At 35.7% G+C, this 60,044-nt stretch overlaps 8 protein-coding genes across 10 annotated transcripts; 5 read left to right on the top strand and 3 right to left on the bottom strand.

Annotated features, from left to right (window-relative positions):
* The first annotated feature begins 4,928 nt into the window (after nt 1–4,928).
* LOC119076317 lies at nt 4,929–5,673 on the top strand. Its single transcript, XM_037182986.1, has 3 exons — nt 4,929–5,032; nt 5,232–5,444; nt 5,500–5,673. The coding sequence occupies exons 2-3, from the start codon at nt 5,232–5,234 to the stop codon at nt 5,584–5,586; spliced, it is 300 nt and encodes a 99-aa protein (XP_037038881.1). The 5' UTR covers nt 4,929–5,032; the 3' UTR covers nt 5,587–5,673.
* On the bottom strand, nt 5,672–8,091 carry LOC119076312 (putative tRNA pseudouridine synthase Pus10). Its single transcript, XM_037182979.1, has 9 exons — nt 7,849–8,091; nt 7,506–7,785; nt 7,266–7,444; nt 7,181–7,206; nt 6,779–7,118; nt 6,568–6,716; nt 6,267–6,487; nt 5,922–5,990; nt 5,672–5,851 (listed from the first exon to the last, which is right to left on the bottom strand). The coding sequence occupies exons 1-9, from the start codon at nt 7,966–7,968 to the stop codon at nt 5,727–5,729; spliced, it is 1,509 nt and encodes a 502-aa protein (XP_037038874.1). The 5' UTR covers nt 7,969–8,091; the 3' UTR covers nt 5,672–5,726.
* A 3,961-nt stretch (nt 8,092–12,052) lies between these two features.
* On the top strand, nt 12,053–13,432 carry LOC119076315 (lysosomal thioesterase PPT2 homolog). The gene is made up of 5 exons (XM_037182983.1): nt 12,053–12,308; nt 12,395–12,536; nt 12,599–12,706; nt 12,767–13,040; nt 13,101–13,432. The coding sequence occupies exons 1-5, from the start codon at nt 12,177–12,179 to the stop codon at nt 13,297–13,299; spliced, it is 855 nt and encodes a 284-aa protein (XP_037038878.1). The 5' UTR covers nt 12,053–12,176; the 3' UTR covers nt 13,300–13,432.
* Nucleotides 13,433–16,755: 3,323 nt separating this feature from the next.
* Nucleotides 16,756–19,108, bottom strand: LOC119076313 (minor histocompatibility antigen H13). The gene is made up of 3 exons (XM_037182980.1): nt 18,743–19,108; nt 17,275–18,125; nt 16,756–17,208 (listed from the first exon to the last, which is right to left on the bottom strand). Exons 1-3 carry the CDS (start codon nt 18,929–18,931, stop codon nt 17,112–17,114), a joined length of 1,137 nt encoding a protein of 378 aa, XP_037038875.1. The 5' UTR covers nt 18,932–19,108; the 3' UTR covers nt 16,756–17,111.
* Nucleotides 19,109–19,211: 103 nt separating this feature from the next.
* Nucleotides 19,212–23,120, top strand: LOC119076314. Of its 2 annotated transcripts, none has more exons than XM_037182981.1 (4): nt 19,212–19,344; nt 21,360–21,590; nt 21,838–22,609; nt 22,741–23,120. In XM_037182981.1, exons 2-4 carry the CDS (start codon nt 21,503–21,505, stop codon nt 22,958–22,960), a joined length of 1,080 nt encoding a protein of 359 aa, XP_037038876.1. In that variant the 5' UTR covers nt 19,212–19,344; nt 21,360–21,502; the 3' UTR covers nt 22,961–23,120. The 2 variants fall into 2 exon arrangements, with proteins under 2 accessions (XP_037038876.1, XP_037038877.1); XM_037182982.1 differs by having other exon boundaries at nt 19,217–19,344; nt 21,270–21,590.
* A 1,345-nt stretch (nt 23,121–24,465) lies between these two features.
* On the top strand, nt 24,466–26,227 carry LOC119076316. 2 transcript variants are annotated; one of them, XR_005087603.1, is made up of 3 exons: nt 24,466–24,603; nt 24,673–26,006; nt 26,216–26,227. XR_005087603.1 is itself a non-coding variant. In XM_037182985.1 (2 exons), exon 2 carries the CDS (start codon nt 25,215–25,217, stop codon nt 25,929–25,931), a length of 717 nt encoding a protein of 238 aa, XP_037038880.1. In that variant the 5' UTR covers nt 24,466–24,603; nt 24,673–25,214; the 3' UTR covers nt 25,932–26,008. The 2 variants fall into 2 exon arrangements, 1 of the variants encoding a protein (XP_037038880.1); XM_037182985.1 differs by lacking the exon at nt 26,216–26,227 and having other exon boundaries at nt 24,673–26,008.
* A 167-nt stretch (nt 26,228–26,394) lies between these two features.
* Nucleotides 26,395–27,458, top strand: LOC119076311. Its single transcript, XM_037182978.1, has 2 exons — nt 26,395–26,682; nt 26,739–27,458. Exons 1-2 carry the CDS (start codon nt 26,412–26,414, stop codon nt 27,401–27,403), a joined length of 936 nt encoding a protein of 311 aa, XP_037038873.1. The 5' UTR covers nt 26,395–26,411; the 3' UTR covers nt 27,404–27,458.
* An 11,335-nt stretch (nt 27,459–38,793) lies between these two features.
* Nucleotides 38,794–46,298, bottom strand: LOC119076310. Its single transcript, XM_037182977.1, has 5 exons — nt 46,149–46,298; nt 45,895–46,087; nt 45,617–45,814; nt 43,355–44,167; nt 38,794–39,488 (listed from the first exon to the last, which is right to left on the bottom strand). Exons 1-5 carry the CDS (start codon nt 46,188–46,190, stop codon nt 38,875–38,877), a joined length of 1,860 nt encoding a protein of 619 aa, XP_037038872.1. The 5' UTR covers nt 46,191–46,298; the 3' UTR covers nt 38,794–38,874.
* Nucleotides 46,299–60,044: the final 13,746 nt, after the last annotated feature.

Below are 60,044 nucleotides of genomic sequence, written 5' to 3'. Positions count from 1 at the left end.
ATTTTCTCTCACTTTTCCTTCCCACTCACGTCACTTGTTACGCCACGGTGCGGTTGAATGAATTTTAACTGATTATTTCGATGCACTTTTGATATTTTTGGATATTATTAGTCAGCTCGGAGCCCTGAACAAGGTTCCACAAAAATTTTTGATTTTGTTATTAAAATGGGTAATTCTGAAATGCTGGAAGTCTCAGAGCAAAATATCGATGTGGAAGGACATTTCGTCGTGGAAGGACAAATTTCACTTATTCACGCAACATGTCGGCACTGTTGACATGAGTCATTTTAAGTGTGGTGTTGATGGACAGCTGAGACTTCCAGCATTTCAGAATTACCCATTTTAATAACAAAACATTTGAAAGAGTGGGTTTCAGGTGCCTCTGCAACTCGCAAATTTTACCAAATATGAGGGAAAAACTTTGAGCTACTGTCGGCCTCTGCGTAGACTGTCTCCAAAAATAATTTTTTTGCTCATTGGTAGAGGAGATGTCGCTTTACTGAGAGAACTATTTATTAGCTTCATCCCTCAAGTATCCACGCCTGTATGACTATTTGAAAATCACGTTTTTTTTTTAATTTAGCGTGTCTCTGCCGGCTTCCCTTGCATTTATGGTAAAAAAAATTTGTAGAATTGTTATTAGAATTTCAGGCACTACCGATTGCAACCATAATCAGTTTTCCACCACTCTCTCTGTAGACATGATGGGCTATGCACCACTGTCACCGACGGTACGGATGAAATCAAAAAAAATTGTGGAACCTTGTTCAGGGCTCCGAGCTGACTAATAATATCCAAAAATATCAAAAGTGCATCGAAATAATCAGTTAAAATTCATTCAACCGCACCGTGTATACGTACTGCTAAGGATTTCATGCAATTGTTATGAATAAAATGAAATTTTATATTAAAATAGAGCTTCGCTCTGCTTCATCCTCGGAAATTTTCACCACCTGGGGAAAAACAAAACTTTTTGTATCTGGTAACATAACATACTATTACATAAACATTTTTGCTTAGGATGACGATCATCCCTTTTATTATAGTTGCAATGCAAGACTAATCTTTTGGAATCTTTCCAATTGAATAAAGTTTGGAAGAGGAAGTAAGATTAACACAAGCATACATAACAATCGAAATACGATTTTCTTACCAGCTAAGAGTGTCCCTTTCTAATCTGGGTTTTTGGCCGTAATTGTAACTAATTGTTAAAAAAAAACTGGTTAAAGCAATTAAAATCATTTCACATTCGAAAGCATCATTCCGTTAAAAACAAATTGTGCCCTTAAATTTAATTCACTAATCCAACCATTAACGCCCGATGCTAGAAAAAAAAACCATTCACATTAATTCTCCAAATGCAATTGTATGCCATGCCACACATTCCACTTTACAATATAATTTTTGAGTGATTTTCACTATAACAGCTCTGCGCTATGTATATAATGACATACAGTTTCCCCACTCAGAAGCTTGCACCAAAAATGCATTTTATATAAAATGCTTTTTAAGGCATTACAAAAGGAAAATGAAAGCTTTTATTAAAATATATGTTACAAACAGATTGCGTTTCTCTCATACACTTTACATCATATTCTCGTATGTCGAGATCCCACCAAACAACTCACTTCCACAATAAAATAGTGAGAAGAATGTATACATATTTTATTATGTTGTTGAAATTGAAGGGATATTTACAGCTTAAAATTTCTTAAATCATAAAATGAAACATCTTCATGCAACCGACGATGAGTGTGTGTACTATCTTCTTCGAAGATTTCTACTTGCTGTACTTGAAAACGTTCCATTACAACAAAAAAACCTGCCCATTTCATCATAATGGATACATTTTTGAATAATGAAGCTATCAACAAAGTATTGTACAGTAAAATTAGAACATACAAAAAAAGCCATAATTTTGTTTTTTAGTTCTTGCTGTAGTATACAAATTGGACAAGAGATTTCGCGAGTTTTGTGCTGAACGAAATTTCAAAATTGCAAAAAATATAGGTACGATGATTGAGGAAGTAAAATGACTGATTATACTACTTACACAATGGAAAGATACGTCAAAGGTAAGTATATGTGTATAGCGCGATGAGTGTGTTTTACAAAATTAAACAGATTTAGCAGGAATTTTACTTAATAAATTTCATTAAGACATTTTCCTTGTTTAAATTCTTCTGTATTACATCTACGCCACAGTTTGTATGGTACACGAGAGTTTATTAATTTTATATTGGCAGGCGATGTTACCGAATAAATATTTACGTAAACCACGATGAATATATTATCGCGTTTTCAACACGCGCCGTTACATTGATTTTCTTACAGACGTATAGACATCGACCCAGACAATAAAGTAAACAATAAGTGAAATGTGACTGAAGTTTTCAACGGATCATGAAAACCGCTAAGTTTTTTTTTCATAAATTTGCAAGCTTTTTCCTAATTGGACAATTTCTGGTGATTGACATTCTCAATTATCACTATACACCTGTAGAATCATAAGAACCCACCAATGAAATCTAATTCATGCTATTCATACGATGTGTAGGATTAACGTTCAATACACTTAACAATAGGATAGATGGAGTCATAGATCCGTGACTCCATCTATGACTCCGCGGCTCCATGGAGTACATTCTTATTTTAATTGGAATTGTTGCATCTTATGATTCCTTCGGTGTAAGTAAATAATGAAATGCCCAAAGAAAACGCAATCGATGTTTTTTCTTCAGAAAAATGATAACAGAGAGCGTTGATTTACATAGACAGCGCATTTGAAAATGGGTGCTATTGGTACCCAAAAAAGCCTTTTCTGCTCGTTGTTAAGAACACGATAAATTGAGAAATGCTCAAACGATTTTTTTTTAATTTGATGAAGGGATGGATTGAAATCCTCAGGTCAAGTTCGAAAATGGGTGGTACCGGTTTTACTTCTCTTTGTTAATACGACAAAAAATAAAAAAAAAATCCTGAGGTTAAGTTACAATAGAGATTATATTGGTCTAACGATCTAGTTGCTGTTGCTAAGCGAATTCTTGTATCTGTTCAACGCACTTCAAGCAAAAGTGATCATAGTCGTCAATGTCAAATAGAGTCCTATTTTGTATTAAATGGTTTTTTACAGTGTTTTACACTGACAAATTTCAGTACCCTACTTGGAGTACCATTCATTCTTGAAGCGCGATGATCTATTTTCATTGTTATTTGATTTTGACTGCTTGTAGTAAATAAAAAAAAAAATAACGTGTATGAAGTTTGTGGCCAGAGCGAAGCGAGTGCCGTAGTTTACACGAGTTTAATTTTTGTTAAAGACATTTTATAGACAATAGTACTCTAAACCAGACCGGTACCAGAAACTATTGTTTTTGTGGTCATCAAAATTTTATTTGATCAAACTTAATCAATAAATCATTACCATCACAAAAACTATTGGGAAAGACAGGCAATTGATATGCCCACCCTACAGATGGGACCTAGTTTTTATGGACTTTTTGTGATACGAAAACTGTGATAATTTCACTGAAGTGCATAATTTGGCACTGGTGCTTATATAATAGGGGTGTGCGATGGTTCGGGGATCGGGTTGGAAGGGGTCCACAAAAAATTCTTACCATCCCTAGATGTCAAAAAGTGATTTTAATTTTTTTTTTTAAATCATTAACAACTTGTAAATTCTCATATTTCGACCTCTACCACAAATTGACTGCAATATAGTTTTTATCCAAATTAGTGTTTTTCTACTAATTAGAGTCCAAATTAAACAGAAAAGGTTCAAATTGGAAAATTTTTGCCGATTAATGTATCGTGTTTGGTGTGTCGTCAAAGTTCGCCGACTATGAGAAATTGAGTAAATTTTAAACTTGAAAATTCTATAATCGACATGGAAAATTATTCGATTATTGCTCAAATGGGCTTAAATTCTTGGGAATGTTGTAGGTTATCCAAAAAAGAAAAGTTTTTGAAAATCGTCTGTGAAATGTGTGGGCGTGGGGTGTGACTGTTTGTTTGGCCCAATATTGAGGCAAAATTCATCAACAGAGAAAATCGATTTTTTTGAAAACGTGTAAAAAATCACGGATTTTAAATTTTTCGAACGTAAAGTGACCACAAACTTTAAATTAAATTATTTGAGCCAAAAACAATGTTTTTTACACGTTTTCAAAAAAAATCGATTTTCTCTGCTGAGGAATTTTGCCTCAATATTGGGCCAAACACACAGACATACCACACTCATTTCACAGACGATTTTCACAAATTTTTCTTTTTTGGATAACCTACAACATTCCCAAGAATTTAAGCCCATTTGAGCAATAATCGAATAATTTTCCACGTCGATTATAGAATTTTTAAGTTTAAAATTTACTCAATTTCTCATAGTCGAACTTTGACGACACACCAAACATAATGTATCGGCAAAGATTTTCCTATTTGAACCTTTTCTGTTTAATTGGACTCTAATTAGTAGAAAAACACCAATTAGGACGAAAAATATCTCGCAGGCTGTTTGTGGTAGAGGTCGAAATATGAGAATCTACAAGTACGCGCAAATTTAGCTTCAATGAATTTGCGCCAGTTGTTAATGATTTAAAAAAAATTAAAATCACTTTTTGACATCTAGGGATGGTAAAAATTTTTTGTGGACCCCTTCCATCCCGATCCCCGAATCATCGCACACCCCTATTATATAATACTGCTGTTCATATCAATGTGTATTTGTGTGTGTATGGTGGGATGAAAAAATCGGCTAATATAAACAACAACATGATCACCAGTTGCAATTTGCAATAACGCACCTGGTGAAATTTACCCACTGTTGTTTGAAAGTTGTGTTGTATAAACGGACGTTTCAAAATTGGCGCTAAATTTAATATTCGGATAAAATTCTATTCCATTTTGGTCGACATCGTCGACATTGCGTTGTTCGGGTTGTGTCACTTGACAGTTGTTTTTCATAATAAGTATTTTCGCTCTGCTCCGACTGCGAGGTTACTCAAAAAACTAACTTTCTCGGCGAAACTTTAAGGTAATTCTGTTTTTAATTAGACAACAATCTGTAACTATCCATTATTGAAGTAAATACAATCTCATTTGCGCGCTAATTTACCGTTTACATGATGAAAACAATAAACCAAAACTATGTTACGTCACCTCCATCTCCAATATTTACAATCTCATGGATCTAATGACAATTTGTTAAATCGTTTTCTTCTCAACATTTGTAGATGGCTTTATCACCGGCGTTTCGTACCCCGCTGACGGATTTAACCGGTTGTCTGCACAATTTCCAAGGCCATAAGAAATGTGGCCCAATCGAAATGAATATGATCGACTGCCTCGAAGCCTATGGCATGCATATGGGTTCGAAAAAGTGCAAGGATTTGATTGAAGATTTCCAGGAATGCTCTGGCCAACAGAAACAACTGAAACGTGTTGAGGTAGGTCGAATTGTGACAACACGATAGCATCGAATCAATTAATCGGATTTTCTAGGCAATGCGAAATGAGAGACACAGGCAATACTATTTCGGGGACAGAAAGGAACATTACGCCCCTGGTCCGAAAGAAGATGCTTACTAATTCTGCACTCATGAGTAGTCAGTTGAATCAGAGCATGTCTCAGTCAAATAAGTGAAAGCAAAAATAAAGAACATAGAAACCAAGGTACGTCTGTTGGTGTCATTTAATTTTAATCGTCGTAAATAAATCACCCAGCGAAACTACGAAGTTATGTTATCCACTTCGGGCGGCCAGTCAAGATCGATCCGCATAACGTCTAAGGCCACAATGTCTATCCATTGGTTAATTATTGAACGAATTGACGGGTTAGTTCGGCCGAACTCGCCTTCAAACGAAAGATTATTTTTTTTATTTGCCCATTACGACTATACTGACTGACTACGGTGCATACTCACCATGTACCAACTCTTTTATGTAGGTTCCGGCCTGTGTTGTCACATCTAATATAATAATCCTCGGATCGTCTTTATCATTAAGAGAGATTGAAATTTTATATTAAAGAATAGTACAGTGCATGGGCGGGCACTACGAGAAGTAATATAATAAAAGCAAGAAATAAGTGAGTAATTGCGAAGAAAGCCCAGCCGATAAAGTGAACAAGATATCGCTGACTAAATCGACGAAGCTTTTCAGAGCGATTTACTACAAAGTTTAGTTCGGATGAGGTAGACTCCAATGGTTCCGACATGATCATTGTTCCCGTTATGCGTTCGTATACCGTTTGTACTAGAAATTCTTACCTTTATTTATCGATGCTTTGACTTCATAAACTGTCCGCTGTCGGTTGCGCCACGGTCTCCGATGAAGAACTCTGATCGGTGTCATTTGTTCAATGTTAAATTCGTCGCTAATGTTCAGCTTTCTGAGCAAATCCACAGTCACAGGCTCATTTGTTACGCATAGAGCTCGGTACATTTTTTTCTTATTTTCTTCGCCCTGTTTGATGTGTATCAGCTCTTCCCTGGTAACAGGAAAGTTGATTTTGAAAATTTTTAGTCAAACTGTCGCGACTACAATGTAGCTCTGCCAGTTAGGTCTTACCTCTTTACAAGTTGAATGTCCCGAATCGACACTTTCTGCGATTTTTCCACCAATTTTTCGATATTTCCGGCAATGCTCTTTGGTAATGTCGTCTTGTGCGAATCTGGTATTTCCAAAACGAATGGTCTGCCTTTCCCCAAACATCTCACCTAATCGAAGCGAATGATCGGAGAATGATTGCAAGAAATTACTCATCTGACAAACAACTCACGTCAACATCTTCTCTGCCACTAGACGAAAAGATCACTTTATCGACAGGAATACCAAAGAATTCAGCAAAATGTTCGACAATAATTTCCGACACACTTTCTTCCATCATTCGCTTTCCATGTAGAATCCACGGCGTTTGACTTAAGGATCGTGTTAACTTTCTGTACCGTCCGGCTACGAAAATCGTTGGACCATTGACGGTTATCTTATCCAATTTTAATACATTTTTTGGAAGATTTGGCGGCACTGGTACGTGCTTTTTGTAAATGTCAGCATCTACTTTACTCGGATTGAAATGTTTCTCGAAAGCATTGCGTGTCATAAATTCTCTGTTGAATTTCCTATAAAAAATAGATTTTGTCTTCAAATTACTCGTCGGATTAGCGGGGTTATAGTCACTCACCTTGGTGTGGCATAGCGCTCATTAAACTTGTTAGTGAGAAATTCAATTAGTAACGAAATGAGGAGAAAGACAAATTTGTACCTACAACTTCGGGCTTAACATCCCACAGTGGTTTTAGTTCGTCAGCCTCATCCACATGTTCGAAAAAAACATTGACCATGATTCCGCTCTGGTTGATTTCTAAAGTTTTGTTTAGCTTATCGCAAATCTTAGGATTTACAATCAATTTAATGACATCTTTTATAGACGTATCCGGTGGTTCCGCTGTAAATACCATAAACTATCGTTACATTTTACATCCACACAATCGAACCGAATGTAATACTTAAGCTGAAATGTTTCGGAAATTTTTCGATCAATGCCAGCCAAATCGATAGTCGCCTCAAGCTGAGCATTATCGGCAGCGATATTGATGTTAGAATCGTATCACATTGATACGGCAGAAGGTCTGGACATTGAAGTATCTGCTCCAAAACTGCATCCAAATTACTCGTACTGAACAATCCCAGACATGCTACGCATCCATCTTCATTTTCTTTGAAGCGTTTCGGATCGGGTTCCCCACTTTCACTTTGACTGAGCTTTTTTGAGATGTCGATTCCATGCTACTTGGAAGAAAACGTAGACCTTAGAACAGGAACATTATGTTTTGATCGTGGTCCACTTACCATAAGAAGCGATTTCTCAATGTTTAAATAATTACTGAATCGCCCATTTACATATCTCAAATTGCAAGTGTTGCAGCATCCGATTTCATTCAAATAATCGAATACGTCTATTTTAGACATGGTGCAGTGTAAATAGTTGTACAACTTATGTACAAATTGCTGCAGTATAATTATTTGAGGTTAGGTAGAAGACCACAAACATACGACAGACACGACACCGCAAGGATTGACAGATTCATGAACAGAGATGGAGATAGAAAGAAAGAGTGAGAGAGAGAGCAGGGATCCGGCATGTTGTCGTTTAGTATAAATTCAAAGTAAAGCTAAATATTTAATTGCACTGAGAATTAAAACTTACAATGGAGCTCATCATTAATACATTTTTCATGCTTTTGCGTTCCCTGATGTCGAAATCGGCCTATTACATCACTAAGAAAAACAAGAATTGGTTTAGGAGCTCCAATGACATAATAAAGTAATAATAGGGTATGTTATGTCATTGAGCAGCTCACAGCATTTAATAGTATTTTATCACATATGCGCGGTGTTCGGATGTCAAAATTACTTCACTAGAAGTTTTATTCAAACATTCCACTTCAGATCTATGTTGTTGTCTCGTTTTCGCTTATGTGATAATATATATTACACACTTGTCACTATCAGTCTCGGCAAGCCTCGACTTCTTCGTGACAAGTGTGTAATATATATCACATAACTAGGGATAAAAAGATGAAAAGTAGAGTTTTCGTGTGAATTTTGTTGATCAGAGGCGAAGCCGAGGTCAATAAACACACGAAAACGAGAATTTTTTGTTTTTATACCGAGTAGGGAATGCATTTACCGTCGATTTTGAAAAACCGGGAAACGGGAAAAACGGGAAATGAGAAAAAATTTCCCGGGAAATGAATAGTACATTCTGTACTCGTTTAGACATTTTTTTGGATGAGTTGGGAGTTTGTAACTTGCACCGATGACAAATGCTTTTATCCTACCCCTACTAAGTGGCTTATTGTGCTCGCGAAGCCCTTCAGAAATGAGTTTACCGTTCCTTTATTTGCATTTTTCAGGATGATAAAGAATTTCATATCTACTCTACATATTTCAACAGAAATATCGGAAATCGATCGTGTGAACTAGTTTCAAAATTTCTGTTGGACAGTGTAAAGATTGAATTTTTTACTATGCTGAGCGAGATGCTGAGAAAGGAAATAAATGAAAGGTAAGCTCCTTATTGAACTGTTTTCATGAATTTTTGACGGACGTTGCTTCAATTGGTTTCTTAAAGATGTAGTAACACGATCTTCTAAACTTCGAATTCTGTAGACTTTCTAAAGAACATCAATTTCAGAGTTGCAAACTTAAGGCTAAGTACAAATGACACATTTTGCGTTGCTCAGATCGACAAAAAAATGTAAAAATCATTCAATTTTTGAAGGTCGGTTAACCGGTAAATGAAAAAAAAAATTCCCGGGAAATGGTAAACCGGTTAACCGGTTTTTCCCGGTTTTTAATTTCCCGGTTACATTCCCTAATACCGAGTTACGTAATGGATTTTGTGCCACCGAGAATTGAAATACGACTCTTTTCAGCACTCATTTTAGTGTTGTAAAGTGACTTATTTCAGCACCCGTTTGATGTGATATTAAAACACTCAAAGCAGTGTTGAAATGGAATTTGTATGAGTTGTTACAGCATTCTTTTGAGAAAATGCAAAGCAATGTGATCGATCAAATTTGAAGAGTGATTGTTTACAATGAAAATTTTGATTTTTTGTGCTCTTGTCTATTTCAATTCTCGGTTGGCACAAAGCATGATGTGTTACACGTATTGTAATGAGATTTTGTGCCACCGAGAATTGAAATACGACGGATTTCAATATCGATAACTAGATTGAAATGTCCAAAATTACAACACCCGTTTTCATGGCTTATTACAACACTCAAACCAGTGTTGAAATGAAATTCGTATGAGTTATTACAGCATTCGTTTTAAAAAAATGCAAAGCAACGTGATCGATCAAATTCGAAGAGTGATTGTTTACAATGAAAATTCTGAATTTTTGTACATTTGTCTATTTCAATTCTCGGTTGGCACAAAGCATGATGTGTTACACGTATTGTAATGAGATTTTTTCAGCACACGACCCAATTTTCCTTACTCGCTCCGCTCGTAAGGAAAACTTGGGTCTAGTGCTGAAAAAATCAACATTACAATACTTGTAACACAACATACTATTTTCAGCACACGACCCAATTTTCACAACATACTATTATATGCTGAGAGCGTCGAAAGAAGTGCTTGAAACATGAAAAGTTTTCGACGCATGTAGCATGTAATAGTATGTTGTGTTACAAGTATTATAATGTTGATTTTTTCAGCATTTTTTTTCAAAATTGGGTCGTGTGCTGAAAAAATCGCATTACAATACGTGTACCACATCATGCTTTGTGCCAACCGAGAATTGAAATAGACAAATGCCCAAAAAATCATAATTTTCATCAATGAAAGTAGATAAGTAGATCTATTTACTTTCATTGATTTTCATGGCAAACAATCACTCTTCAAATTTGATCGATCACATTGCTTTGCATTTTCTAAAACGAATGCTGTAATAACTCATACAAATTCCATTTCAACACTGCTTTGAGTGTTTTAATATCCCATCAAACGGGTGCTGAAATAAGTCACTTTACAACACTAAAATGAGTGCTGAAAAGAGTCGTATTTCAATTCTCGGTGGCACAAAATCCATTACAATACTCGTGTTACGAAATGAATGGTCACTCGGATAAACTTCATACAAAAGCTAGACTACTAGACTTTTCAACTTTTTATCACTCGTCATGTAATAGTCATTGTACTTACGAGGTTCCAAGTTGTTATTTGACAAGTGGGGAATACAGCCCTCCCCTTCGGGTCACACCCCACTTATCAAATACACAACTTGGAACCTCGGAAGTAATATACTATTGCATGAAAAAGGATAATTAGTTGAAAGGTAGAGTTTCGTAGTGAGTTTTCTTGATCCGAGGTTTGGAATGTTTTGTTAGTGAAATAGAGAGGTTTCCAGCTCGAGCCGGAGGCGAGTGCTGAAATCGAATTCGCTAAAAAAGCCTTTCAGCATAAATTAGAAACAACGTTTTTCCTAAACGACGTGGGAAATAAGCGACGAATCCGCGATATTTCAACACTAGTTAGGAAATAGTATGTTGTGTTACAAGTATTGTAATGTTGATTTTTTCAGCACTAGACCCAAGTTTTCCTTACGAGCGGAGCGAGTAAGGAAAATTGGGTCGTGTGCTGAAAAAATCTCATTACAATACGTGTAACACATCATGCTTTGTGCCAACCGAGAATTGAAATAGACAAATGTACAAAAATTCAGAATTTTCATTGTAAACAATCACTCTTCGAATTTGATCGATCACGTTGCTTTGCATTTTTTTAAAACGAATGCTGTAATAACTCATACGAATTTCATTTCAACACTGGTTTGAGTGTTGTAATAAGCCATGAAAACGGGTGTTGTAATTTTGGACATTTCAATCTAGTTATCGATATTGAAATCCGTCGTATTTCAATTCTCGGTGGCACAAAGAACAATTTTCGAACCGCAAGCATGTAAATAATTGCTTCATCAGACACTAAAAGAGATACTTCAAACAAAAGAAGTAACCCATTTAATCGTAATGTGAATGATTGCCGTTCATGAAAGTTTATAATTAGCTAGAGACAAATATAGTTGGAACGGTAGGTTTTCATATGGAGTTTGTCGAAACAGAAGTCGAATGGATTTGTTATTTTTGGGTTGTGTTAAGTAGGTTGTTTTTAATGCGTCATGGGCAATATTAGATACTTCCTCTTAGAAAGCAGGAAAATTATTATCATGAAAAGTTAAAGATACAACTATGGGATAATAGTAGACTACATCCTGGTTTAGACAGTAAGTAGAGTAGGTAGTATTGAAAATCATATGAATCCATGCACAGTAATTCGCAGAATAATTCTGATAATGAAAACAATCCCATTTCGTAAAAAAAGAAACCTTTAACATATGATCTGCGTAGCTCCAGTATGTATAAAATTCTAAGGAGCTACTTTATTTCATTTCGTATAATGTAATTTGAGTTTACTACGAAAAATGTGTTGCCTCACAAATTTATTTAAGCCGGCTCCCATACTGCTTTGCGTCCTGAATTGAGCAACTTCATCTTGTTTTGATGGAAAATATACCTATGACAACAAAAATTACAAAAACAACCTTCAGTACTGCGAAAAAAAGACACTCTCATTTGTCACGGAGTGCATAATTAAATTGTAAGAGAAAAATGTCTAGTTATTGGCCCATTTTGTTGGTTGTATTTTTAAAAATATGCTCGGCCTACAAGCCAGTGGTTTTGATTCATGGAATATTGACGGGGCCAGCGAGTATGCTAATAATTGAAGGTGAAGTGAAAAAGGTGAAAGATCGATTTTAAAGATTCTGATTCATTTTCTTCATATGTGGCAAAAACAGAACGCTAACACTTCACATTTATCTTATCAGATGCATCCTGACACGATTGTCTACAATTTTGGACAGTATGCGGGTTGGTCGAGTTTGGAAAATGCATGGCATCAGGTTGACGAATTGGGAACGGAGTTAATGTCCCTGTGTAAGGTGCATCCGGATGGGATTCATTTACTGGGTAATTTTCAATAGTAAATCGCCGTTGTATCATCCGCTAAAATATGTAAACAAATTGATTAGGCTATTCGCAGGGTGGTCTTCTTTCAAGGGCTATCATAGAATCATTTCCAGACCATTGCGTTAAGAATTTTATTTCATTGAGTTCCCCGCAGGCAGGACAGTACGGAAGTAATTCAAACATACGACCAAATCATTTTTCGATTTCTATAGATTTCTGTTAAATTTTAGCGGCCTTCCTTCATCTGATATTCCCGAACTTAGTGGCTCAGACAGCCTATCAACTGTTTTACAGCTACGTTGGTCAACATACATCAGTTGGTAATTATTGGAACGATCCGCATCAGCACGATCTGTACTTGCAGTACAGTTCTTTTCTACCATACATTAACAATGAACTGAACTCCGTCAATTCAACGAAATTCCGCGACGGGATGCTTAAGTTGAATTTAGCTGTTTTCATTGGTGGACCATCCGATGGTGTTATAACGCCATGGGAGTCAAGGTTAGTTGCAAAACCATTGTCTGATTGTATAAAAGTGTTAAATCAAAATCCATTTTTTAGCCACTTCGGATTTTACGATGAAGATGACAATGTGGTGCCAATGCATAAACGGTCCATTTATAGAAAAGATTCGATTGGTTTGAAAACACTGGAAGATCAAGGAAAATTGAAAATGTTGACATTTCAAGATGTACGGCATAAGGAATGGCATCTGAATGTTGACATTATTAACGATGCCATTATACCGTATTTGGATTGAGTGGACTGACAATAATATTAAACCAACGAATGGTTGAACTGACCGCAAAGTTTTTATACTGAACAAAGGAATTATGTTTGAATCCAAAGAGTTATTTACTTTTGTGAATAAATTATTTTTATACTTGAACTGATGTAAACTTCGGTTTCAATTTGCGTCGTAACACAGCACTTTTCCTACTTTGCACAGGCAGTGCTATGGTCGTCAACATAAATTATATTCTATAAAGGTCATTGCAATAAACAGATGACATGGGTCATTTAAGACCGCACTATTATTACACGACCTACAGTGATTGAATGAGATTCCTGTGCATGAGCTACTTTGCGCCAGGTGGTCAATTTACCATTGTTTGTATGAATTCATATTAAATCGGATACACGCACGTGTGTAAGTGAGTAACCGGCTTATTCACTACTTATGACAATAAACGCATATATGCCAGCTGGTTAGAAACCAGCTGTTGCAAAATTATAAACAGAAGAAGGATAATATGGCTCATCTGAGGTCAAATTAAGCTCATTAAAGAAACTACACTGCTGTCAAAGTAACTGCCAAGGAAGCTTGAAATTAAAGAAATATATTTTGAAAGGCCTGCGGGCAGTCGTGTCTCACAAGCTAAAAATTTGATTTGTCAGGCAAGAGAAATCTTTTGCTCAATTTTTACTATTAAATTTCGTACACGTATACTTCATGTATGCTAAAACCTTGATTTTGGGACCACTTCAGAGTCCAGGAAGGGATCGCTATGCACGTGGGCGTATTCACTTAGGGTTGTTGTTTTGCTCATAGGATCACAATATGGAGAAGATCCTGGACGGATAAATTATATCTCAGTTTGTAGTCGCTAATATAAATAGAACATTTGTGGCGCTCACTCTAACTTTTTCGGAAAAAGTTGGTGAGATTTTTCGAAATGAATTCGATAACAATCAATATAAGATCCAAAAAAAAGATTTATTTTGTAGAATGTTTCAAATGTTCTTTCAATAATTCGGTAATGTGATCACGTGGTACTCCATATCGTTTCAAATATTCACTCATCACTGCCCATGAAGTCTTTATACCGCAGCCGGTTGCTCCGGTGTACAACTGTAAATAAGCTCCTTCGCCTGATTCAACACCAGGCAGTTTACAGTTACTAAAGGCAATGTTAAGTTCAGCAGATTCATCGGCGTTAAATTTCAAGCGATTGTCATAAACGGTCAGGAAGACTCCTGTCGCATCGTCGTAACCGTAAGCAACGTTAATTGGCGATCCATCAATCATGTATTTTACCATCATGAACACAATGTCGGCTTTGTTCTCGACCAATCGCTTTTAAAATTTAGAAATTTGATGTACATTTTAGATGTAAACAAATGGAATTGATTTTTACCTTTCGTCTACTCAAGGGTCTAATTTTTGTTCACACTAGATACACAAAATATTGGGTTTCGTTGGTTTGGTTATACTAACTGACTAACTGACTGAATGTGAAGCGCACGTTTTGCTGTATTTCGATCGACCTGATCTTTTCTCGAAAACAATAGTTCGGATTTTTGACATTCCATACGCTGCATTTTTTTAACTGCTACGGCGAGGTAATGCTTGATTTCCACTTACCGAAAAAGTACTCAGTGTGAGAGACAAAATCGACGTTTTTCAATTTTCTCACGGCTCACGGTGTGCCTGAACCAAATTTAAACAAAATTTTTTGCACCTCTGATTTTTCTTCATATTTCTCTTTTTTGGGTCATAACAAACAACCTTTGTTCGAGGGGTAGGTTGGCGCAGCGGGCGCTTTTCGAAAAAAATTGCGAAAACGTCATCTGAAGTCCATTATTTGGCCGTTTCCAGCACTTTTAATAACTGTTGTGGGCTAAATGACTTATTATATAAATTTTGGTGAGTCATCTGATCATTGAAAGTGATCAAGAATACTGTCAACTAGTTACAAGAACTTAATGTGCCACTAAATGTGATAATTAGGATGGGATTCATCGATATAAGTGCACAACGCTCCAAAATTTCGGAGTAGCCGTACGTAACAGCATTGTAGGACCAATCAGAGTTCAATATGACTACAGTTCCCTAATGTTAGTTTCTTTTCGATGTCTTCGAGGTATATAAAAGCGATTCTCTATTTAAATTTTATATTTTTCGTTACAAAAGTGTCGGCTTTGGTGCTTTCGGTTTCACAAAGGTCCTTTAACCTGGCTACATTCTTTCTATAGTGTTGCAATATTGGACACAAAGACGACTAAAAAAACACCAAAATGTTTTAATATATTCGGAATGGCTAGAAAAATGTATGGCAAAAAATGACACTCAAATCTTCAAAAAATATAGACTTGCTGGAAACGGCCAAATAATGGACTTCAGATGACGTTTTCGCTATTTTTTCGAAAAGCGCCCGCTGCGCCAACCTACCCCTCGAACTAAAGTTGTTTGTTATGACCCAAAAAAGAGAAATATGAAGAAAAATCAGAGGTGCAAAAATTTTTGTTTAAATTTGGTTCAAGCACACCGTGGGCTCGCTCGGCTCTCACACGGAGTACTTTTGTTGAGTGGAAACCATACTTAATTGGACCTAATTATTTTTTGTTTTGCGGTGGGAGATCTGTACAAAGTTGGTCGAAGATAGTAAAACAGATGTTTGGGCAGACGGTGTTCATCATATATTCAGACTTAACGTACCCAACAGTTGGTCGGAGACACTTCGTTTATCTTCAAAATACGAATAGTTTTATTTACCTCAATTTTTGCTACTCAAAGTACGACACTAGAACAAATTAAGAAAAAACTTAAAGTGGAATTGAGTTATTTTGAAGAGATTATATGCATTTTTTCGAATATTTTGGGTAGGCTGAGTCTGAATATCTGACGAACCCCGAACATCTACTTTAGTGTCTTCGGCCGACTTTCTACAATGTGCCGAATATTACGAAAAAAGCTCAATACGACATATTTGCAATACAAAAGTTCACTTATTCCGTCACTACCGATTGATGTGTATCATCGGAAATTTTAGATACATGACGTACAAGTAGCAACTCATGACATTTAGTTGATTTGTTGGAACAGCAGACGCTCCTCTGAGGATTATCAAGGATTTTTCTATCGTTTTTTAAGGATTTTTAGATGATTTTTTACTGATTCTGGATGGATTTTCAAAGGATCTTTTTCAATTTTCAAGGATTTTCTTCTTTTATTTAGTTTTTTTGATCCTTTTAAAGGATTTTCTAAGATTTTGCAGATTTTCTATTAATTTAAGGATTTTCTTTCGCAAAAGTTTGAAGGATTTCCTCTGGATTTTCCTTTGTCTGACAATGAATATTTGCCCCTCGACCCCTCCTTTAAAATGGTTTGGCATTTTAAAAATTTGAAAATTTTAAAAATCAAAGCTCAAGTTTTACTATAATATTTGAAGTAATTTTTATATTTTCTCATTTTTAAATTTGATTAAAGTCCACGTTTGTTTGACAAGTTTATTTTCGTAAAAAAATAATAGTTCCTTGTGAACACAATGTAATCACAAATTAATCATCAAATAATTGCAACCAATTCTTAACGAAAAAATAATAATAGAAAACAAAAACAATTTCAATGAAACTTTCAATTTGAGAAAAAAAAAAAATTCCATTGACGAAAAAAGCGAATAAATTTCAGTTAAAACGGAAACGTACTGTTGGATTTTGTTGCGCTTAAATTGTAGGTACCAAAAGTTAAGTTTTTACAAACTGTTATGTAAAATGCAAAATTGTTTCTTCTTAAGGATTTTCTTTATCGGATGGAAGTAGTTAAGCGAAGAATGCCCGACAGTCGTCCTATTACTTGGCTTTTTTCGTTTCTTTCTTTTTGTTATTCTTTGACGACTTTGCCTCGGACGATTGTTTCTTTCCTTCCTTCGATGGATCATCTTCATAGCTGCAAAAGACAATTACCACATTACCATCAATCGTTTAACTGAACGATGAAATTCAAATCACTTACCTAAACAGCACATTAATGTCTCCTTTGATTAAAGCCAACAGCAATGGTGTGCCTAAGCACATTGGCACTAAGTACAATAAAGCCGGCTGGGCATGTTTAAACAAATGCATAACTAGTATGGTAGTCAAGAGTCCCAAGAAATAAGCGGTGAATGTTGCATAAAAATAGGTTTTACTCTTCCGTTTCAAGCTGTTGTCGAAGCGGAGCAGTAACGCAATGAATATTCCCGGAATAACGATATCACCAAGTCCCAACATGGCGAAATTCGATGCACTCAATCCGTTTGTGATGATGTCTTGTGGAAAAACCAGTTTGATGGGCGCTTCGAAGCTCTTTGCCACCGTTACCATAACATTCGTTCCGAACACCCAGAATATATCGTACACAAACAGGCCACACAGCAGAATCAATCCGGTCATAATGTTGTTCAATTGGAGCAATTCAACGCCATTCACGGCGAATGCAATGCCCAACAAATTGTTGGCGATCCAATGCTTTTGAATCAAATACCAAACGCCGATAACGGTCGAAATGATCAGGCACACGATGTCGTGCGATGAAAATTTGTAGTCGATCAGGTCTTTCTTCGTGGCACCTTGACCCTGCGTAAAGTGAATGTGGAACGGGATGTTCGGTATGGACGATGGAATCAGCTTGCCGATTATCGGACTCAACAGGTGAGAAAGTGCCAGCACTCCCAAGAAGAAAAAGTAGCAGGTGAGCATCGGATTGATGTAATCTTTTGAGAATATTTTGAACACCAAGTACAGTCCGAATAGTGCACCGGACGCAATGATTGGAAACATCATCGCATCGGATTGTGTCATTGTTTCGGCTTTTTGGCCGGTTGCCTAAAAAAAATGAAAAAATTAAAATTAGTGGATGCCACAGGAGATTACAAGAAAATAAACAGACAAAAGGAACTGAGCTACATACACACTCCCTTGTTACGAATACATGATAAAGGTCTAACTTAGCAGTTGCTTGCGTCTCTTGGTTTAAGTATCATTATTGGAACGAGAGTAAATATCAAGCCATTGAGCGAATAAGTACTTAGAGATAAGATAGACAACCGCAATGCCTAATACAATATTGAACTTGAGAAAGAGTGAAGTAATTTCATTGATGTAATGTTCAACAAGCATCAATTGAATGTAAACTTCGATAGCTTTGTAGTGAAGGCACTGGGCTCTTCTGCATTGAAAGGCTAAACTGCATTTCTACAATTTCATAGTGACTTAAAGGCGAAAATATATTGCCACGACAATAAGAAATAAGATGCTGTTCATTCCTTAGTATGATTCACGTGCTGTAATTCATAGTATACAAGTAACATGGAAACCTGTATGTATCACACGTCACTGATAATAATCAACAGTGTAAACGTACACAAATGTGATTGGACCAACAACAACAATCTAACAGATCGTGTTCCATTCCGATATGATTGGGAACAGTTAGGGGTTACCTTTTGGTGTTTCTGGTGAGTTACCGACCGCATCGAACCGAAAAATATCGGTAGCATTGCCATCACGACCAACGAGCTGTAGGCGACGAGCATTCCTTCTGGTGTAGATGGAACCTTTTTCCCCGTTATCGTTTCGGTCGCATTTTCAACCGCTTCGGTTAGATTTTGCACTATATCCGCGTCAGCCATTCTGTCTTTTATTTATTATATTAATGCTAATGCTTAACTAAATTCTTTACTAATTTTCACTTAAAAACCGCTTATTGTGCGATCAAATACCTTTTTGACACGCACTCAAACTTAAACTAAAAAATTTTTTGAGGATGTTGTGTTGGCAATGCGTGTGTTACAAACCGCGATGACAGTTCAATATCGATTTTGTTCGGTTTCTTTTGTCGATTGGAGCGACTCGATGGCTGCTCATGACACGAGAGACGCCGCTATTTATATCTCTCTGCACCGTGTTGTCATCGCTGTCATTGAATTGCCAGTTCACTGTTTTTATAAACACTCTTTCGTCTTGCTACGATTATAAATACGGGAAATATTCTATTTATTGTCGCATTATTGGTGTCTATTATAACTAAGGTGAAAATCATAGAGTAAGTGACTCGAATCTTCTGCTGAAAATACAAAATCGAAAACAGAAATTTGTGTGTAATGTTGATCCAACAATTTTGTTTTTGCCTGTTATCTTGTTTATCAGTGATAGCTTATCATCATGAATCGATATTTCTGTCGCAATCGAAATGATTATACAAAATTCTATCTGATGCGGACTAAAAATTAAATAACGTACCTCAACAGAGTCTATTGAATCTGTTCTGAAGCTAATATAAAAACCTTCCCTGTATCTCGAATAAGTTTCCAAAAAGAGGAGGCATTCTCTGGATATGACTGCTTCATAATCAACTCTTTTTAATTCCTAAGCTTTCACAGACGGCAAGCATATATCAGCGGTATAATACAAGTATGTAATTTGCTTCTTTTAATCTAAAGTTATTGCAACGAATTGATGCAAAATCTTTTACTTCATTTTATCCGTGAGACCACATCATTGCTCATTTTCTTCTCTCGTAATACCGTATCAGTCTGTGTACAACTTTATCACTGTTCTAAAGTGTTTGTGAATCATAAATTGTCATAAGAGGATCATCCACAACACAAAATTGTTTTATTAGATAGCCTCAGTATGTTCATATGTTCATTCAAATCGATTAGTTGTCCGTTCTTTTAATTAACGTTCAATTAACGAAAGTGATTCCAATTTCAGATTGTCTTAAAAAAACCTTCAACGACAGATAAACTAATTTGTATTTAATTCGAATTTGAGATAATATTACCCTTCCTGTCCATACCGCCCAGACTTCCATTGTTCATTGAACTCTCATATTCAAAGCGCATAATTTTAGACAAAGGCACAATGACAAGACACTTACACTATTGCATCATTGTCAACTCATATCCAAACATAACGAATCTTTTCTTATAAATTTCGGTTCACACAAAAAATAGACAGCGCATACCATACCTAAACTCTCTTTGAAGGAATAAAATTTGTGTGAAAAATTTCCACAACATTCTGTTGTAAACAAAATAAAAAAATTTGAACTCTCATACTTGACAGTGGTCCAATTTAATCATACCCCAAGGTCATTTTTTCTTAATGCACTGCCAATTAGTCAGCATACATCATTACACATACACACACACAGTTTCATTCAACATAATTGTGTTGACGATATAACGATATATTAACAGGAACACGTTGCTTTTAAGTAGATCTTCCTTATTTTGCCATGAATGGCGGATATTAAACTTTTACGACCAGACAAAAAGAGCTTTATTTCAAATAGTTTTCTCGAAAAAGAAAAACCCTCGAAATGATTTACAAACCTTCAATTTGACCAAATCAGGATCTACTCTGTGTGAAAATGTTGGATAGAGAATCGAATTGCTTTGCGAAGAGGGCAAATTAGATTTAAAAAAAATCTATATTTACAGCACTCATAAAATAAACAGCAAAACGTTATCTCACACTTTCGCTGCACAAACAAAACTTTCTTCCTCCTACCTTTCTTCTGTTTGCGTCATGTAATACCTTCTTGTTTTTCCCAAAACACAATTTTCTCTTCTTACAATAAACATTCAATTTAGCATTATCACGACGCGATCACGCCGTGAACTTTGCTCACTCAGTCTAAAGTCCAAATATAATTAAATTTTCATTATTGACGAAAGCAATCCCAAAGTAGCGTCGTCGCGACGTAAATATACAACTTGCCGGTGTTTTTATTTTTATTTTTCCTAAGTAATTTTCCTCTCTTCTAAACAATATCTTGATGAACAGATCATTAAGTGTAAAATGAATTGTAAACACTTTGTTGCAACAGGCAGAATTTAATTCTCTCTCATTGATTAAAATGATTCTGCCAATAAAAATCCACACACGAGCAATATGCTAGTTAATGAACAATAAGTGCTCATGACAAATAAATTGCTTATAATTTTGTATTTATGTGTAGAGATGCTTAACAGGTCACATCATCCAGTTGTTCTATATAGCTGTACAGTGTACACTTTAATACATTATTCCGAACATTCTATTTGGATATAGACGACCTGACCACGGTTAAGCGACAGTGTATTTTTGGAAAATTCTACAACGCAGAACCGCAAGGCAAAAAGAAATATTCATTGGTTGAATCGGCCAGTTATATTGCTGCTGTTGAACGAGAACATTTGATTAGAACGAAAAATATGGCATCTAATTTGCAAAAAACATTGAACAGTTTGAAGAATTCGGTGAACAATATCCGCTCGGTTGCACAGGGTGTATTATCAACAAGTAAGTAAAGATATTTTTTGTGAAAAACTTTTGTTTTGTGTTTAATTTCGGGTTTACATAATCGAATATCATCGCGATCCTTTGATACTGTCTTCGTATATTAAATATTCTAAAGCCTAAGGTGTCTAGTTTCTTGTAAGAATGATCCATGAAACTACATGAAGTTTTTAGCGTTACTTGAAATTCTGTCTGTGCAGCAGAGCACTAGCATTATATACAATTTCAATTCAATGACTGTTGTTTACAGCTCAAAATGGGAAAACCGAAAATCTGCACATCTCCGCCAAGCAAAACTATCCACAAGCCGAACGCCTACCACTTCCCTTAAACATTGATCCAGCCGAAATGACAAAATTTTCACCGCAACGCTCTCGTGACATCAATGCCGGTGCAATGCTGACACATCAATCTCAGCTGCATCCCAGCCGCATCGATATCACCGTCGATAATTCGCAGGAGGATTCGCACGTCCGGTCTTATGACTGTTCCGGTGCGGTCAGCTTAAATTCGTCCATGCAAAGTAATGTACCAACGCCGTTTGGCGGTATGCATAAGTTCACGCATCTCAATATGCCGGGCGGTCAATGGGAGCAAGGAAGTAAATTCATGGCTCACGATTTAAAAGCATCACATTATGTGAACTTGAGAAAATCGACCCGAGCCGATTGGACGACGTATGAAGAAAATTTCGACAAAGTCAAAGGTATGAGAAATGGAATGCACAATAGTCGTTATGCAAAGTTGTTTGATATGAATAGCGGAGCAATAACTAATGCTTGTGTCGCATTTTGGCATGCAAATCAGTCGAATGTTAGATGCTATACGACTGGAAGTTCAGATAAAAAAGATGATAGTAAGACAGATGTAAGTACTAGTCAAGCAACCGGAAAGGCTGATGCGCCTTTAAGTCGTACGGAAATGTTAAAAAAAGCAGTAAAGGACTATGGATCTACTGTCATGGTATTTCACGTTGGAATTTCACTGATATCGCTTGGATCATTTTACCTGTTGGTGTCTAGGTAGGTCGTTTGAAAATAATTTTTTGATTATTTTTTTGTTGACGCTTCAATACTAACACCTCAGCCACACTCTCCTTCCACTTCACACTCCATTTTGATGCAAGTTGTTTTAATTCTAATTGAATTTTCAGCGGACTCGACCTCGTCGCAATCCTTGAGCACCTCGGATGGGGAGACTCGGCATTAAGTAATAAGCTGGCAACTGGTGCAAGCACTTTTGTTGTCGCCTACGCTGTTCACAAGGTATTTGCTCCCGTACGAATCAGCATAACATTAGGAGCAACACCATTTATAGTTAGATATTTGCGCAATAAAGGAATTTTGAAGAAACCGCCCACTTCAAGTGGATAAGTTTACCTAGCATTTAGTGTTGCGTGAGTTTATAACAATAGAAATTGTCAATAAAGAGTGTTAAAAACACATACAAATGATTTACACATATACGTAGGCTAGGCTGTAGGGTGTTATTCTAATAATTTTTTTAAAAATAAAAATGGATTAATGGAAAGAACATTCTTTTGTGGCAATTTAAGTCCAGAGATTTTATTTGATCTACGAATGATCTAGTAAAAATGGTGCTAATTACTGCAGTAATAAATGATATGGAGCCTTATTAATTCCTCGAACTTTAAGTAGACCATTGTTAAATACGAATGATTATAAAAATTTCTGATTAAATTTAAACATCTCGATAGAATGGTATACGACTATGCGCATTGATTGGTTACGATATGAAGGTGTATCTTACACTAGATGCAGTGAATTCATCAACTTCTCGGACGATATCTGTTCCATTGCATCAACTATTTACTCGGACATACGAAATCGTAGGCTCAAATGGTATAATAAATGGTTATTCGAGTAAAATTAGAATCCCTCTAGCATGGAAATTGGCTCCGCAATTGTTCTTCTATACATGATGGTTATTGGCACAAGATTATTGCTACCATCCGCATCACACGAATAATTGTCACTAATGGTTTCACAAGCATCTACAGACGATATTTTGAATTGTCAATGTTCATGCCTGTTTTGTGAGCCGTTCACAGGAGCCAGTCTATTACTAATTGATCCAAAGTTTCATGAGAGTTATTAGTAAAAGCTCTTATAAAAGGTTTTAAAGTCGCCTACACTCGTGCTCAAATCCCAAAAAATATCCTCAATTTTATCGCTTACGTTTTGAAACAAGAAGAACTCTCTCAAACCATAGAGTTATACTGTTCACATTTTGGGACAGGCTGTTCAAAAATATCATCGACGAAACCTTCTCTAATCTTGAGTGAAACTCTATGGTTTAGGCACTGTAAGTAGTGTATTCTGCCGCAGCACGGTGGAGTTGAACAAAACTTAAATAGAGTCGCGATACCACCTCTGATTTTTCTTCATGTTCTTATTAAGGGACTCAAGTACTGAAAGGAACCACATTCAGTTCGCGGATCCATCCCGCACGGCCATGAGTGCCGGTACTCCGAAACGGCTGGATGGATCCACAAACTGAATGTGGTTCCTTATAGTACTTGAGTCCCTCAATAAGAACTTGAAGAAAAATCAGAGGTTGTATAGCGACTCTATTTAAGTTTCGTTCAACCCCACCGTGGCAGCTATCAGACACAAATGTGCGGTTGAAGTACTCTCTGAATTCGCATATTCAAAAGAACTGAATTATTTTACTGTAATTAACATTACTTTTGCGTCATGAGTCTAAGCGTTTGGTTTGAATACATGACAAAGCAACTTAATGAAAAGCCAATAAATATCGGATGGAAGTTATTTTTAGGCACAACACGTCATCGACTAGACAATTTAAACTTACGTAATAATTAATTTAAGCTGAACTAACATATTGCTAGCGACGTCGCATTTTGATAGATGAATCGCATCTATATAAAAGGACAGCTTTTGGAATTGATGGATTAGTGTAGTGTACTCTACTCATTGAAGCCGAAATGAAGTTTTTGCTCTACATAGGGTTTATAACTGTTACTTTGATACAGGTAAATCCTTTTTTAATTCAAAATGATACTTTTGTTTGGAAATGAAATTTAGAGATTTAAATATCTCAGGTCAACTGCTATAAACCTCGGGGATACAGTGCCTACTATGGTGAATACGACAAACATTATGATCGTTCATATGGTAAACGCTTTGGAGTCTACAACCATGGATATGGTGCACCTTTACCTTCAAACGATTGTGATTCCCCTGTAAGACCAGATGGACCGTTTCCAACTCCAGACTCTAAAGTTAAGCCAGACAGACGATCATTAAACGATTTATACAAACTCGCTTTGGAGGAAGGTGGTAAACTCGTAGTGTATGCAGTGGTGATGCTCCTGATCAACAGGATGGTAATCGTGCCGGATTTGAAGAGGCATTTCCCGGCATTACAGTGGAAATTGTTGTCGATTTGAGCAAATATCATGACGCTAGAATCGATTATCAATTAGACACCGATACGCTCGTAGTTGACGTTGCTCAGTTGCAAACCCTCCAAGATTTCCCGCGTTGGAAAGACAAAGGGGTTCTTTTGAATTACAAACCGATAGGTTGGGATCACATTTACGCTGATTTGAAGGATGCTGATGGAGCATACACTGGTGTTTTTATGGATGCTTTTACAACCAACGTTAATACACAATTGCTTCCAAATAATCAATCTTGGCCAGTAGAAGCCAATGACTATCTGAAGCCCGAATTCAAAGACAAATTGGTTGTTACCTATCCGAATGATGATGATGCGGTACTTCTATGGTTTAAGCAAGTGGTTGACAAATATGGATTCGAATATTTGGAAAAATTTAAATTGCAAAATCCGAAATTGGTTCGTGGAACGGCAACTGCAATTGCTATGGTAGGCGATTCCAGTCTTGGCTACGTAGCAACTATGAGTGCTGATGGAGGCTTGAACTCACAAGAAAAATATGGACCAACTCTTCCCAAGCTTATCGTTCCGGAAAAAGATCCATTTGTAATATGGGCTCAAACTGCAGCCATCTTCAAAAAAGCCAAACATCCAGAAACTGCTAAGCTTTACATTAGTTGGCTGCTTGATAAAAAACAACAAGAGCAACCAGCAGCCTGGTCTTGGTCAGTTCGTGATGACGTCGCTCCTCCAGCGCCATTCAAATCGATTTGGAGTTATCCGAATGGGAATCCAACGGCACTTTTGAAATTCATGAAGGATCGTGAAGCGGTTGAAATATTCAGAAATCAAGTTGGGTTCATTTTCGGTCAAGTTCAAGGTAGTAATCCCAATGAACCGAATGGACCTCTCGGTATGCATCCAGTTACCGGTTACAGGCCAGCAACATCCAGGAAATAAATAAAAAAAAAATCCAAATCTGCTACTTCGTTCGAATTTTGAATATTCGGAGAGATCATAATAAAGCAATTCACAGTTCCAAAATACTGCAATTTCAAATTATTATAAACACAGCTGAAATCTCAACTACCGTTTAAATCTTCTTATCTCTACGATTTTCTCCACATGAACAGTCTTCCGATTTTATGATGATACAAGACAGCATCATTAATGCCTATGAATTGAAATAGAGTCAAATGATTGATTCCAAACATACTGCAATCCTCGTCTAAATATCTCAGCAGGTATTCAATTTTTCAACCTAATACTGTCCACATTAGATGAGTAATATTCAAGACCATTGTCATTGATCCAAATAGAAAGACATTTATCTACTCAAAACCTGATATTTCCGGCCAATTATTTAAAATATTGTAAAATATCGGGTAACAGTTTGCAGTACATTAGTTCTCGTATAGCATTTACAAAGACCATTACGTTATGCACTGCGAATTTCAATTACTTGTTATCAGTGCAATGCAGATTTCGTTATTTCTTGCCGATGGTCTATTTTGTGCTGAATATAGAAACAGTATAGTTCATACATATCATCCAATAAGACATTGTCAACGATCAAATAAAACAGTTATCGGTTTGTCTAACGTAAAATCCGTGGATAAATGTGCAGAGTTCGCAAAAAACCGTAGGGCGATGGCTTTTAACTTTGCACCCGTAGATAGAGGAAACACGAACTTATTTGTCAAAGCGAAAGGTGTGCAGAATTCAAGCAAAATGTCCAAATAATTTATTTACCTATTTTGCAATTAGAAAATCTTCTACGGGATAATCACACCAAGTATTACCTAAAAGACGTGGAAGAACCGGAAGAATTTTTCAACTGCGAATTACTGGCATGTCCTGAATTCCAAAACTTCTCGCACATTGTCAACGATACTAGATTCGACTACTACAGTTTATATGCAAAGTTTCTACCTCCAAAAAATGCAACATGCCTGCCCACAGTCGGGGTCTTCCAGTATTACAATGAATTCGCCAACTATTCAATGGCAACACAAAAGTGTCTTCACGGCAACGGTTCACTAGCTCATATTTTATCCGAGACGCGAACCAATTCCTTATCGAATTTCATTTACCGTCAACAAAATGTTACAACGCGAGTAAAAGTAGCCTATGTCGGTCTAAATGAAACCGTTCGCAATAAATTCCGTACGTCTGCCGACGAACCAATTGAATGTTCATTGTATCGAGCATGGGCACCGGGTCATCCAATGCAAAAGAATATCCTCAGATGTGTCGCTTTAACGGATGACGATTCATGGCAAACTTTTTCTTGTCTTAAGCGCCTGCCATTCATTTGTGAAATTCATGTGTCGGGACCATCTGATGATAGAATTGATTTTAAACGGAAATGTTCACTGAGGAGAGACAATAATGTTAGTCGTGCTAAACGAAGAAAAAGAGTTCGGTTCTAGAATCCGATTTGGAAATTGAGATAACTTTTGGCTGTGTGGTGAATGGCTCCAGATGGTAAGTGGGAAATATTGCGTACTTCTTCATTTTTAATCTACTAATCTTGTCAAAATTATAAATCAAAATTTTGATTTGTGACTTGCATACAAAGAACGTCTACTAATCTAAGCAAATGCTAAATGTAGTACTTCAGTTATAAAAAAATAAATTTACTTAAAATAGACCTGCCTGAAGTAGTTGCAAAAGAAGTTGCAAAATTCGTAAAAGGAAAATGTTTCTTGCGACAACTTTTGCAACTACTTCAAAAGACTGGGAGCAACCTGAAGTAGTTGCAAAAGAAGTTGCAAAATTTGTAAAAAGGAAATAGTTTTTGCAACAAGCTTTGCAACTACTTCAAAAGGCTTTAAAATAGACACTGTTTTAGCCCAATATTGACAATAACATGCGATGAGCTCTAACTAACGTGGTCTTACACAGTGAAATGTATGGATTTTGTTTATAGCTTGGATATATTTTGAACAAAAGAAGTAACAGATTGAATCGTTTTATTGCGATACGTTGGTTAAAAAAGTTAGCACAAGAATTGACCTATGCCAAATCGTACCGTTAAAATGACTCGAAAGAGAGACAGTTTTTGAAGAGGAGTTATTTATACCTTTTATTTGTTTCTCAAACACTAGCTAGTACATCCAATTTAAATGTCTTTTAAAACTAGTTAATATTTTCATTTAAATTACAGTAAATGTTAAATGCGCTTAAGCTACGGTTCTGTGTATGTGTGTCTAATTCTAACAAAAATTAAATATTCATAGAATTTCACGAAAATTTAATGTAAAATTGTCTCGAAAATTGTTTTTAAAATTTCTTGTTATTTTCAGTAACTTTGGTTTGTCAAAAAACTTCACACTTAGGTACATTACCATTTTATTTTCGATAGCAAATCAGTTTCAAATTAATTTTAGCACGAAATTCAGTTTTAGTTTTTAATGAATCCATAAGTCGTTAATTTCTGATTTTTTTTTAATCGCAAATCATTTGATGATCTTAACGATGGCGTTTGTTCCTTTACTTTCCAAATGAAAAATGGAAAATTTCAGTGGCTAGAGCAGAAAGTTCGATAACATTTATAATTTATATTTTATTTACTCTACAATCTTAATACACTTAATTTCGTAATTGGTGTTACATTTTTAAAATTGATTCTACCAATTTCCGTTAATTACACACGCACAATCAAAACAAGAAAATTGTTTTTTTTTTCAATTTTAAATTCTATCTCGGATGAGTATATTTCTATGACGAGAAGTTTTTTTAGTGTTTTATAATAAAAACTGTATCATATTGCTACGACTAAAGAGAACTCATAACCAGATGCACCGGGCCACGAGATTTCCACGCTTAGTCTTTGTGATATAATGATACTTTTTGCAGGGTTGCCACGATTAAAATGAATCATACTTTAGGAATTTAGGAGGCTTGATTTACACAAATTTTATGAGTTTTTTGACTGGTGATGTCTTATTTAAGAAGGATTTTAAAATCCTAAAATTTTTGGGGATTTTTGCATGGTCTCAGACGTGTTTTAAATAATGTTAAAAGCATGGAACTCTGAACAACGTTTGCGGTTAAAAGAGAACTTCAAAATGAATTTCCAGTATGTAAAAAGTAAAGGAAGACATCTACGCCGGAGTCGAAATTTTTATGAGTTTACAGCAAGTCCTTTAATCCTTTAATAGAAGACTTGACGACCAATTTTTTCTTTTCTTTTCTTGATATCGATGATGCATCAAATCCTAAACTCTGAGTGGCTCTGATTCAACATTTTTTTCTATTTTGTCGATTAAAACTTAAAAACGTATGGATTGATGAAGAAGTCAATCACAGTTGCACTAAATATTTCAATTTACGATAAAAACTTCTCGGAAGTGGACGGCTAAATCGTCTGTTATCAATAACGATGACAAAAATAACAGGCTTGAGCTAACGTACAGCAAAAATCAGGTTAAAATTAATGAAGTAAAAGATTTGATTCAAATCTGTCAAAAATGTTGAGATCAAAATCAAGTAATAGATTCGATAACTGTTCCAATTATTTATTGCCGTCTATGAAAGAGGTAAAGGTTTTAAAGACGATCTTGGAGATCGGAATTTGTGGTCTGTATTAACAAGTTTCCCAATCTAAGCTAATCTGCTTTAAATAATATCATTTGGAATGATCTAGGTACGGAAAATAGGAGACATTTTGGATGTACACAAAACGTTTGTGGGTAAAATTTTATCCCATATTGTGATGTAGCATTCAATTAGATTAGATTAGATTAGATTAGATGGGAGGGTGTAAGCCCAGCACCTAAGCCTCAGATGGGCCTGTTGTGCTATTGTACAAGTCTCTTGATCATATGTACTGTGATTTTACATCATATCTCTCCCGACTTAGATTGTTCACAAATCGACCGTGTGTTAACGTCCCATACGTTGTGAATTCTCCAAGCCGTGGGTGGTATGCGAATACCACAACCATCACTAATTGACCTGTACATTTTCCCAAAGATGGCGCTATCAACATTGTCATGTTGTAGCTCTTTCTACTATTGACATTATGTCGATATGGTTTCTTTTATGGAGAACGCGAATGTTGGGTTTTTTGATATTTCCGACTTTGTTACGGTTACGGCTATTAGTTTTAGGTAATAGCAAGTGTCTAATCACCATAGGCCATGAGTTGCCTCTTCGTATAAATCGCCATGCCACCATGTGACTGAACTCGTTCTGGCGTTGCAGGTTGTACCGTTTGAATGATTCGTATTTCGTCATATCCCTTGACATCCATACAACGTATCAATCAATAGATCTGTTAAACCTCGCGGTCATTTTGGAGTACAAGATAGTTTCTGTATCTTGGGATTGTACCACAGCAAATTTGTAAAAATTTGCTATGTGGTTTTGGGGTGTCAAATGAGAACCCGAGGCGTTTGTACCTTACCTGCACTAAAATTGACTGCCAGATGCCATACGGCAATGTGTCATTTTCGTACATTAATCGAGCACGTAATTTAGCATTAGCTTCTGGTAGAGTCGATTGTTAATCCGTACACCGACGCCACGAAGCACATGTTAAATAACAAAGGAAATAACACAATTGTTGATATCGCACAATGAGGCGAGAACGACTTTATTGATCAAAGATAAAATGACCTACGAGAACAACACTTTGACTTCGTTAATAAAACCTTTAAAATAATTTCACCATTTAACCATTACAGCAAAATAAAAACACCAAAGCCGTAAAAGTTGGCACAGAAATTAGACAAAATCGAAAATGAATTCACACACAGCCACACAAAAGAAACACTTTTAGAGAGCAACGCATAAACACGTCCGTTCTCTGTGACTGCCGTTGTCCAACCCTGTTCAATTATACAGGTTGGACAACGGCAGTCACAGAGAACGGACGTGTTTATGCGTTGCTCTCTAAAAGTGTTTCTTTTGTGTGGCTGTGTGTGAATTCATTTTCGATTTTGTCTAATTTCTGTGCCAACTTTTACGGCTTTGGTGTTTTTATTTTGCTGTAATGGTTAAATGGTGAAATTATTTTAAAGGTTTTATTAACGAAGTCAAAGTGTTGTTCTCGTAGGTCATTTTATCTTTGATCAATAAAGTCGTTCTCGCCTCATTGTGCGATATCAACAATTGTGTTATTTCCTTTGTTATTTAACATGTGCTTCGTGGCGTCGGTGTACGGATTAACAATCGACTCTACCAGAAGCTAATGCTAAATTACGTGCTCGATTAATGTACGAAAATGACACATTGCCGTATGGCATCTGGCAGTCAATTTTAGTGCAGGTAAGGTACAAACGCCTCGGGTTCTCATTTGACACCCCAAAACCACATAGCAAATTTTTACAAATTTGCTGTGGTACAATCCCAAGATACAGAAACTATCTTGTACTCCAAAATGACCGCGAGGTTTAACAGATCTATTGATTGATACGTTGTATGGATGTCAAGGGATATGACGAAATACGAATCATTCAAACGGTACAACCTGCAACGCCAGAACGAGTTCAGTCACATGGTGGCATGGCGATTTATACGAAGAGGCAACTCATGGCCTATGGTGATTAGACACTTGCTATTACCTAAAACTAATAGCCGTAACCGTAACAAAGTCGGAAATATCAAAAAACCCAACATTCGCGTTCTCCATAAAAGAAACCATATCGACATAATGTCAATAGTAGAAAGAGCTACAACATGACAATGTTGATAGCGCCATCTTTGGGAAAATGTACAGGTCAATTAGTGATGGTTGTGGTATTCGCATACCACCCACGGCTTGGAGAATTCACAACGTATGGGACGTTAACACACGGTCGATTTGTGAACAATCTAAGTCGGGAGAGATATGATGTAAAATCACAGTACATATGATCAAGAGACTTGTACAATAGCACAACAGGCCCATCTGAGGCTTAGGTGCTGGGCTTACACCCTCCCATCTAATCTAATCTAATCTAATCTAAATACACGTATGAAACGTGTATGCTATTTACTAACACTACTGTTCAACTTAAATCAAAGGATTGGTAATTAAATTTTTTCGTACAATTCACACAAAATCAAATGTAAAAATAGCCCGAATTATATCTCACCAAATTTTCTTACGTACTTTCAGATCTACCGTACCCAACAAATTTTCATGAACCAATACGAGAAAAAGTCTGTAATTTTGCCCCAAGGCATGCAAAAGGGAGCGACATACAAAATGTGATCATTCATGCCTCATTCGAAGGTGAACAATTTTTGTCCACTGCAAATAATAATTTTTTCATGTGTCGGGGCCGAAAATGAGGGAGTTTTGAGATTTTTCTCTGGTTTTCGACCCCTTACATGAAAATTTTTTTGAGTATCTGTTTTGGACGATTGATTTTAGGCACTTTCGCATGTAGCCCTCACTTCGTTCGGGCTACAACTCGCGAAATTGCCTAAAAACAATCGTCCAACACAGATACACAAATAACTATTTTCACCACTTGAGAGCCCATCCATCTGTGCTGTTGGTAGAGGTTTTTTTTTCTGAAATACTACGAAAATGTAAATTTCTATTAATTATTGTCCAACATTTACCAGAACTTGTATTGCGTCAATGCCTACATAAAATTTATTTACTTCCCAAAACCATCACAAAACAACCAACCAGCATGATCAGATCACCTCTGTCGAAATGTGTATAAAATTGCAGTCCTTCAATTAACAAAAGGATCTTATATTCACAGCAGGAGCGAACTAAAAGTTTTGCCTTTTTGTCAGTCTTTGAAGAAATTATTGTTATGTATCTACGACTTGAGTATATAACCTGATATTGTTCGACATACAGAGGAGTTCATATTTTGAGGTATAAAAAGTGCCATGTAGAGTAGAGTTTATTGTTCCACTTTTGCTGTCAAATAATATTGACTATCTCTAATGTCATTTTTTTCCTTTTGCTGTTTTTATATTCTTCTACGTAAAAATATTTCATCAAAAGAGCATTCTTTACCTTTTTAATGAATAAACTCAATTCTTGATTTTCGATTCCAATCTATTCAAAATCTCTCAACCGTGATTCCCTCTGTCTATTTTACTTGGTCATCAAGAAATATAATTTCTATAACAATAAATAATTGTTGGAAGACCTGTGTATGTGTGCATGATGCCAGGATTTGCGGACATCTCTTTATCTTGTATTTTGTCAGATATTCTCTTCATACAGTTGATTAAAGATTATCAGAGATTCAACTTCAACTTTCAGAATTACGTAATGAGTTAGTTTTACGGGAAATTGATCTTTTACATTTGCGTGATACACTGTCCAATTTTAGAAAACTATTCACCACACCATAGCACTGCTTGTAGCACGAACAATCATTTTTCCAACGTCAAAAAAACTCCAAACTGTCAAATATGTACAATGTGTTGAAATTGCAATAATGTAAGTCACTTTATGCTGCTCCCCGGTAGACGAATCATCGGAACGCTCGACTCATAGTTAATGCATGGTCTGACAATCTTGGGTTCGAATTCTGTTCGGAAGAGTTGAAGAAAAAGGTGTTTTTATTTCAATTTCTTTACTTTTTACTTTACTTTACTTTACTTTACTTTTTGTATAAATTCATTAGTTTAAATCATGACTCCTATCTTTACGAGAAAATGAAAAGCCTATTTTGGTTGCATAAGCCTACGAACATTTCTTATGTTCATGCTAGAAGCAGAGCTGTGGTACCACTCATATGTGAAGTGCGTTGCTGATATACCAGAAAAATTCTGCAGTAAGTGTGTGATTTCAGTAAATTTCAATCACTTTAACTAAGAGTTATGGGAGGTCCCTACATATTGTTTAAATGTCATTTATTAGACCGATTCCCGTCAGCATTTAATGGAACTGATAACTCTATTCGGGTAATTTTGTCGATCGTTAAATTTATTGTAGCTGAGACACTATTGAAACTAGCCATCAGAACAGTCGGAGCGTTTGCTGCGACTGAGCCCCGTACAAACCCGTATATCTGTTGCGTACGTGACCCTAGTGCGTCTGTCACCCTACTTTGACCGTAAGCCTATGCGCCGGTTAAAGTAGTTAAAGTAAAATTATTATGTAATGTGTACATCTTAGAAATTGCGCATAGCGCAATTACGAAGCCCCGTACGACGACGTTCCTTTCAAATAAAACAAAAATTTCAAATAGCCCTAAAATTTTAATTTATTGAGTATAAATACACAAAGGGCCTAGTAACGGCCTCAGTCCGGGGATCCAAATTTATTTTTTTTTTCAACTACATTCTATTCGGCCTTTGATTACCCTAGGGCCCTAGTAGCGGCCTTAGTCCAAGGACCCAAATTTAATTTTTTTTTTCTACAACATTCTATTCGGTGTTCGATTATCTTTCAAATGAAACAAAAATTACGAAAAACGGATGAAATTTACTCGAGTTGTATGTAAAATACGCATAGGGCCCTAGTAGCGGCCCTAGTCCGAGGACCAAAATTTAATTTTTTTTCAACAACATTCTATTCGGCCTTTGATTACCTTCCAAATGACACAAAAATTACGAAAAACGAATGAAATTTACTCGAGTTCAATGTAAAATACACATAGGGCCCTAGTAGTGGCCTTAGTCCATGGACCCAATTTTTTTTTTTTTTTTTTTCAACAACTTTCTATTCGGCGTTCGATTACTTTCCAAATGAAACAACGAGCCGTCAGAACAGTCGGAGCGTTCGCTGCGACTGAGCCCCGTACGAACCCGTACATCTATTGCGTACGCGACCCTAGTTCGTCGGTCGCCCTACTCTTACCCTAAACCTACTAACCTAAAATTCTTATGAAATGTGCACGTCTTAAAAATTGCGCATAGCGCAATTACGAAGCCCCGTACGACGTTCCTTTCAACTGTAACCCAAACTTAAAAATTTTTGCAACAATTTATATTAACCTATATTTACCTATAAATAAACATTTTACTAATAAATATTCTAGTATATAGCTCAAAAGAACTATCTACACCGTTATATAGCTCAATATAGCTGTATATATTTATAAATAGATATCCATATTTGGGATGCTTGAAACACCCCACACACATAACCAATCACTTCCCACTGATCAGTAACTTTGTAAGTATCATTTTCACCGATTTCTATTGTTTTTACAAAAATCCAAAATGGCGGCCGACGGCCATTTTGTTAGGAGGTGGAAATTAGTACAGCTGCTTTACATTCAATAATACCTTTCAAACAAAAAACGAGCCATCAGAACAGTCGGAGCGTTTGCTGCGACTGAGCCCCGTACAAACCCGTATATCTATTGCGTACGTGACCCTAGTAAGTCTGTCACCCTACTTTGACCGTAAGCCTATGCGCCGGTTAAAGTAGTTAAAGTAAAATTATTATGTAATGTGTACATCTTAGAAATTGCGCATAGCGCAATTACGAAGCCCCGTACGACGTTCCTTTCAAATAAAACAAAAATTTCAAATAGCCCTAAAATTTTAATTTATTAAGTATAAATACACATAGGGCCTAGTAACGGCCTCAGTCCGAGGATCCAAATTTAATTTTTTTTTCAACTACATTCTATTCGGCCTTTGATTACCTTCCAAATGAAACAAAAAATACGAAAAACGGATGAAATTTGCTCGAGTTATATGTAAAATACACATAGGGCCCTAGTAGCGGCCTTAGTCCAAGGACCCAAATTTAATTTTTTTTTTCTAGAACATTCTATTCGGTGTTCGATTATCTTTCAAATGAAACAAAAATTACGAAAAACGGATGAAATTTACTCGAGTTGTATGTAAAATACGCATAGGGCCCTAGTAGCGGCCTTAGTCCGAGGACCCAAATTTAATTGTTTTTTCAACAACATTCTATTCGGCCTTTGATTACCTTCTAAATGACACAAAAATTATGAAAAACGAATGAAATTTACTCGAGTTCTATGTAAAATACACATAGGGCCCTAGTAGTGGCCTTAGTCCAAGGACCCAATTTTTTTTTTCAACAACTTTCTATTTGGCGTTCGATTACCTTCCAAATGAAACAAAAATTACGAAAAACGGATTAAATTTACTTGAGTTCTATGTAAAATACACATAGGGCCCTAGTAGCTTTTCACTTCTAAGGCCCTAACTCACGGTCCACTCACCCGATTTTAAAAAACTTATCATTTAAAAATCATCTAAACCTAGTGCCGTGTCATCGTTTATTTTGCCATAAATATCACCAAAAGACCTTAAATCACTTAGGTGGCCCTAACTCACGAAGGGCCGACCCGAATATGCCCATCTTCGAACTTAGCCTCACTATTTTGACTATCTTTCAGGGAAAAAAAAATTTTTTGCAATCGGATTTGATTTACTCAAGATATTGACGTGACAGACAGACGGATAGACGGCCCAAATTTTTATTGCGGATTCGTCATCTATGAACATAGGCAAACACTTTGCCCTTACCGTCTGCTTCGAAATCCATCAATTACACACGGCATCGTAATCCTCTTAGCCCCTTCGTACTTCGTACGGGGCTAAAAAGTATTGGTGGCGATCATATCAAGCGTATTGTGATATTCTTGCTTTGTTCAAAGTACCGACTAATGTTTGATCATAGCACCGGACTACTATAACACTATCTAGAGTTCATCCACAGCCTTGCTACAAGCATGAACATAAAAAATATTCGGGGGCTGATGAAATCACAGTATCCACTGCGTTTCTTTTGTATAGATAGATAGATGACTTCAATGTGTGAGTTAAAACTTACAATACAAACAATCGTAAGCGGTAGCTCTTATCACTAAAGCCTCCAAATTTGACACTTGTCAATTCAGTGTTCATGTTAGGAGCAGTGCTGTGGTTCATCATTTCATTTTGTCGGCGATGTGCATAACAGTCGTTTCAAAAAGTTTTATCGAGCGTCAGTTAACTCGATATTTAACAAGTAGAACTGACCGTTTATTCCATCAACACTCAAAAAGTTACCATCTAATGTATTGGGTGATTAGTTATATTGATAGGTTTTCATCTTGCATGCGTTTCTAATCAAAATAAGCGGTTCGAATGGTATGTGATTCGAAAAAAAAAACTTAGAAATTTGTGCCCTGTTTGAGTGAAAGCATAGACGGAAGATTTATTGCGATGATTATGCATGGTAATTAAATGTACGAACATGCTACTTTAAAAATAAGAAGACGAATAAGAAAGGAAAAGAAAAAAAATCCTAAAATATAATAGAACATTTACGAGCGCATAAAACCAATTTAAAAGCTCATCAATAAACATACACCTCATCACAGTACAATGACTTATTTTGACGTTCTTGCACGTATCAAAGAGTTACATTTTGACATTTATTATGTTTGAATGGATTTAAGCGATAAGAATGCAGGATTTAGTTAGAATTTTATTACGTGAGCTGTATGAAGAAAATTGGTTAAATCCCCACAGCAGAAGTCATTTAATTGTTATTTTGTTTATTTAATGGTCTTTTCACTCCATGCATAATGCATATGTATGGATATATTACTTACCTACCGATGAGACTCTTTTTTTTCTGAGACTTTTTAATAGACAATAAAATGATCAATAAAAATTGTTCGAGTGTTTCCGGACAAATTTACATTTTTCTTGTGTCTTACATTGTTTCTGTGTGTTTGACTGAAAAATCTTCAAATTAAAATGAGAAAAACGATTTATTGGACAGCCAAACATATCATCAAAAATGTTTCATGAATGTGTCTTGCGGCGGTGCGAAATTAAATCTTACTCATTCAACAGGTTCAACCTTTCACAGAACTGCACGGTCTTTCAATGATTTTTATTCCAGTCGCCCAATTGAAATAATGTCATTACATATCTGGAACATGGAACATTGGAACATGTAAAATATTTGGCTTATTTTTGTCGTCGTTGTCGAGAGCAGTCGATTTAACAGTCCCTGAAGGCTGTTATATTTTGCTTCCTATTTTTATTGCAACAAGTGTAAAAACAAGAAAAGAGACAAGAGAAACGCTAGTTGCATTTTGGGGACTTTGGGACGTAATAGAGTTGATGATTTTTATTTATTGTAAATATTTGTTTTTGAAAAGATCGTTTTTTACTGGTTGCGCTTTGCAGCTTTTTTTTCGCTTTTAAATAAAAAATTTTTCTATTTTTCGTGTAAAAAAAAAGACAAGACAAGGAAGTGACGAAAGTTGTCGTCATTGTTTAACAGTATTTTGTTGTCTTGCGGCCAGAAAATGCGTCATTACTGTCTTGCTGAAAACCGGTATTTGGCATTTTTTGGTCACAAGACAACAAAGTACCGTACTGTCTTGTTGGGAAATTTTTTGTTGCCTTCGGCTCGAAATACATCCTCCACACACCCATCAAAACAAAATGTCTCAGCAAGACCGTACGGTCCTATTACATAACTATTGCTAAAATTATGAAAAGTACAGTTTTCGTGTGAATTCGTGTGTTTTCGACACATGCAGCATGTAATATTTACATAACTAGGGATCAAAAGATGAAAAAGATCCGAGGCGAAGCCGAGGTCAATAAACACACGAAAACGAGACTTTTCATTTTTATCCCGAGCTTTGTAATGGATTTTAGTCGAAAGTTGTGCTTGAAACATGAAAAGTGCAGTTTTCGACGCATGTAGCATGTAAAAATATATATGTCACCTGACCCTAGAGAAAAATTTGAATTAGACACACAGCACCGATTGGATTTATGTACCTGGAAAGGAAAATTATTTATGGAATTAAGCGTTACTATGTGTAGCTAGAGTTAGCTTTTCGCAAAGTTAAGGAAAAATCATGGTTTTAGACTTATTTCGGTTTAGCCTAAACTATTTTTCGGATGCATGTTCGAATAAAAGATTATTTTTTATTCATACTTCTGGATTGGTTTACATAATAAAATACTAAAAGCTTTTCAAATATAGACACCTTCACAATCTGGAATACTTTTCATCTCTGGCATATACTGATGCATCTTCATTCGAATTCAAACTAATTCGATCGGCTACCATCTCATCACTTTCTACGTACCGCTCTTCGTCAGCCTCGTCGTCATTTCTAACTGCCAAGCTACGTCTGCTTGTGCTATACAAGTTTAAGGGGTCATCTTCAGCCAACGCGTCGATTGCAGTAATTACAATCGGCTCAACGCAAGCATTGTTACCATCGTAAATCTTTCCAATGGGACAAGAATACTTTAACGCATGGAAAGATCCACTGATTCTCAAACACCAGACATATTTACTAGGATTCAGTGGATCAGCAAATCGACCTGTTGTCACACATTTAAAGTCCATATTGTCGCATGGTGTGGTGTCTAATTTGCATCCTTCGTAATCTGCGTGATATACGAGTTCGTTAGGGCATTGACGCTGCCTATTTTTATACGTTAACCCAGAAACACTGCAACTGATGTAGCGACGACAATCCGTTGGATGAGGATAAAGTCCATCACCCGCACATGTGTAGCCAACAAGTTCCCCTAAAGGTGGAGCAATTGTTGTTGTAGGTGTTTCCGTTGATTCTGTTGGTGCTGCGGTTGCTTCTGCAGAATTAAAAATCAGAAATTACATAGATTCGATTTGGATATTATTATTAATTATTTTATTTTTAAAATTTTCTTCTATGCCTTTACGCATAATTTTGAAACGTAATTTCGTACAGTAACACGACAGTCATCGAAAACAATTACCTTTTTATTGGACCAATATGCGGAGTTGTAAACGATTTGATTAGCAATAATTATTTCGATGTTCAATAAAAATTCATTTGAGTGATTTACCGATTTGGTAAGAATATCTTCCGTCTAAAATAAATTCCGCCGATAACCGCTGTTAAAATAGTGTGTATCACACCCATCATCGTCATAACATTACACTAAGAAAACATTTTTAGCCCCGTACGAAGTACGAAGGGGCTTATAGGATTACGGTGTGTAATTGATGGAATTCGAAGCAGGCGGTAAGTGTTTGCCTATGTTCATAGATGACGAATCAGCAATAAAAATTTTGTCTGTCCGTCTGTCCATCTGTCACGTCGATATCTTGAGTAAATCAAATCCTATTTCAAAAAAAAATTTTTTTTTTCCTGAAAGGTAGTTGAAATTGTAAGGCTAAGTTCGAAGATGGGCGATTTTGGGTCGACCCCTCCCGAGCTGGGGCCCCATTAGTGCTTTAACGTTTTCCAAAGATTTCTCTGGCCATTTAAAGGCTACACTTGTAAGTGATACGTCAAATGAAAGGTATTTACAATACCGATCGACCAAAAAAAACTTATGGAAATTGGATGACCGACTCGTGAGTTAGACCACTTGGGGTGAACTAGGCACAGGGCGGCAAGCCGTTTTTGACTGTAGGTTGGCCAAATTTGAACGGATTTTGCTGGATTTTGCTTTATTAGATAGGTATTGACCGTACCAATGAGGAAAAAAAAGTTTATGAAATTAGGTTGACCGGAGCATGAGCTAGGTCTCTTGGGGTGAGCTCATATCCGGCTACTCGGCCGTACAGTGAAGGTGGTGTTTTTTATTAATATCTCGAGTAAACTTTGACCGAATTTCATGAATTTTTTTTTTGTTTGAAAGGTACTAACGAATGTAAAGCAGTCGTACTACTTTCCACCTCCTAATAAAATGGCCGTCGACAGCCATTTTGGATTTTTGTAAAATATAAATCGGTGAAAATGATACTTACAAAGTCACTGATCAGTGGGAAGTGAGTGGTTACGTGTTTGGGGTGTTTCAAGGATCCCAAATATGGATATCTATATATAAATATATAGCTATATTGAGCTATATAACGGTATAGATAGTTATTTTGAGCTATATACTAGCATATTTATCAGTAACTTGTTTATTTATAGGTCGATTTTAAATTTGTGTTACGTTTGAAAGGAACATCGTACGGGGCTTCGTAATTGCGCTATGCGCAATTTTTAAGACGTTCAAATTTCATAAGAATTTTACTTTACCGACATTTACGGGCGCAGTAGACGTACGGTAAGAGTAGGGCGACGGACCCACTAGGGTCACGTGCGCAATAGATGTACGGGTTCGTACGGGGCTCAGTCGCAGCAAACGCTCCGACTCTTCTGACGGCTCGTTCATATTGTATTTCCTCACGCTAAGTTAAGCAAATATTTTTCAACATGTAGTGATTAGACATAAGATCTTTATCGTCAACTTTAATTGTTCGCTATTTGCTTGGTTGCGATAAATTTCGACAAGAAGTTAGAGTTAGAATGGTCAATTAGTCAAATTTGCATCTCCATGGCTAAGACTAAATGTTGAAATCGTAGAAGAGGCCATTGCTGAAAATTATTGCACAGCGCTCCCACAGTATCCTACTTTCCTACTTTGTCCTACTTTTTCGAAATTTGTCCTACTGTCCTACGTCACACAGGCACTTCAAGGACTTTAATTAAGTAACAATTAAGCGGATTTTGAGCTCTAAAAGTAAATCAAAATAATTTTCGACGTAACTTCATATGATTATTGGCTTAGATTATCAGAGATGAAAGATATTCTTGGACATTTTAAATATTCAGTTATTTCACGACTGGCAAAAGTGTATTTTTGTTTGAGCCACGCAAATGCTGTATTCAGCACAAACCTTCTGCAAAATAAAGAGTCGATACAAGGAACAACAGCCAGTCAAGGATGGTATTGATGCATATAAGGGCGTTATAAATATTCCCATAACTGATCTGCTGCTGTCACTTTGTCACAAAATATCAGGTTTATTTAAGGTTTATTTAAGACAATATAAAGGAAATCGATAGATCGATTGGTCAGGAATTGACAACGTTAAATGTGGCGGAAAAATTGTTGATTGACAGTAACAAATGTTTGAGCAAAACTGTAAATTACGGCAGAGTAAAATAAATCAGGTAAATAAGCAAGCAAATAAGGGACCTAATACACTGTATAAAAATGAACTCAAATGAACACTGACATAAAAATAAGACTACAAGATTTTTCAGGTACCTAGTCAAATCAAGCGCTCCTGCCTGGTTTACTTTACTCTGACGTGTGTAAATTGGAAATAAGTGAATTGATTAAGGCACATGCATTTCTAACAGCTGCTGCAATCCAGCGAGAATCGAAGAATTGAAAAAACAGAAACCGTAAATAGAAAAATTGTTATTTATGCAATCGAGGTGCAAAGTACTTTATTAAAGGGCCTATCAAGTTGATATTTTAGAATTTAAAATAGGCCGTTTGTCATAATACACATCGTGAGCATAACAAAGTACTTTGCATTGAGTCAAATTCAACATTTTATGCCACAGAGGCATCTAAGGTTTGTAGTGGCATAAATAACTACTTAGAACCATAGTTGGAATGTCTGTTATTTTCTTTAATAAATCTCAAAAAAATGTCCTACATGTCCTGCGGTAGGACACGAAAATTTTAGTGGGACCACTGTTGACCCCAAAGAAAAGTAAGTCGCCTCAATAATAGTATAGAAGTTGTTGATCGACTGAGTTTTGTTGAGGCTCTTCCTTTCTTTATTTAATTTATCGAATTGACAAAATAATGTAATGCAGCATAGCTTCAGTATGCTCAAACAATTCAAAAGAGCTATTCTATTGTGAGGCTCTTGAGTTCAATGCATTAATTCAGAGGATGAATTCAAATTGGCTTTTCGTACTGAGTTGCGCATAGTCTAACATCGTTTGTAAAACTTTGATTAAATTTGTCTAGAAGCAACGAATATTTTACTACGAAGATAAAAGTTCAACTATGATTCAGACTCTCGTCGTGTTAACGACTCCTAAATCGACTGGTTTAAGTAAGCGTTTTGGTTTATTACTTGAAAATCAAAACGAGAACGCAATGCTTTGTGACATTACGTGATATCCCGTGAGTTCTTCAAGTACCAGGAACTATTTTTGGGAAAACATTATCCCATGTTTTCCTAAATTTTCCCGAACTGTTCTATATTTTTACATATTTTCACAAAAATGTTTTTTGGAAAAATTATTGAAAATATCGTAAAATGTTAGAAAATATTGGAAAATGTTTTTACCAAAAATAGTCCCTGTCAAGTAATCAAAAAGCTTGCCTTTGTCACATATACAGACCAAACGAGTTTGAGGTGAAATGACACTAGCAGTGTAGAAGTCATTCACGTTATACAGTGTATGGTAGACTCAAAAGTTATGAAAATGTTAGCCTCAAGCGCTACCTTAAAATGAATTTCAGAAACCAGGAAGCTTTTGGTAGCCGAGATAGATTCTTGAATTTCGAGGCTGTCTGGACTAGGTGAGATTTTGCTTAGCAATGTAAAATTTGAAAAAAAAAAGTTTTGCAAATGTGAAAATGGCATTGAAGAGAATATTAGTATTCTACACCTTGAATATGATCACATAAAAAGATAAAGTTTTTATAGTCAAAACTCAGTTACATACCTCTAGCATATACGGATGCATCTTCATTCGAAATCAAGCTAATTCGATCGGCTACCATCTCATCACTTTCTACGTACCACTCTTCAACAGCCTCGTCGTTATTTCTAACCGCCAAGCTACGTCTGCTTGTGCTATACAAGTTTATGGGCTCGTCTTCAGCCAACGCGTCGATTGCAGCAATTACAATCGGTTCAACGCACGCATTGTTACCATCGTAAATCTTTCCAATGGGACAAGTATACTTGAACGCATGGAAAGAACCACTGATTCTCAAACACCAGACATATTTACTCGGATTCAGTGGATCAGCAAATCGACCTGTCGTTACACATTTAAAGTCCATATTGTCGCATGGTGTGGTGTCTAATTTGCATCCATCGGAATCCGCGTGATACACGAGTTCGTTAGGGCATTGCCGCTGACTATTTCTATATGTTGAGCCAAAAACTGCACAAAAGATATAACGACGGCAATCCGTTGGATGAGGATAACGTCCAGCACCCGCACATGTGTATCCAACTAGTTCCCCTAAAGGTGGAGCAATTGTTGTTGTGGGTGCTTCGGTGGTTTCTATAGGAGCTTCCGTGGTTTCTGTAGGTGCTTCCGTGGTTTCTGTAGGTGCTTCGGTGGTTTCTGTAGGTGCTTTGGTGGTTTCTGTAGGTGCTTCGGTGGTTTCTGTAGGTGCTTCGGTTGTTTCTGTAGGTGCCTCGGTGGTTTCTGTAGGTGCTTCGGTTGTTTCTGTAGGTGCTTCGGTTGTTTCTGTAGGTGTTTCGGTTGTTTCTGTTGGTGCTTCGGTTGATTCCGAAGTTGCTTCTGCAGAATTAAAAACCAGAAATTGCAAAGATTCGATTTGGATATTCTTATTAAATATTTTATATATAAAATTTTCTTCAACGCCTTTACGCATAATTTTGAAACGTAATTTCGTACAGTAACATTGTGGAATTCCATGACAGTCATCGAAAATAATTACCTTTTTATTGGACCAATATGCGGAGTTGTAAACGATTTGATTAGCAATAATTATTTCGATGTTCAATAAAAATTCATTTGAGTGATTTACCGATTTGGTAAGAATATCTTCCGTCTAGATTGTCACAGTATAATAAATTCCACCGATAACCGCTGTTAAAATAGTGTGTATCACACCCATCATCGTCATAACATTACACCTCGCACTTAGAAATAGCTATTTCGTATTGCATTTCCTCACGCCAAGTTAAGCAAATATTTTTCAACATGTAGTGATTAGAGATAAGATCTGTATCATCAACTTTAATTGTTCGTCATTTACTTGGTTGCGATAAATTTCGACAAGAAGTTAGAGTTAGAAAGGTCAATTAGTCAAATTTTCATCTCCATTGCTGAGACAACATTTAAATTGTAAAAGGACTAACGCTGAAAATTGTTAAGACCTAAGAAAAGTCAGTCGACTCAGTAACAGTATGGAAGTTGTTGGTCAACTAAGTTTTTTTTTTTATTATGTTGAGGCTCTTGAATTCGAAAGCAATTTATTCACAGGATTAATATAAATTGGCTTTTCGTACTGAGGTGTGAATAGTCTAACATCGTGTGTAACACTTTGATTAAATTTGTCTAGAAGCAACAAATAATTTATTATTTACTACGATGATAAAAGTCTAAGTATGATTCAGACACTCGTCGTGTTAACGACTCCTAAATCGACTGATTTAAGTGAGAGTTTTGGTTTATTACTTGAAAATTAAAACGAGCACTCATTGCTTTGTGACGTGATATACCGTGAGTTCTTCAAGTACCTGGGACTATTTTTGGGAAAACATAATCCCATGTTTTCCTAAATTTTCCCGAACTGTTCTATATTTTTAATTATTTTCGCAAAAATGTTTTTTGGAAAAATTATTGAAAATATCGTAAAATGTAAGAAAATATGCGAAAATGTTTTTACCCAAAATAGTCCCTGTCAAGTACTCAGAAAGCTTGACTTTGTCACATACATAGACCAAACGAGTATGAGGTGAAATGACACTGGCAGTCTAGAAGTCATTCACGTTATGGTAGACTTAAAAGTAATGAAAGCGTTAACCTCAAGCGTTAAATTTCAGAAACCAATTAGCTCTTGGTAACCGAGATAGATTCTTGAATTGCGAGGCTGTCTGAATTTGGAAAAAAAAGTTTTGCAGATGTAAAAATGGCAGTGAAGAGAATATGAGTCTTCTACACCTTGCAATGATCACATAAAAAGATAAACTTTTTATAGTCAAAACTAACTCAGTTACGTACCATCAGTAGTGAGTACAGGATCAGGTATGACAGATGAGTCACATGCGACTGTACCATAAATGTTATCGCAATAAATATCTTCAGGACAAAATTGCACATCGTTTGAAGATGTTCTGAAGGTACCATCCGGCTTTCGGTCACATCGCATGTAGCTGCTAGTGGTTGGACAAAAGAATTCCTTTCCGCTACAATCTATGCCTGCGTTGTAGAAATCGGAGTAAATTTGATGTAAAAAGGTTGGACAAAATCGGCCAAAATGAATTGCATTGAGTATTTACCAGCATTACAAGGTTCATCACTCAATGAGTCACAGAAAGTTCCAGATGGGCATGCTTCGCTTCTATCACTCACCGTTACAGTTATATTACGCACTTCATCGTAAAAGCAGGGCAGGTACGTGTTGTCAGTTGTACAGAAGAAAGTGAGATCCGAACAATCAATCTCATCCGCGACGATCGAAGAGTGAAGCATCTAGAAGACAAGGTATATGTAAATTTGTTGGAACATCCGAAAAAAAATCCCATTGACTTACCAGCAATGAAAAAATAAAAATTTCCCTCATTTTCACAGACATATTGTCGCAATCGTTTGAGTGTTAAATTTGATGTTAATCTTTTTCGTTTTAAAATCGTAATGAATATTCAATTGGAATTGTGGATATTTTACATTAAAAAGTCGTTAATAAAGACTCCGTGTTATCGCAAAAGCATAAAAATTTACCGAGAATTACAATTACTGTTATAATCGCGAAAGATAAGACGAAATTTCGTTTTATACTCATCTGATGATGACACTAATCATGTGCGAAAATCGCTATCTCTTGAGCTTTACAGTCGGAAATTTCGTAATTAGACTACATTATCAATCTTGATAGCAATCTCTAAGAAAGCTCAAGTGTGGTTGTTGTCTTTTATTGGTAAGAAACCTTTAGAGTACCGGAAGTGACATCCACTTGAACCATAAGTGGTTCAACTGTTCTATTCTGCACTTCTATTTTATCACACCTAGTTAGCTTCGGTAGCTCCTTCGACTGTGGCTACCTACTTTATGGCATAGGTCTGTGTGCATAGGTGAAGTGCCCGGTGAATCCTATTGATTACGACGCAGGAAATTCGATTTCGTAAATTGTTCCACCACTACCAGATCGTTCATAAGTTTTGATTAATCTAATTATTATTACTAGATATCTCCTACGACTGTAATTTTTGCTATTTACGAATAGTAGAATATTGAATCGACACGAACGCGCGTGCGAATAGTCAATTTACACACCAGTGGCACGCGAAGAAAAACATCATAACTGGTTTCAATTGTTTTATTTTTTAACTCGAATAACTTTCGCTATACATTTAATTAAAGGTGTCTCTTTTTTTTAAAGGAAGTATTAGCTCCTTGTATCACATTATGTAAAGGGAAGCATTAGCTCCTTCTGTAACATTGTGTAAAAGGGAATATTAGATCATTCTGTGACACTTTATGAATGCATTTATGCATTTTGTTGCATATTTGATTAGTATATTTGATATGAAAGTTTATGTCTTGTTTTGGTATGAACACAATGTTTTAATAGTATTTTACATGACTAGGGATAAAAAGACACGGTTGGTTTGAAACTAGATTAAATAGGGACCGCCGACCACCAATAATTTTTTTTCATGTCTATAATGAGTGATGGACAAGAACATCACACAGGAAAAAATTAGCCCGAACCCCCGAGCCGTTTCTGAGAACCAGTGGATGCGCTACCACAAGCAGTCAGGCACTCGCAAATCTGGAGCTCTTCAAGGTAATATTACAATTGAATGTTTTTTACTCAATTATATGTATGGTTATGGTATGTACCGACTCAGAAAGTCATTAAAGTTTATTACTTTTCAAAAAAATCTTGAAGTACTTGTTGTGGATCAAGTATGGCATGTTTGGTGTCGTTGAAAAGCTTATTCCTCAGGCTGTAATATTAGGGGCAAATTAGTTTAAAATAAAGCTGCCAGAAAGGTACAGAATTATCCAAATTTCACCGAGGGTATCGGAAAAAGTAACTTCTCTGAAAATGTAACATAAAAGAACATTTTCAAATTTTTTTTTGTCGCCATTCGAAAGAGCTTATTAACCGCGTCTAGAATCAATCTGGATTGGCTGGTTCGGTCACTTTGTCAAGGACATATCACTCTTCGAAAATGGGGAAATTTTGATTTTCAACAGTTATTGCTCCGATAGCAAATGACCGAAAGCAATATTTTTACATAGTATATCTTAGAATTTTTCCCTCTACCGATCCCCATTAAAATTTGTGTTCAGGCTGTGCCTGACTGCTTGTGGTAGCGCATCCACTGGTTCTCAGAAACGGCTTAGGGGTTCGGGCTAATTTTTTCCTGTGTGATGTTCTTGTCCATCACTCATTATAAATATGCAAAAAAAATATTGGTGGTCGACGGTCCCTATTTAATCTAGTTTCAAACCAACCGTGAAGATGGAAAGTAGAGTTTTTGTGTGAATTTTGTTGATCCGAGCCGAAGCCGAGGTCAATAAACACATGAAAACGAGACTTTTTATTTTCATCCCGAGTTATGTAATGGATTTTTCGCAATTCCGGTCCATAATCATCACCTTTCCATGCATCCATTTAATGTCGTTTTGAAGGTATTTATTTCACTGTATTTCTGGACACAGTGCGATATAAACTTTTTTTCGCACGCTAAAGAACCTATTACCTTCAACGAAGCGTATATACTAAGCATTGACTACTCGATTTCATTCAACGCGTCTCTTTACATCACATTGCAATGTGTATTATAATGTAGCCTTCTTGATCGTTCAAATGAATTTCTGTATACACAAGAATTTTGGAACAAAATGTAGGCTATGTTTTGCATTGGAAAGGTGATTATGGCCCGAAATTGCGAAAAACGTTGTATCTACCACGGTAGGTATGAGGGTATTTTTTCGCACTAGATGTCGATTGTCGACCCGAGGCGAAGCCGAGAAATAACTATTATCGCATACGCGGTGTGATTCCCCGAAAAAATTATTCACCTAGGATATATAAACAAACATTATACTTCTGTTAATTGTCAAAGTGTCATTCGCATATCTTGTTGTCTCGTTTTCGCTTATGCGATACATGCTGGAAACATGAAAAGTACGGTTTTCGACGCAGCATGAAATAGTATTTTAATTTAATTTTAGTTATTTGTGTGTGAATAGTGTCTCAATTGACTATTCGCTCACGCGTGCGAATAGTCATTCCAAATCATTTTAGTGCTATATAAATTGCAGCAGTCTGCTCTTCTATGTATTTTCGGATCTTAGACTATATTATGTAAATCATAAAATTAGGTACATTAAAAACTACGCCAGCGAAATAGGCACTTAAAACTGTTCCAACATCATAGTTTATACCCTGCCAGAGTATCTAGCATATTTCCAGGCTAGTGTCTTATATTCCAGCAATGGTAAAATCTTCTACTTTTTTTTAAATCGTGTCAATTTAACATCCTTGTGAATGTAAATGCACTAATTCGAAAATATCAATTTCATTTTGATAAATAAATTAATTAAAAAAAAAACGCATTAAGGTCGAATAACAGATCGGTCAGGATTTACGCACCAACCAACTAACCATCCATTCGGTTTTTATGGTATCAAATTAACTCTTTAATTTTTCATGCTTGATATGGTTTTTAACCGACGTATAACATAGTTCTGTAAACATTAAATAAGACGAAGAGAAAAAAAAAGATTGAGTGTAGTACAAAACACCAAAACTTGGAATACAATCGATGTATTACTAACAACTCATCCATGACATAATGTTATGAAGAATGCACTTGTTGTTTTTTTCTCTTTATTTCTGATATAATGTACAATAAACACATGATGAACGGTGTTGTGGATTGGTTTCCGAAGCCATAAAAAATTGAAGTTATTTTTAGATGATGCGTGTTGTATCTTATATTATATGCATTGCGTAGTTATATGTACCATGTTCGGCACAAAGTTTAACAAGATTTTTTTATTAATTTCTTCTTCTTTTTTTGTCGTCATTATAATAAAATCTGTTTTTTTCTTGCCATATAAAAACTGACTAATTGCATCGAGTACGTACAACTCGATGGCGTAATGGCGTAGATGGTTTTTTAGTGTAAAATTGTTTGGGCACGGGCACGATGCCGCATCGATAAAAGCTAATTAATTTTTAGGTTTTAGTTAGCTAATTCGTCTGCATTTTGTATAAATTTTAACTGGTCTGAACTGCTAAACACGTTGCTTACATTTTCAAAGCAATAGAAGTAAACAGGCTCTTAAGGCTCACAACAGGAGAGACATGCATCCATTCTCCTTCCTCGACTCTATGTCAATTCTACCACTGTCACTATTTCACTGAAATATATCGCCGCAACAAAGCCAATGTCAACAGAAAAACAATTAATTTTTTGCTTGATCTATTTTAGTCAAATAACTCCGGAACAGTAATCGGTTTTTCAATCGGCCCTATATTTTCTTTGCAAAAACCAAGGCAAATATATTGGCCCATATATCTACCTTGACAAAACCGTTTGCTATCGTTTCATCATATCTTTTTTTAAGACTCTTATCGCCAAGTCGATATAGCCCTGTGTTAAAAACTAATTACTATTCCAGATTGATTCACGTGCTACACGATGGCACATTATTTCACTATAATCCGTCGAGTAAACCATTAAATATTTTGCTGTTAACATTGGCTTTGTTGCAGAGACATCTTGCAGTGAAATAGTGGATCGTACTCTATCGATAGAGTTGACATAGAATAGACAACTGTAAGACTGTAAGGTAGTATCTGAACCAAAACACTTTATGACATAATTGTTTGAGCTTAAGGCTTTAATGAGTAGATCAGATTTTATTGAATCTCAAAGATATTTTGCAGGATGCTCTGTCATCAGATGTTTAAAACAACTGCAAAAGCGATGACCTCTTTGGTTATTCTTACGTAAAACTAATGAAGCTAATGGTTGAATTGGTTTGTTGAACGTAATAACACACAAGAAGTAACAGATTTGAAGCACTTGAAAACTTGTCGCCATACATCTATCTCGACTAGAATATCTACTCTCGGATTTAATTGTTTCTACATCATAATTACTATATCGTGTAAACCATCTGCGCAATCCTTCTAATATGAAGGTTTATAATAGTGTAAAGCGTAAAGTTTCTACCTACGTAATGTAAACAACTTAACTTGATTCGTTAAATTTGTATCTCATAACATATGGACGGACATAGAAACAGGTCGTTCTACATGAAAACATATTTACATAAAAATATATTATAAAAAAACTGCTCGAAAAGAACGTCAGATTAATAGCAATTTTATTCTTTTCAGTGAAGAGCATAATAAGACAAGAACTTCCTGGTTTACCTTAATTGATTTCAGTTCTTCAATGCGAGTATACTTCAGCATTTCATTCGGAAGACAAAACACATAAATGATACAATGGAGATTCCACCTACACTTTGTCTTCCGCTTCTTGATAATTGTATATATTCGTTGTTACAAATTAGGTTTGACCATAACAGTTGTGGGATGTTAATTGGACATCTTCGAAAACCGTAGATTAGATTCTGATATACAAGTTCAATCAAACGGTAATCGAATAAAAAACCACAAAGTTGAATTCGGTTATCTTTTACAGAATGTCGCTGTAGCATTGAAATTAGTGTTACAGCTTAGATAAAGGTGTGATGGACACTGCTGGAGTTGATGTATTGGTAACAGTAACTAAACTTTTAGCGATTTGTCTGTCGTTAACAACATAGTATCATTTTTGTGTTTTGTTGCGAGTTTTGATCCTCTTTCCTCAAGTAGCTTTCACTCCCTAAAAGCAAAACTACTACTCCAATTACATCTCCAATGTATTCGGATAAATACTGTCGAGGAAATAATGAATGAAGAGAAAATGTTGATAAGTGATAGACATGTGAAATAATAACTTAATCATAGATATAATAATTTAAAATCTTAATAAACGTTAGTATATTGTGTGGGTGTCACACGGTTTTGGTCAGTACGTTACCACCTCTATTGAAACCCATATATTGGTCACCAAAATGAACTCATCTGTGATAATGAGAATAACAAACCGTAGCAGTTGTTAATATGAATAGATTTCGTAACATCTCAGCTGAACCGCTTGCCATTTGAAATGTTGCTCCAATTTTATTTATTTGTGTCTAACATCTTGAAGGTATGATGATGATTGAAAGAAGGACTGGTGTGAACTTAACTTAGCAACTGCTGTACTTACGTATGTTTGTATAATAGACGTACACACTCAGACAAGAAATAAAAAACATTTCATAAATATCACTTCCGTATTGTCTTATTATGTATATATTTGCTCAAATACATTTTTATAAATAATACCAAGGTCAAAATCGTTTTTATACAACGTGTCTTACGTCTGTTGATTGTTTGAAATGTCTGTCTTTTACATATACTTATATATAAACAGTAGTTTATACTGCGATTATCAGAAAAAGCCGTTGCTCAGACTTTCCGCAACAATTTGCATAATTAATTATAATAAAATATTATCTCATCAGATGTTTTGTTGAGTTAGTTTGGTCGCACGCTTGAATATGGTTAATGATGTCTTTCAAGTTGAAAAAATCGTTTATAGAGTGTGATAAGTGGAGCATATTGGAATTTTTGGTATTTTGTAAAATGTTTAATGTTTAATACTGACTAATGAAAAAATATTAAATTTAAGGGTTATTGTGATGCGCATTCTATTAATTTTGTTTGCAAAGTCATTCAACCGAAATGACCCTTACGTTTTCATCTGTTGACGACAGGGTCATAACTAAAATACATTTTGGATAGTTTCGTCTTATACGCAAAATATATCTGAACTATAACGAAGTAATAGATTTGTCTCTGTGTGGTATGACTAACATTATGCATCAGTTCGGAGAGGGACTTTAGGTTCAACTTGGCATCGACACATAATATATATTACACACTTGTCACGAAGAAGTCGAGGCTTGCCGAGACTAATAGTGTCAAGTGTGTACTCTATTTTATCACATAAGCGAAAACGAGACAACAACATAGACCTAAAATGTAATTTTTGAATTAAACTTCTAGTACTTAAACTTTTTTGACATCCGAACACCGTGCGTATGTGATAATAGTAGATTACAGCAGAGCCTATGTAATAGTATATTACTTCCGAGGTTCCAAGTTGTGTATTTGATAAGTGGGGTGTTACAGCCCGACCCGAAGGGGTCGATGGCACGTGTACCAAAAAATTGTTTTGCCTGCGTAAATTCCAATTTATATCGTGGTTTGTGAGAAGTGAAAACATAAACATTTTGTTTATCGAAAAATTTCCGACCAGTGCATGTAAATGATCGCGCATAGCTTGTAAATCATCGAAAAGTCTAACATGTAAGTTTCATTTACATTCTCATCGCAGACAATGTAAATACAACGTACAGGATGCCTACACATTAAAATCCATTACATAGCTCGGGATAAAAATGAAAAGTCTCGGCTTCGTCTCGGATCAACAAAATTCACACAAAAACTCTACTTTTCATCTTTTTATTCCTAGTTATGTATTTTTCCTAACACATGCTAACGCCGGAGGCAGAGTTGGATCGGTTATCCGAAAAACCGAAAATTTCGGTTCGGATAGAACCGAACCGAGAATTTCGGTTCGGATTGAACCGAACCGAAATTTTCGGTTCGGTTTGAACCGAACCGAATACTTTGGTTTTGTCGTAAAACAATATGAAATGAAGGCAGACTTGTCAAAATTGATTGATTTCATTATGAACTAAACAAAAATAAGTAAATGGAGCAATTGCATGCGATTTTTGTGAGAAAACGAATTTGACAAGAACTTATGAGATTATCAATTCTCAATAAAAGTATCATGCAATTGCTCCAATTACTTCTTTTTGGTTAGTTCATAATGAAATCAATCAATTTTGACGAGTCTGCCTTCATTTCATATTGTTTTTCGACAAAACCAAAGTTTTCGGTTCGGTTCAATCCGAACCGAAATTCTCGGTTCGGTTCAATCCGAACCGAAATTCTCGGTTCGGTTTAATCCGAACCGAAATTTTCGGTTTTTCGGATAACCGATCCAACTCTGGCCGGAGGCGAGTGATGGAATCGAATTAGCTAAAAAAGCCTTTTAGCATAAGTTAGGAACAATAATAACGACAACATACTATGGTGCACCCTTTTCTGACAAAAAAAAATCAGGAGTAATCTACTATTGCATTTAGAAAACAATAGGAGTACCAGTAACTGTAGTACGGGTCCATGCCTTTGTAAAGACATAACAATAGTGCAAATTATAGTAGAATGGTGTGCTTTGGACCAGTGATTAATATTAAAACGTAGATTTTAAAAACAATTACTAGCCCTTAAAAAACCCACCCTTAACCCCTCCACCCCTTTTCAAAGTTTTCTGTGCAGAGGCAATTTTAATGAATTATTGTGAACTGATTTCTTCATCTATCTTAGTGATATATAGCTCAAATAAAAAAGGAAAGTTCAAGCTTTTTTTCAGGATCCTAAAATTTTCCGATTTTCCACAGATTTTCCAATTTTTCTACAGGTGTAGTTTTTAATTCGAAGGTTAAATTTAAATATCTTCAAAATTTTGTTCTGAAAATGAAAATTTCTTTTTGGAGTGTTGTTTAGTATTTAATTCGCCGCCACTTTTCCAAAGAAACCACTCTTCGATTTTTCCAAACGTAGCGGCCAGCTGCCATTTTCGTGTTAAATTTGAGCCATTTTAAATGAAATGTTTTTGGTAAATTTTTTGTAAATTTTTTTAAGCATGATTATTTGTTATAACTGCTACAAATAACTAAAACTTAGGAAAAAAGAGGGTTTTTAAATTTTGGAACTGGTTTATGGTACCACATCTGTGGTTATTATGCAAATTTGACACCCTTTGTGAACTTTGACCAACCCTGTAACTCTGGCACTCGGCAAGAAAATAGTTAACATGATCATAAAAGCTGCAGATCCAAGCTTTACAAAGATACCAAATACTCCGTATTTAATCCAAAATGTGATTAACTTTTGACGCATTAGGTGTTACGGGTCACTTCTACTCGCTAAAATTAATGGCATGAAACTCTTCTGAAAATTTACAAATAGAACCCACCACAATACTGGTGAAAACGTAATCACATATATATAAAACATCGTTAATTGAAGTCTTTTTTAAGACTTTCGGACAATTTCAACTTATAAAGGTTTTGCTGTCTTCGATCCTTGAAGGGAAAATTGAAGTATAAGGCAAAACTCATTAACCCTTACCTTCTCCATCATCGTTTTGCTGGCCGAAACTGACTGAAACATTTTTCGCTTCAATTAAATTTATTTGCATCGAGCAACTCCCCCATTTCGAAATAAGAAATAATCATAAACTTTAAAACGGAAACTTAAATAGCCGAAACAGATATATTAATTTCACATACAAATTAAAACGGTGCCATTTAAGTGCTTTCATATGTTGGAAATTCTTGTAATTTGAAATAAAAGATTTCGTCTCGTTGGTCCCAATCAACATATCTTTATGATCTCTTCAGAACCATTTTATTTATTAAGAAAGAAAAAAAAATAGAAAGAAAGAAGAAAAATCGTTTTTTATAATGTTCACCAAGTTTGAAATATGTTTTCAAAACATATCAAAACGAGAAGCAACAGATGTATTTTATTATAGTTGAACTCGGCATGGGATGTTTTTCTTAATATTATCCTTTCAAACATTGCATCCATTCAACACGATCGTAATACCTCTCCACTCTGTTTGTAAATCTATACTTCTTATAAATGTGTATGACTCTATTATTTTGATACAAATTAAAATAAACAAAACGCGTACGAGAGTGTAATTAAAATGATATTTTCTCGGCTATATTTTCATTCTCAAAATGGAAACTCGAATGAAAACACATTGTTATTACCTAATTAGATTCAAGTAACAACCACACGTTTTAATTTCGGATAATAGCGTAAAACAACAATAAAATTTACTTAACAGAAATTGAGATTACAAAAATAGAGTTTGTCGAATCATTGCATTTCCATGGGGGCGATTTTGAAATGCAGCCGACTTTCATTGTCTTCACTTTATCTGACAAAAACAGATAACCGACGACTAAACGGCAACAATGTGAAACTTGAGTGTGATTGATAAATTTGATATAGTGAAATTTGAATGCACGTTCCATAGTGCATTACTGTTTCGCTGGGACATTTTTTGTTGAGGCGTGTGGAAACTTTGTATTTCGAGCCGAAGGCAAGGAATGCATCCCACATCCCACATGTCAAAATATAAAACGTTCCAGCGAGACAGTACGGTATTTTGCAGTCTTGCAGTCAGAAAATGCGATTTTTTTATGTTTATCGTTTTTTAGGTTGAATACGGATTGATCGACCACCACGACGTAAATAATTGATGAGCTCTTTACGATCACATCTTATAAAGCAAAATGTATGTTTCAGTTTCATCTAATGAAGTAAAAGATGTACGCACTTACTGAAAATACATCGATTAAAAGGAGTATCGTTGTCCATCTTTCTAGTTTGCTGCCGTCTGTGAAAGGCTAACCTAACATGGGGCTACGAGCTCAAAGATGATTTTTAATGATTTAGAATATTAGTTGCATTTTCAGCGCATCACTTTAACCGGGATTTGTTACTTATGTCCTTAAAAGAATTAACCAATTTCCCTTCAGAAATTTCCAGAAAATTTTCAGAAAAAGTGGATGGCCTAAAATGTGTAAAATGTTCCATCAAATGTACCAGTTTCATCGGGTTACAACACTAAAACATAAATATTAACATTCAGATCGACGCTACTTTCTAACCAGATGACACAATAACGAAACTAAGATTTTCTTCGACCACCATCAGTGTACGCAATGTTTGTACGCTATATTGAAGTGGTTCATGTGTAGATTGATGAAATGCAGAGAGCAAGCAAAACGCTTTATATTAATCAGTCTACGCCTAATGACACCACTGACAGACAATCCATTAGTATCAAGTAGCCAGCAATAATTAATGTTTATGTTTTGATTTTTCATAAACACATGTAGACATTGATGTGGTGTATAAGACGACCGATATATAGACACAAAAATGATAAAAAACCATGATGATGCATTTCATTCAAATATAAAAGTAAAATAAAAAAGAAAGAGTCAAAACGATAGTTATCGTAGAGATATGATAAGTTTCTGATGACTCGAACATCAATGTAATTACTTAATAAGCTTGATGATATGCATCTATAAGTTTTGCCACGATATAATAAGTCAACCATAAGAAATATTGAAATCACTTTTTGTATTACACCACCACCGTCGATGAATCCATTTCACTAATTCAACATAACATAACACTCGATTCACGCAAACCAACACTTCGAAATCAATTTTCAATTAATCAGTTTCGTTCGCTAACTATTATCCCAAAGCTATAAAGGAGAAGGAATCGACACCAATTCTGAACAGCAAAAAAAAAGAGTAGACGTGAAATATCTTTAGGTAACCAAGAGATAACATAATAATTTCTTGGCTAGGCAGAGAGTGATTGCATCAGTTGCTTTATACAACTCATAGCATATTATACATGAGTGTATCGCGCCTAAGCACAACACGAAACCGAAACTGTGCCAACCAACCTAAAGTATATATTATCCAATGAAAACCATACAGTCAAATTGAATGAGAATTACCAACAAAATTGTTACCAAAAAAAAATACGCAAACAACTATAAGGTATAATATTGCAGACAGTGGGTTCGCAACTTCGTAACTTTCTCCATTCACGTAATCTTTCCGTATTGTAAATGGGAACTCGCGTAATCGCAATATATATACAACATGTTTGTTACTATTCTTTCCTTTGTTGTTGTAATTATTACTTAATAGCAATAATAAGCGCGACAAGTTGTTTAGGCGGTTGGTTTAGTTTTTGATGCATAAAATGTGAATCTGGGTTAATCGGTGAATTTTTATTATATTGCTGCAGATCCAATGTTAGGTATTTAGTGTTAGCTTAGAAATGAATGTAGGAACGTCGACAATTAGTGAAATATTGGAATTAATTGTTAAAGCGCTAATAGAACGATTACTTAATTCATAATTTGTACCTAATGGACACACTAACGTTTTTTTTCTACAGTAAACAGATAGTTTTGGATTTTGTTTATATATCTTTGAAGTAATAGATTTTCTGTCAATCGATATGACAAAGATCAATAAAAGTAATAAACTTAACATGTTGCAGACTTATTATTTTTGTCGTCGTTATCGATAACAGATGAATAGCCGAATGTGACAGGTTATGCATATTGGTGACACGGTTCTAGTCTGTAAATTAATTAAATGAGGCTTTATTGTATGTAAAAAAAAAAAAATTGGCGACATTTGAGACTGTGGATGGGTTGAATTAAGTGGTTGATTCGATCAAACGAATTGTAGAAGACATCAAATTTTTTCATTTTATCCATTATTCGTAAATGAAACCGGGTGCAAAGGTTCACTTATTCCGAGTTCGAGATTTCAAAATCCGAAAAGATTTTTTTTTAGTCAAGTAGAAGCTTACACGGCACATCTGAAGTTTGATTTTAAGTTTGAAGTTCTGAGTTTTTTGTATTTGCAACTAAGCACCACTGGACACACAGGTGAAGACCGTTTTTTGGTTCTAATAGATTCTCCTGATCTCGATGCACTAGATCGAACAAGAAAAATATTCAAAAAAGTTCGACTAGTCACTTTTTGGTAGCTCCAAAGTTGACGAGGGTCAATTTTTTCAATAGATTACGCCCGACCATATATTCTAATGATGGCAACCTAAAGTACATCCTTAGCCATTACCGAAAAAGTAATTTGTTTAACCGGAAATGCTCACAAATTAAAACAGTTAGCGTTTCCGACGAAACTGCAGTTTTTGAATTTGCCCCAAATAGATCATTGTCAATGTCGTTTGAGATGTCAAATGAGCTGTCATTTTCACAAAACTAACCACAATGTTACAAAAATTTATATGGAGCTGTCATTGATTGAGGTTAGCTTTGTGAAATTGACAACTCATTTGACACTATTTTGAGAGAAGAAACCGTTATTTGACACTGATCTATTGTGATTAATTTTATACATTTTTATAAGAGATAAACAAAAGCCAACTGCACAATGTTGATTAAGAAAATGGTTGACATTTGAACAAAGTATTTAGTAAATGCTTTTGTATTTTGATTTAAAAAAATAATAAAACAAAAAATGAGCTGTTTTGTTCCCGCTTGTGGCAAGCAATTAAAAGAAAACCCAAGAAAGAGATTTATCACTGTTCCCTATTCGAAACTTAGGTTTAGATGGTTCTCTGCCGTTGGGAAAGACGTAAAGTCTATAAACACGAAGAGCACCTATTATTGCTGCGAAAGCTGCAACAATAAAATTCAAGTATGAAAACGGCATATCCTTAGCACCTGAGAAGACAAACAGAATATCATTTTACTTGTTTTTAGTTGTTATTGAAGGAGGAATCTGATGATGCTTGGTGCATTACAAAAATTTCAAACTACACACAAACTGATGCTATTTCATCAGCTGATGCTATTTCATCCGTTTCGATAGCGTGTCAAACTTCCGATTCAAATGGGATTTCGAATGGCCGAGCTTCTCCTATATCGTCAACAGAAAGTACTACATCCTGTAGTTGGTCATCAACGTCGAGTAATGCAACACTGTCAGAAAGATCGTCAGCTCTGGAAGATTTTGTTCCAAGCTCTTCATATGACACCGATGACAGTGTAACATCTGCATTTATTTAAGAGTCATATCGCCAAATCTTCAGGCGATTTTTTTTTAACTTCGGGAACAGGCGGTCTCCGATTTTAATGAGTGATAGCTCGTTGGATTCGTCTTTCAAGCAGTTCCTTTAACTATACCTGCAGGTCTTTCCAAGGCCGACATTCGGATTCGTGCAACATTACAACGATTTAAAATAATTTTTTCTTGAGTTATTTCCGAAAAACTGTTTTCGGTACCCTCTGACATGTCTTCACTTTTGAGAGCTTTTGACAGAAAATATTTTTTTTTTAGAAAAAGTGAAAGATTACGTGTTTTCTAGAATTGAACAACGAAATTAACGAGCTATCACTCATTAAAATCGGAGACCGCTTGTTCCTCAATCGCCTGAAGTCTTCACACCCCCCCCTGAACAAAAATAAAGTTTTACCGAAAATGCACCCAAAAATTGATTGCTGTTCTAAATAGAGGGACCCTAGAGGAGTTCAAAACGATGGTCCGTTAAGCTGGACCAGATGCTTCCCCACACCCATACAACTAAGGAAAAAATTGTATGGGCTGGGGAAGCATCTGGTCCAGCTTAACGGACCATCGTTTT

The sequence above is a fragment of the Bradysia coprophila genome, unplaced genomic scaffold (assembly GCF_014529535.1).
Source record: "Bradysia coprophila strain Holo2 unplaced genomic scaffold, BU_Bcop_v1 contig_232, whole genome shotgun sequence".
Taxonomy (NCBI): Eukaryota; Metazoa; Arthropoda; class Insecta; order Diptera; family Sciaridae; genus Bradysia; species Bradysia coprophila.
The sequence above is the reverse complement of the archived record's forward strand: the minus strand, read 5'-3'. Positions and strand labels throughout refer to the sequence as shown.

Bases quoted from the DNA above. Each gene is read 5' to 3' on its own strand.
- LOC119076317 (XM_037182986.1), top strand. From the start codon at position 5,232: ATGGCTTTATCACCGGCGTTTCGTACCCCGCTGACGGATTTAACCGGT. The intron at 5,445-5,499 runs GTAGGTCGAATT...CGGATTTTCTAG, and splicing joins AACAACTGAAACGTGTTGAG to GCAATGCGAAATGAGAGACA.
- LOC119076312 (XM_037182979.1), bottom strand. From the start codon at position 7,968: ATGTCTAAAATAGACGTATTCGATTATTTGAATGAAATCGGATGCTGC. The intron at 7,207-7,265 runs GTAGGTACAAAT...CTCACTAACAAG, and splicing joins GGGATGTTAAGCCCGAAGTT to TTTAATGAGCGCTATGCCAC. The intron at 5,852-5,921 runs GTGAGTATGCAC...TTTCGTTTGAAG, and splicing joins CATAAAAGAGTTGGTACATG to GCGAGTTCGGCCGAACTAAC.
- LOC119076315 (XM_037182983.1), top strand. From the start codon at position 12,177: ATGTCTAGTTATTGGCCCATTTTGTTGGTTGTATTTTTAAAAATATGC. The intron at 12,309-12,394 runs GTGAAAGATCGA...TTATCTTATCAG, and splicing joins TTGAAGGTGAAGTGAAAAAG to ATGCATCCTGACACGATTGT. The intron at 13,041-13,100 runs GTTAGTTGCAAA...TCCATTTTTTAG, and splicing joins ATAACGCCATGGGAGTCAAG to CCACTTCGGATTTTACGATG.
- LOC119076313 (XM_037182980.1), bottom strand. From the start codon at position 18,931: ATGGCTGACGCGGATATAGTGCAAAATCTAACCGAAGCGGTTGAAAAT. The intron at 18,126-18,742 runs GTAACCCCTAAC...CATTTTTTTTAG, and splicing joins CTCACCAGAAACACCAAAAG to GCAACCGGCCAAAAAGCCGA. The intron at 17,209-17,274 runs GTAAGTGATTTG...TGTCTTTTGCAG, and splicing joins GACATTAATGTGCTGTTTAG to CTATGAAGATGATCCATCGA.
- LOC119076314 (XM_037182981.1), top strand. From the start codon at position 21,503: ATGGCATCTAATTTGCAAAAAACATTGAACAGTTTGAAGAATTCGGTG. The intron at 21,591-21,837 runs GTAAGTAAAGAT...TGTTGTTTACAG, and splicing joins ACAGGGTGTATTATCAACAA to CTCAAAATGGGAAAACCGAA. The intron at 22,610-22,740 runs GTAGGTCGTTTG...TTGAATTTTCAG, and splicing joins TTTTACCTGTTGGTGTCTAG to CGGACTCGACCTCGTCGCAA.
- LOC119076316 (XM_037182985.1), top strand. From the start codon at position 25,215: ATGGATGCTTTTACAACCAACGTTAATACACAATTGCTTCCAAATAAT.
- LOC119076311 (XM_037182978.1), top strand. From the start codon at position 26,412: ATGCACTGCGAATTTCAATTACTTGTTATCAGTGCAATGCAGATTTCG. The intron at 26,683-26,738 runs GTGTGCAGAATT...TTTTGCAATTAG, and splicing joins CTTATTTGTCAAAGCGAAAG to AAAATCTTCTACGGGATAAT.
- LOC119076310 (XM_037182977.1), bottom strand. From the start codon at position 46,190: ATGTCTGTGAAAATGAGGGAAATTTTTATTTTTTCATTGCTG. The intron at 46,088-46,148 runs GTAAGTCAATGG...CTTGTCTTCTAG, and splicing joins TTTTTATTTTTTCATTGCTG to ATGCTTCACTCTTCGATCGT. The intron at 39,489-43,354 runs GTATGTAACTGA...TTAATTCTGCAG, and splicing joins TGCATCCGTATATGCTAGAG to AAGCAACCGCAGCACCAACA.